The sequence below is a fragment of the Nothoprocta perdicaria genome, unplaced genomic scaffold (genome assembly GCF_003342845.1).
Source record: "Nothoprocta perdicaria isolate Ctin4 unplaced genomic scaffold, notPer1 scaffold_4, whole genome shotgun sequence".
Taxonomy (NCBI): domain Eukaryota; kingdom Metazoa; phylum Chordata; class Aves; order Tinamiformes; family Tinamidae; genus Nothoprocta; species Nothoprocta perdicaria.
This window is the reverse complement of record NW_020455643.1, coordinates 841,434-913,234: the sequence shown is the minus strand read 5'-3', so window position 1 is coordinate 913,234 and position 71,801 is coordinate 841,434. Positions and strand designations below refer to the sequence as shown.

General features: G+C 42.0%; 3 long non-coding RNA genes across 3 annotated transcripts; all 3 read left to right on the top strand.

Annotated features, from left to right (window-relative positions):
* Positions 1-3,942: 3,942 nt before the first annotated feature.
* LOC112952501 lies at positions 3,943-8,756 on the top strand. Its single transcript, XR_003250402.1, has 3 exons — positions 3,943-4,052; positions 6,882-7,009; positions 8,561-8,756. It is a non-coding gene; the product is annotated as an uncharacterized LOC112952501 (long non-coding RNA).
* Positions 8,757-20,187: 11,431 nt separating this feature from the next.
* On the top strand, positions 20,188-27,821 carry LOC112952519. The gene is made up of 4 exons (XR_003250411.1): positions 20,188-20,291; positions 22,218-22,270; positions 23,295-23,366; positions 27,729-27,821. It is a non-coding gene; the product is annotated as an uncharacterized LOC112952519 (long non-coding RNA).
* An 11,285-nt stretch (positions 27,822-39,106) lies between these two features.
* On the top strand, positions 39,107-64,970 carry LOC112952304. The gene is made up of 3 exons (XR_003250361.1): positions 39,107-39,195; positions 57,609-57,671; positions 64,906-64,970. It is a non-coding gene; the product is annotated as an uncharacterized LOC112952304 (long non-coding RNA).
* Positions 64,971-71,801: the final 6,831 nt, after the last annotated feature.

Sequence of the window (71,801 nt, the reverse complement as noted above, 5' to 3'; positions counted from 1 at the left end):
GCTAGGCTCTGTTAAATAATGAGGTTAAGGCTTACTGTATATTGGATTGTGTCACTGTTTGCACCTGAATTACAATGTCTGGTGTGTCTGCACAAGGTAATTAAAGTTAAGTCCAAGAAGTAAAGCTTTTCTGATCTCTTGGTAATCCTCAAATCACTCAGCTGTCTCGGAATCCAGTTATTTGACCAGCCTTACTATGTGCTGCAGAGGATGTTAGCCGGGGAGCTTTAGAGTGAGCTTATGAAAGCTCCTATCCTTATTGACAGAGGGGATGTGAATTCAAGCCAATTTATGCAAATTATTGTAGCAAAATACAAAACAGCTATTTTGGATGCCTCCAAGGTTCCTACTGAGCGTGTTGCAGAGTCCTCAGAGGCAGCAGTGTTGGTATAAAATACGATGCCAGAAATAAAACTGGCTCTGTGTCCGTGCGAGGTGCTTGTTGCACCTCTCTGCTGTTTTCTGCTGTTTTGTCGTGTGAGCCTGGGTGGATGGGAAGCATTTGGCAGCAGAGTAACAAGTCTCTGGAAGTGTTACTTCTCTCTATTAATAAGAAGCCTTTCTGCTTCTAAGCTGTCAACTGAGTTACGAGAAATAATTTACATATGCAGTAACTCCAGTCAAGGTGAATTTTGAATTGTTAGACTTCGTACTATTTTTTTTTCCTGAAGGTATGTTTTACTCTCAAAATTAGTCCAAATATGTAAGCTTTAAATAAATACCATCAGCCTCTTGCACCATGTTCAGAGGCTCCATTTCTACAATTTCAGGTATTCACCAAAGGAGGGAACCATTTCTAAGATTCTCCAGACTGGTGGCTTTCCCATTCCGGTGACAATACCTGATCGGCCTGTGGGTAGGTGGCCTGACAGTGGAGCACTGAAGATCTTAATCCATCTAACCAAAGTGGAAGGGAGAAACTGGACATCTGTTGGAGTTTTCTAGTGACAGAGACTTGGAGGATGTCACAGGAAAGTAATGTCAGGTGGACATTTGAGGCAGCCTGTGTACAGCGTAGGAAACATGTCACTGAGATATGGAAAGATTTTCCTGATGTTGCCTTGAGCTTGGCCCTGGGACCTTGCGTGATTGGACTTCATAACGTGCAGCATTGTGTGCTGTACATTTGAATAAGGAGAGTGATTCTTCCTATTAACATTGCAAGTAAAGTTGTTTCATATTCACATAGATATGTTTAGCATTTTCCAGCATGGTCTTCTGCCATTCTGCAGTATATTACAATGTTCTCAATACCTTCTTTTTTTTTCTATTCTTCTCTCTTACAAAAAATGTTACCTTTTTGGCTATACACTAACAGACTGTGAACAAAGACACTTTTCTTTTTAACTGAATAGGAAGTTTATGGTTTATCAACTTTGAAGAAATGCCGATTCTTTTAAAGAAATATGGTATTCTGTCTTTCTATATGTGTTTGTTGGCTTTTGCAGGCTAAACTGCTGCTGCTCACTTGGAGATATAGGCAGTGTTTCTCATGTGTTTGTGGCATGTTAGAGTTCCATTTGTTTCTTGTTTAGTTATGCGATGGTTGACTGATTTTTTTATAACATAATTCCTCTGTTTGGTGCAGAGACCACTATTACAGCAATGTTAGCATTCTTTACTGCATTAAAAAATAAGAGGTGATCTCAGATTTGTATTGAGCTGTCTTCAAAAGATAGTGTGTGCTGAAAAATCAAGAGGTGAGTTTTAAAAAAGAAAATACTAGGTGCCCTGTTGCTTTAAATTTGAATAAGTGGGAATAGGAACATCACATGTATATTTTCTAACATTTTTCACATTTTACTGCTTTTTCTGCAGTCTTTAGTATTTTCATCGTCTACAAAGTGCACTAATTTCCATGGCTCCTATATCTTGTGAATCCTTTAACTCTAGTAGATCTTGCACTCGCTTTTGGTAATGCTTTATTCTGTTTGAAGTATGGCACTTTCCAAGGGCTTGGGCTGTATTCCTTGCTTGTGGAATATGACCTTGCTCTCTCATGGGAAAGATCTGCTTCTCTGTGCAGCAGCCTTGGTGAGACTACCAATGAACATTTTCAAAATTGAGAGTGGGAACTGCTTTAGTGCTGCCTCCTTAAATAGCTCCCCTAGATCTATTTCTCAACGCAAGGCTGTTGAGCCCCACAGACTGTGTTGACAGAGCAATTCTCTCAGTGCGTCACTGAACGCCTGAGGAACTCGGTTCAAAGGATAAGTCACCAGGTATAGTTTGCCTCACAATAAATTCTTATCCAACAACAATCCTCGCTTGCCTTTATTACACAGAATGTATTCCAAGAAATAATGAAATTACTTTTAATTTAACAAAAAAGCTGAACTTGGCTACTTTAAATTTACGACATGCAGGATCATTCAATTAAGAAATTCAAAATCCTTGCTACATTCTGTTAGGAAAGTACACAATGGAGTTTATCAAATGGCTTCGAGTAAAGGCAGTAGTTGGTGGAATGTGCAGCAGGATCTAAAACTGTTATCAACAAGGCAAAAAACCCCACAATATAGAATGGTTTGGCAGTTGTAAATTAAAAGCCTACTCCTAGCCCAGATGTTATTTTAAGAGAAAGTAGCACAGAATTTTGCAGGAAATATTGTAGAATTGTCATTGAATATTGATAAAGAAAGAAAGCAATATAGTAGAAATTATAAAGAGAGGAAAAATTAGTGTATTTTTGATTTTTTTTTTTTTTTTTAGTAAGAGCTGCAAAGACAAGCAGACAATAGCCCGTTAAAATGTTCTTGAAGGTATTCCTGACTGTTAGCCCATAAGGATAAAAGATTTGAAGTTTTATTCCTTCTTTTCCTTCCCTTACGAAGTAGAGATTAATATAATCCATTCTCTCAGCAACAAAACAACCTTTTCTTGCTTTCATAATCAGGTATGAAGGAATTTAGTCATTTTGTTGTTTGCTGGAAGACTGCTTGAATGGTTAGAGAAATTCAGTGGAGTGTCTTAAATTACTAACAGAAAAGGAATGTTGAAACCTTCGTAGAGGACGCTTTCTCCCCAAAGAGTGACAGTATTTGTTAAGCAAATACAGACCAAAACTAGAGTTTGGTTAATAAAATCAATCCTTTCCTCTAGTTACTCAGACATTAGTTTTTTTTGTTGTCGTTGTTTGTTTTGTTTTGTTTTTTAAATGGAATAAGTGGTTGTTTATCTGTAAGAACTTCTATAGAAGTAATGAAAGAAAAAGTCTTTTTCATTTGCTGGAAAAAAAGGCCAAGACATAAACCTGTTTTTAATCGCTTGCAAACTGCCTTTGCACAGCATTTATGGGGCATTTTAAAACATCAAAGGAATTTTAAGAAGTCAAATTCAAGGGAGGTCCACAAGTAAAACATTCTTTTTTTATACTGATTAACTTTTTTTTCCATAGATTCATGCTATGGCATTTTTATTGCAAGTAAATGTCTGTGAAGGCTCACAGTAAGGATAGTAGTTGGTGAAATATATAGTGGGAGCAATCAGATAGTGCTGTCAATGAAAACAAACATTCACAATATGGGATGTATATTCCCTTTTTCCTTGATCTTCACATGCCCACTGTTTGTATTTAGTGAAACTTCAGCTGACATCCATGAATATGTGCCTTTGCCTTTGAACTCAGTCTTGTTTATAAGGTGGAGGCATAGATTAAAGATGATGTTTTGCTGAACTTTCATAGAAAAAAGAAAGATCTTGGAGATTGTCTATTACATGAAAAAGAGCACTCAGACATTTTTATCAGAGAAGGAAAAAAACAACTGGAATGAAGAAAGAGATTACAAAAGTAAAGCAGATGTGTAGTATCACCTATCTGTCAAATGCCTTGCCAAGTTGCCTCAGACCTGGAGCAGTTTCCAGATGGCACAAGCAATGTGCTTTCGAAAAGTATGCCTCTCATGCTTTCCTGTTGTTCCCTGGACAGCGAGACAAGCTTCACACCTGGCTCCAGGAAGGTGACATGTCTTTCATCAAAGATCTGGAAGCACTGTTGGCCGTCCAAGGTTCTGCCTCCAAGCCTTCATACCTCTTTGCAAAGGTGTGTGCAGGTATGTCCCTGTGTCCTGCTGTAGTAACTATAGTCACTTTCCAAGCAATGTATTGGCACTGCATGCTGCTTGGGAGAGGCAGACCTATTTTTTCATGATATCCAGGAGCAGATGGTTACTTGAGAAGTGATCTAAAGTTGCAGGGTAATAATTGGCCTTCATATACCCTCAGAAATTTTGAGTAATACTGTGTAAGATCTTATGTGAAGCCTTTTTATTTGAACACTTGAATGTTGCAGGCCTGAAAAGCTGAAGACTGCTGTGCTATACAGTGCAGGCACTCTCTTACTGCTTATGCATACGTTCACTCAGATGAGCTCTCCTGCGAGTTGCCCCTTCAAGGTCAAATATGCTGCTAGTATGATAGTTACCTGTATGCATTTGGAGGAAAATATTTTAGTAGATTCTGCAGCTGTTGCTGAATTCAGAGTGGCACAGTACCTATAAAAAGAATTCAGGTCTCATTACTTTCTGTAGATGTTTGTAATAACCATTCAACAATACTTAAGCAAAGATATGATGAGTATCCCCTCCTAGATGTATTATGTGAATATTAAAATTACAGCAGAGAAAGAAGCATGAGAAAGAAGAAAATAGGTTATTTCAGTTGATAAAAGTATTAAGATATTTCTGTATCTATATGCCTGCCTTGTGTATCTTACCTCACATGCACAAATGAAAACATCCAGTAGAACTACACTTTAAATTATTGTTCAGAATATCAAACTAGTCATATATTTTTTTAAGTAATTAATAGGGCATAGCAGTGCTCTGTGGGAGTTGTAAGCATTCTCCTGAAATACTGCACATCAGTATTGGATGTTGATCAAATTAGATTGCCCTGATAGATGAAGAGGCATTTGTCAGGAGAGACAAACTCTTCGAAGGACAGATTGTGAAGTATGTGTTTTCTCAGTAGGCTGGAAAAATGTCAGACTGGCACAGCCACTAATCAGTCTATGCCATGCCTAAGGGTATGATTCTTTCTGTTGTCATTCTCTTAAAACAATGAGTCGTTGACAGACTGCAAACAGAGTAAACGTGCTAAATGCTAAGGGCCATGTTTGCTCCAAGTGTTAAATGCAGTTCCAATAAAGAGAATTGTTAAGGCTGAAAGGTATTGTTCAACGTGAGGAGAAAAAACTTGACCTATATTTAGGATGAAAACTGAAAAATTCTGGCAAGTAATGTCTAGGTCAATGTTAAACAATCTCTCACAACAAAGCAGTAAGCCATACCACCTTGCCTGGCATTGTGACTAACACAGTTGTGATGCAGCTTTCCTTTGTTGCCACTTGCATCCTAAGTTGAAGCTTCATTTCCTCATCCCAATGGCAAAAGCAAATAGTCTACAAGAAAAATAAAAGTGTATTTTTGTGTCACAGGTTAGCTGGATTCGTGTCCCTGGACAGTGAGATGATTTGAACAAATTCTATGACTTCAGTGTCTCTTTTTTTTTTTTTTTTTTTTTTTTTTTTTTTTTTTTTATCCAGAATAACAAAGCACAAGAATAGTGTAACCAGGTGTATGTACAGAAAATGAGCAGAAAAAAGCCCTCATTCTCTGGACTATCAGACCAAAGTAACAGTTGTCATGTTCCAAGCCATTCATCTTAGATTGCATCAAGCTGTAGATCTGGCAGAGAAAAAGAATAGCCTCTCCTAAAAGGTGACAGTTTCTGTGGAGCGCCTTGAAATAGAGAAGGGTAAAATCCCTCTGTGAGGGATTTTGTGATTCTGTTTTTTGGTTGGATAAAGCACAATCAGAGGTGTGTACGAGCATACATAAAATCAAGTATACAAAATAGAGCAGCTACCAACTCACCGTTCAGCTTTGAACGTGTCATCAGTCTCATGCCTTGCAGAGTCCTACAGTGGCATTTGTTCCATTTCAGTGATTGCGTCCAGGTCGGGAAGCATGACACTGGTCTCATGCCACTTCTTTTTGTAGAAAGGGAACTTAGTATTGGCCTCTTAGCATCTTTTCTTGCTTTACTTAATTTGGCTAAAAGGTGCAATATAAACATAATGAACAGTGTTCTTCCCCTTACCTGAAAGTGCTCTTGCTACTTCTGCTTTCTTGGATTTTTTTTGTGTGCTCTCTGACCTTGTTTTCACCTCATGTTCCTATTTTTTTTTCTCTGATTCACTGAAGCAAGCAATGCAAAACAGATCAAGGGTCAGATTTAACCCTGAAATTATTTGAACTTAAATTTTAATGGATTTGTAATTAGACCATGTATCCCTGTCACAATGGGCAGTCTGGGAGTTTGCCAGGATTTACAAAGGGATTTAGTGCCTTCTAAGAGTTTTGAAGCCTACTAAATTCCCTAAGAGGTTTTAGAGATACCACCTAATTAGGTATTAGGTAAGATTGCAACAAGGCTGTCTCTAAATACACAGAAAAATTGAGAAATAAAAAGTAGAAATGTTTTATTTCTTGTAAAACACAGAAAAATATCTTTTTATTTAAAACACCTTTGAAATTTAAAGTGTGAAAATAGATTTTCAAAATTGTCTTGGTGGTGAAACTTAAATGATATAAATTGTATGATGCATATTTTCTCTTAGAATTTGCATATATAATAAATATTAAAACACTAACCATGTACTGGCTATATGGATCATACTGTAGGTATATATAAACACTAGTTTCTGATCCTGGAATACATAATTGCATTAAAAAAGGTGCCCATCAAAAAAACTCACTTTTTAGGTCTTCCAATTAAATTTTTATCTGAGACGGGAGAAGGGATGGGGGAAAATAAAGACAAAAACCAAATTGTCAGTTCTGTCATTGGCGCAAAATACTGCTTTTTTTTTTTTCTAGGACAGAGATGTCCAAACCATGACTAGAATGATTCTTCTTTCAGTGATTGTCCTGTTAAAAGATGATAGGAGATTCCACAAAGGGAGTGTAAACCTTTTCAAATTTGAGTTGATCGAATCTATTTTTGGGTAAGCAGTTTGTCTGATCTTGATCTAGACTCAAATCCAAATTTTGCTACATATATTTAATTTACAGTTTTACAAATTGTAAAGTGTACCCGCTTCTCGGTAGTTTGGGTCCATACTTTTAACTCATGTCATTATCCTTCTGAGTCCATCTTTTTGGTGCTAAGTCTCTGTTCCATTCTATTGAGTGGTCAGGTCTTGAAGCTGCAGTGAATTTAAGTGAGTCTTATTTGCCTTAAGAATATCAATTTGGCTGTTTCGTTTGTTCGGTACCTTTCTTATTTCTCCATTACTTGGTGGGTGGTATCCTCTCAATCCTACTAAAAGATAGGTGCTTCTAAAAATGGGCCAGTGGGGTAAACCGAAAAATACTGCAGGCTGCCTTGTGCCCAAATATCTTGCTGTCTGTCTACGTAAAGAGGTACAAGGAAGGTTCTTGTTCTTATTTACACAACTTCTGCGTAGTTCTGTTACCTTCAGTTGAAGTAAGCTCATCCAGCTTAACAGTATGGAGTTTGGCTCTCTTTAAATAGCAGCAGCAGTTGATAGTTCATTGTGTCATACTGTGAATTCTTAAAATATACTGAGATCTATCAATCTGAAGAGTTTCTGGAAAATAAAATGGCAGTTTAAACATCAAGCACAAATTGTCCCTTCCTCTTTCTTCACTGAATAAGCTTTTGAAAAGCCAAGAGCTGCTGCAGAGATAACAAGGACTGAAGAATTTAGAGCAGGTGGTACCAACTGTGCAAGTAAAGCTTCCAGCCAAAATAATCTGGGAGCCAGCTGTGGAGAAGCCTCGGGGGTCAGAGAGCCACTCGGCGGAAGTGAGAATAGAGGATCTGGCTCAAGTACCAAGCCCTCTCCAGAAGTGTGTTGTTATTCTCTCTCAGTGAGAAAACCTCAGGGAATGCCGTGTCAAAATTAAACAAAAAATCCTACTTTGTGGACCCGTTAAATTTATTCCTTTCCTATAGGAAGAGGAAGAGCAAATATCAGATGGTGAAGAATGTATCAGATGGTGAAGGAGACCAGGGGTAGCATAAAAGAGACACTTCCATCAGTGTCTCTATTATGTTCCTTATAAAGTAATTATTCCTCTGAGTATTGCACCCTGAGAAGAACATAGTAACTCTTGCAGATCTTCTACATTACATAAGTCCAGAAAATGTCATGGGTTTTGTTCTGTCCAAACCCACTGTCAGACCTTCCTCCAAAACTCTGAACTACCCTACTTACGTCAGTCTTCCATCATAGGACCTGTTTTCTAGATCTTTATCAGACACTTTCTCATTTCTCTGCATTTTATAATTGCTTTCTTTAAGGTTAAATTGTAATTCTAGAGTGGTATGAAAGCTCTGAATAATAAATACTGGTTTGAGTAATCAAAACCAACTCAGAATTTGTATATATGATAACAAAAAAAGATACCTGTAAATTGTGAAAACCTGGTGAATTGATGGAGTTTAGAGAAATGTTTAGATCTTCTGACAATAGCTAGTAGTGTCTTGATAAAATAGCTATCAGTATATAAATGAAAACTTTATTTTTCAGTCTTTTTTACAGGTTTGGCGATTTTTCAAAAGGTTCTTGTAGGGGAAGAATTATGACTAAAATTGAGTTTAGATGGCGTAATAAATAATCCCTTCCACAGCAGCTGTGTGTTGACACAATTTATTCAGCAGTGTTGTTAACATGCAGGTAAGTTCACAGTTACAAAACAATGCGAGTCTTCACTAGTGCAAGTTGTCTTCACAGATAACTTGTCTTCGTTTGTCTTTCCTGTGTGTGTATTATAGGATTCTGAATCTCTCTACAGCACTTCAGCATTGCTGAAACTTTCCAAGAAACACTTCCTATAGCTAATCTTCCCTGCTTTTTTGGTATAGGGATAGTGTATCTCTCCAGCAGCCTTTTCTTTCTGTGAATAATCTCAAAAAAGCACAAACATTGAAAGAATCTGCCAGAAGATACTACAGAAGATACTATGCTACGCTTGCCTTTCTAGAAAATGTGACATAAGATGGCCCAGGCAGCACAGACAGCCTAGCTAGCGTGCAAATTTGTTCACAATGAACTCACATTGTTAGTGGTAATAAAAGCTAGGGAATCGCTGGAAGCCGTGCTCGTTGAGTTTGTGAGCAGCAGACAGTCCTTCTTTGGTGCCTGGTTGATGTTGTAGCCAGTGGTGCCAAATGTGTCTTTCAGGTGAACAACGTAGTTGAGATGTTGTACAGAGCAGTTACCTTGAGCAGGAGCTCCTGGGCTTCAGGGTCGGCTTGTCAGGAAGGGTTCCCCTGAGGTGTGCTGGGCCTCGTCAGGAAGCGTCATCCGTACGTTCACCCGATCTTGGCCATCCTCATGGCCTCGCACACTGTGTCTGTCCGATGTGTATTATAATTTGTTCCTAAGCAGATTTTTTTGAAATCACTCTTTTTATGCAAGCATTTATTGACAGTGTTCAGTAAATATATTGCATTACTTTAAACTGGTTATTTTATGTTTGGAAGGAACAATTCAAACTACATGATATCCCATATTCTTTGTCTTTCACTGACTGGATGCTCTAATGTTTATAAGTTGCATCTGTTTTTACCTGAGACAAAATGAACTGGTCCACAGAATACATTAGTAATCTTAGTTACAGAGAGGAAATCACTTTCAATGTATACGCAATACTCAATTTAAGATGGCAGAGCAAAAGCAGAATTTCAAGGGAGTATTTGTAATTACTTTTTCCTGCCTTTTCCTTATCTACAATGTTCTGTGAAATGAGAACATTGGACACTGGCATGTCCTGCTGCGTCTTGGGTTCCTTAACTTGAGGCATCTTGGTATCGTCCTGGTTGATGTGGAATGGTGGCAATAATGATTAACATTGTTAATGTCAGATCACATTAGATCAGTTTCTCATATTTTCCATGGTAATGTCATTTTTACCACAGTTTTCTCAACTACTTTTTATTCACTGCATGATTTTTTTAATCTACAGGTTCAAAAATATCTCTCAAAAAATAATACTGAAGCCTGTCAGTCTCCAGCAGTTTAGTGAAATCTGTCATTTTAGAAATGAGTTCACATATGCCCTGTCCTCGAAATGTAATAGCTCGGATGCCGAATGCAGTACCTGTCAACTTTAATAGAAGTCTTTCCATTGACTTTGTTGAAGCCTTCAAATTGGGTTTATGCTAACAGGTATGGTTTAAAAAAAAAAAAAAAGTGAATATGGATTTTGATAAGGATAATCTCCTTACTAAATATTATACTTATTTTCAAATACAAAAATATATGATCTTATTTCAGATTGCAGATATTATTTGATCTTTATGCCTAGAAAAAAAGACTCTTTTCCCCGGGGGGAGGATTACAGTAAAAATACAAGTAAAGGAAGAGCATCAGAGATATCACATAAAATATGTGATACAGCGAACAGTCAGGAGAGCTTTCTTTGCTGTATATGTTCATTGAGTGGAGTTAGGGGGGAAGAATGACTTGCGGGGCAGTGAAGGAGAAAGGAGCCCTTAGGAGGGGTATGATCCCCTGGATTTTAGAGGATCCTGCCAGAGGAGGGACTTGAAAGACAGTTAGAGTCTAGGTAGATTTTATCAGAGGCTGTTCTGTAACATGGAAGCAGTGCAGAAGAAAGCACGAGGATCAGAGTGCTACAGAATGTGGTGGGAGGTAATTAACCAGCTGACAAAGTGTTAAAGACAAAATTAATGAGGTAATAAATGAAAGGATGATGTGTCTTAAAAGATCAGCTAAATAGAATGAGATTGAATTTTGAAGTATCAGAAAGAAAAGACTGAAGTGTATGCTGAGATCATCTTTTTTTTTTTTTTTCTGATGAACTTGTACTCAGTGGAAAACATGGGTGGCATTCAGATTGAAGATATAGTCCTTTGGTGTGTGTTTATTTTTTTTACAGTAGAAAGAAACTGCAATAAAGTTTAAAATCTTCTAGGAGGTTCTAACATAGAACCTAAAATAGAATATTTATGCAATGATGATTTTTTTGTTTCTGGGTGCCATTTTAGATGAATTTTAGCATACTAGATTTTAGAATTATCCCCTGCTGGAAAAATCAATATTTCCAGTTCGTGCTTTTAGTGTTTCCTAAAAAAAAAATTTTTTTTGGTCACCTAGTGGCAGCTCTAGTGCATACTGCCAGTTTTCTAGAGTCAGACTCCTTCATACCACCTGCTTCCCATTAGAACTTGAACTCTTAAATGGCTTGCATGCTTTTACTAAGTTCTAACCCATCTTGTAAGCTGCTTTTTCCCCTTTAAGGCACCAGAAAGTTGATTTAATTAGACTTCTGTGAACATACTGTTTCTTATCAGTCAGCTGCCATACTAGGGCTTTTCTTCCTTAGTTTAATTCCTTTAGTTTTGTGACTTTTGCTGGGATGTTATGTTTTAACTCTATGTGAGTTGCTTGTGGATGATGCAGTAGTGCTATCAGCATCGCTGACTGAGCCGCTGCAGAAGTGACTCGACCTGTGAGAGCGGCACCTGTGGTGAAAGGGGTGCTCTGAAGCGCTGCCAGCGCTTGCGCCTGCCTAAGCACAGCCTCGTGTGCTGAAACCTTCACCGTTTAGCCTTGCAAGAATGGGAACTGGGAAGCAGGCCAAAACCCATCAAAAGCATATCTCCCAAGCACATCTGGAAGAGCTGCATTCAAAATGCAAGGAGTGGATCTCAGAATAAAATTTTTATAAGTATATGAACAGGAAGAGTGGTTTGGGGCAGAAGATGTGTCATCCAACTTCCTAGCCAAAAAGCTCAAGCCTAAAAGCTGAAATCTTCAGCCAAATAATGTCAGCTGAGAATCTAGCCCTTCTTTAGGTGAAATGTATTAATTCATAAAATGAACTCTTTAAGGGATTTTTCTTGTGCTTCAGACACAATTCCTTACCATCTTTAGTCTTTCATTAGAGGTTAAAATATTTATTCTATTACTTGCAAAAGGCAGACAGTCTGAGAATCTTGCAAGCTGAAACTAGCACACAAATGTAACACGCTGTGCCCTGCATTATTGCTTTACTCAATGTTAAAGGCCGTATTCTCAGAAATGCTGGTGTTTTCAGCCCTCAATGAGTTATGATGGAGGACAAGGACTTCTCCCCGGTCCAATTATGCTTGGCCGTATCAGAGATGCTGCATGACCTGTGTTACTCCACCTGTCTTCGGATATCCTCAGCTTCTCACCTGCTGCTCATTTATGCACATTTATCCATGTGCAATTCCTTTTGCTCTGGCTGTGCTGCTAAAAAAATATTGGAGGGAAAAAAAAAAGACTTTTTTGATTAAGATGGAGGGAATCCCATGAGCTGCTTTTGTGTTATGTTTTCAAATATGTAAATTCAATCTTCTATATTGTAGCTTCCAGCAGATGAAAAGAATGATTTTCAAAACGCTGTACTGTTAATAGATTTAGTGGAATTGTTCATCATAGGGGTGGAACTCTGAGGAATTTGGAGAGAGAAGGAAAACAAACAAACAATGGCTTATCTCGAAATCAAACTTTGTAAGATATGTTTGAATATGATTCAATGTTTCAGTACTATTTTGCATAGGAGGAAAATAACAGCTCTTGCTACATATATGTAATAGAAGCCATTTTAGTGGCATCAATGACTTAAAGTTGTAATAGATTAGAATATGGGAGTGCTTTAATCCCCAACTGCTTGGTTATATTTCAGATTGCATTCTGTGCAGCAAGCGCTCTTGTCTCTTACTGTGCTGTACACTGAGTTGTACTATACAAAAAGCAAGTAGAAAGCCAGTCACATTTTTTAGATACAGACTGACATGATAGGCCTAGTTGCAAACTTTGCTATATTATCAGAGATTGGCCTATTTCAATTTCAAATGCAGTTTGCAGACTCCTTCCCAGGAGATCAGTGAGAATTAGGACAGAAGATAGGCCAAACAGAATGCAAAGTGGCTTGGATCTGTAGGAGAGTTGTATATAAATTGAAATCTTTTGAAAATCTTTGCTGTACTGCAGGACTGTTGAGTTGAAGAAATAGTTGTATTTTTAAAATTTACAAGTGTTTGTGAACCTCACTGTCTCTCTGCATTTAACTCTCTGTTGCTTCTGTAGGTTTGACAACTCTCGTTAAAGGATTCTGAGCTGTTTGACTCTCACTATAATTAGCAAGGCTTTCATTTCTGGAAGTTCAGCACTTCAACCCAGGTCACGTTATTAATATAGCAGGTAATGTAATCGCGTGGAGGAGAATTCCAGATGTGTGAATATATGACTCTTAGCAACCAGGGATTTAGCTCAATGAGGTTATAAAATCTGAGCGACTCCAAACCAGAGCTGATGTTCTCAGCTTGTGGGTAGCTCCTTCTCCAGCCAGTACCAAATTGCAGTGTGTCAGGCTCCCGTGGTTTAGCGACCAGGCTGGGTTTGGAGTCTCGGGATGCAAACTGCTCTGTGTCAGCTTTGTAAACTGTAATGTGTTCAGATAGCCCTGGTGCAGCTGCGTGCAAGACGCTGTGTTTTTAGTTAAATGCTGAGATGATGGCTTTGGGATGAGGATTGACACTTAGACCCGGCAAACCATTGCAGCAGTTCAGCTGAAGAGTCTTCTGTGAAAACTGAATTCCAGTTAGCACTAGTGTAACTTGCAGTGTGTGTGTGTGTGTGTGTGTGTTTAAAACAAACAACCCCACACCCCACTCTCTTCTTAGCAAGCAGTTTTATCTAGTTGCCAGTTTAGTACAAAGAAATGCAAAGGAATTCACTTCTTGCTTTTCCTCAGTAATTAGTTTTTGTCTCACCTTTACCAGATACCAAACCATTTACTAGCAATACCACAATAATTTTGGCAGAAGAGCTATTCCTCACATTCCCTTGTCATTTCTTTTTGTAGTTAGTCTTAATCTGTATGCTTGAGCCTACGTAAATTAATTACCCTCACCCTATTTTTTATATTAATGTATTAACTGTTTTGTTAATGCATACATAAGGAAGGTTTTTCTGAATGAAGTGTCAAAATCAGAAATTGTTTAACCAAAAATCCCTATTTTTTAATAGTACTTACCATCTCTGTGTGTACAGAGTGACAGTATTTTGTGGCAGCTTATGTGAAGTAATGAATTAAATATGTTGTGCCCTTGGGGGCAGTGTGCATGCAAAATAATCATCCAGGCAGCTGCTAATATTTTCTAAAGATGTTAGGTTACCTGTCAGTGAGGCTTCTTCCTTCCCCACTATATGTTGATTTTCCCTCCGCAGTATGTGCTGCTTTGAAGTTGACAGTGATGACACTAATTGCTTTGGCCACTTGTGTGTTCTGGTAGCATATGGTCTAATCTCTGAACCAAAAAAGGACATCTTTGTAATGATAGAATAGCTATAATTTTAAGGTTTTAAAATCACTACTTACCAATCCTAATATGACCCTGTTTTAATTGTTAGTTGGCCTCACCTTTGCAAGGTAAGTTCATAGCTCTCATGCAGTTGTCCAATATTAATATAATCAGCTGTGGTGTTGAGCATCCTTCAGTCTCTAAACCAATGATAGTGACAAAGTGGTTTAGAATCAAAATCCCTTAATACTTTATCTATCTGTCCTTTAAATACTTGAAAGAAAGATGGGCTTTTCAGTTTTTCTGCATTGTTAACATTAAGTGGCTCACCTGCAGGCCAGGAATCTTGAGACTGAATCAGGGTATAGAGAACACGTTTCCAGTTGAGGGATGTTACCACAATTGCCCCAGATGATTATTAGTGTTGTTTGGAGAGAAAACTGTGCCCTTAGTTATCTCCTCATCTCCTTACAGCATTAAAGCTCAAAGTTAATATTCCATCCAGTTAAATGCTGCTGTTTGCAAGGAGTATTGTTTTGTATGCCGTTAGCTTAAAATAGCAAGATGTTTTGTTTTACACCGCTTTTGTTTTCCGGTTGTCCATAGATTTGGAGTGATGTGGAGAATAAAGCCATTCTGATGTGGTGAAGCTCCGGATGAACAGCTGCAGCCACAAAGCTAGAGATAGATGCACACAAATGGAAGGGTCTGTGATGCTACCTGGGCAGCAAGAAAAATACTGTCTAAAATGTGTTATTTTGAAATAAGGAAATCTAAAGAAGCAATTTCTTTTGCATCTTTTCTTATTTGCTGCAGTTGAAAATGCTTGTATTTGATAATCAAATTCTGGTCTCTGCGTGGCTGTTCCATAGGAGACGGGAAGGGGTAAGCAGAGAAGATCCCACGTCTGGGTCGCAGCTGTTAAACGTGCGTGGAGGGAATGAAGCACGGCCCTGAGGAGAACAAAGGGAGGATTTTCATATGCTACCTGGGAAATTGTTTTGACAGCCTTTCCTACGTTTGTGCTATAAAAACTCTGTAGCTCCTCAGTATAGCTGGAACCTGCAGTGCTGCCATGAGAAGGCTGTTGAAATGACACGAGTGAATGCCAAGGTCTTCAGAGAGTTTAAGAAGGGAAAGACACCGGGTCTTACTGTACACTGAATCTTCTGCCAAAATAGGTGGTGCTTGTAGTTTTTTAAAGCTGCCTAATTAAATATAGATACAGAATGACCGTTCTGTTTAATAATTGAACATACCACCTCTGGCACTGTACAGTATCCATACAGTGCTTCCTCTGGGCTGATGTAGTTTCAAGGAATATGCTCTGTAACATCGCAGGAGTTTGAGGGTCCTTCCCGGTGAGAATTGCCACTGGCTGTTTTGTGTGGACCACTGTGGCAGCTTGATGCCCCTCGGGCCCAGGAGATGTGCAACAGTGTGGAAGCTCTCCTGGAAATGGGGCTCCTGAGTGGAGATGTATAAAATGAGTATGAGTGTGAGCAGCATGTGGCTATGAAAGAGGAGTTCTCCAGCTGTAACAAAGGAGAACGTTTGGCCTTCGGAATTTGGCACTGTTCAAAAATTACCTGCTCAGTGAAATATGCCCCATTCCTTGGAAATTCAGGATAGAAAGGAAATATCTGATCCTCACCTTTTCATGAAAGATTAATTAGTAGCTGAATTACTAGAGTATGAATATTTACAAATTAGGAAAGTATTTTTCTCTGTCAGTATTACCCCCAACAATAAAGTTGGTGCTGTAACTTTGACTTTTCCCATTCCTTTTCTTCTACACATGGCTTGCTGCCAATTTCTAATACCTGAAGAGAAGTATAAAGGCAACAACAAGTTCAAAAACAGTGATGGTAAATATAAGCAAAAGTTACAAAGCATCATGCCAGGATGCTTTTCTCCTCAGCAACATGAAACATTACTTATATTCAGTGACAAGAGAAATGGATATTAAAAATACTCATAAAGACTTCAAAGTACAGATTAGTGTTTATTAAGAATATGGGACGCTTTACAAATACTTCATAAGGACTAATATAAAAAAAAAAAAAAGAGCTTTTTTGTATAAACTAGCCGTGAATGTAAGGATTTTACTCCTTTATAGACTTAATCCGTACTTACATTTTTAGTGTTTTCCTCCAATGTTTGCCCAATGTAATGGGCACTTCCAGCAAAAACATAAAAATTGGGGATCTGCCAGGGATCAGCGCCAGAGAGCTAATTCCTATGTTCGTGTACTTGCAGTAATTTCATCCTAAGCGGGAGCAGGAACCGTACGTCAACTCCTCCGTGTTTTCAATTTAAGAAGGAAAATAACAAAAGTATTGTTTTGTTAGACTGTAGCGTAATTACTATGGATAATAAAGAGTCTCTGATGCATTCCCTAAATTCAAAATACATATGGAAGTCATTTATTATACACAACGAACAAAACAAGAGGAAATGTGTAAATGTCAGAAATGATGCAATATGATTTTGCTGTCCATGAACACCAACTGAGTTTAGTTGCATGCAAAGCTAATCCAAAAATGGTCAAGGTTGTTCAGACTTCTCTTATTTCCAGTGAGGTGAACTGCTAAGGTCATTTTCTAATTTCACATGCAGAAGTACTTCTGCAGGAGAAGTCAGTATATAGCGATAGAAGAAGAATGATTGGGTCGAAGTAGCTCTTATCAAATCTGGAGGGTGTTGGTTTAGCTGCCTTAATTCTCTGTCTGGTTTCTTCTTATTAGAAGAATCTCAGCATCTCAGTTTTAATTCAGCTGACTAATAAACATGAGCCTATCAGGTCACCGTGTCCAGCTCATCGTCGTTGCAAGTTCACACAAGGATGTGTTGCAAGTGCTCTGTTTCATCAGTTTTCCACACTAGTTTTGTCTCTTGTAGTGTATTTTAAAGAAAGACATCATTGAGGTTGCTGACATGGATAAGCTTGACCAGAATTGCTGAGGTTGAAGGACATGATGAACAGCTTTAGAGGAATGGAGTGCTTCAATATAGAGATATATTGCTGTGGATAATGGTTCAGGCTAATGGTTAATGGCTCAAGTTATTGTCTGAACTGAGGAAAACTCCATAGAATTTAAGAACTTCCAAAGGCAGTGCTATATTTTTGTCTAGATAGTCTGACAACATGAGTAAACTGGTAAATTAAGCTTAGTGGTTATGCTGCTATTCTAGGTACAGGACACAGAGCTGGCCTTTGTGAATTTTTCAGCTCAGAAGATACCTTAAACCTCAACAAGTCAGAAAAAATCCTATTTTTCAGAATGTGTATATAAAGTATCTGTTGTCTCTGGTCACAAGTATACCACTTCACCGAGTGGGCCAAGGGGCAAATCTAAAATATGTCATATAAAAGGAAGCAGGTCAGGATTGCCATAATAATATGATGAGAAAGTGCGTCTAGGCAAAAGGTGTCTGCATGTTTCCACAGTACATTTCCAGTCTTCACAGTACATTTCCAGTCCATTCTTGCTCCCCAAAAATCTACAGTAGAACGATAGTTAAACCCAAGGAGATGCACAGGCACACGGGTGACACGGGAATGCCCGGGACAGGGCAGCACGGGTGCAGGCTGCACGGTGGTGCTGGGGTTCAGTTATAACACGTGGACTTGCAGAGCAAAATCAAGGGGCTGAAAGCATCCTCCATCCTGAAGGTCTGCTGAATGCTGCTAAAAGAATGCTGAAAAGCGTTCTCTTACAAATTCAGTCAATAGGCTATGATAGCAGTAATTTGTGGAGTTGAATTAGGAAACAGACCAAGTATATAGAGTCTCTCTATTATGGAAAACTTTATGTAAGGCAATGCACTAAGCTGCTGAAGTGATACAGTTCACAAGAAGCATTTTAAAAGCAGTATTATTTAGGATGACAGCCACTTGGTAGGTGCACTTTTTCCACATTAGGAGTGCTTTTGAGCAGTTGCACACAATCAGTTTGCAAACTAGACAAATTTATACCACAGAAAGGCATGCAGAGCAGGGAAGTGTGTTTGAACAGGGAGCTAATGCAAAATTGTTCTTCTTCTGCCCTAGTAAAGAGCTAAGTTTCTTTTTGTTGCACATTCAGACTTGCTGTTCAGTGTGTGAAGGATGTGACAAATGGAATGTTGAAGCAGATTTCCCAGTTGATTTTCACTAGTGTTACCTAGTTATTAAAAGGTTGGTATCTGGCAAGATAATATAAATCACAAAACCACAAAACATGACTCTTTTGCACATCTGTTTGAATAAATGCAGGTGTTTGGCACTGTGAACCTCCGTGTCCAAATAGACCGTTGCAACAAAGCATCTTTTGTTGAGCAGTAAGTGGAAATCTCCCTTGCAGCAGATAGAACAGCTGCAGCTGGTGTCAAAGGGTTACACCGGGGCACGTGAATGAGGCCAAGGCTTTACCCTCTGTCTAGACACTTAAAAACGTGCAGCCGTGAGCGGGCAGCGCTTTGTGACTGCATCCTTAACCCAGAACTCAGAAAAGTAAGAGCACTAGGTGTCTTCTAAATCAGCGTGTAAGCACAGAGTTTATACAGCACATACAGAACTATTTGCCATTTGTTTGGCCTAATTGACAATCAGAATAACGCTTAAAAGACCGCAGTGCTTTCCCTTTCCAGGGCCTGTGAAGGAACGTTTGAGGATATCCATGTTAATGATTGTACATTTTACAGCAGAGCGCCCAGTGGAGAGGGATGTTGCAACAGGCTGGGGTCTGCTCCTCTGCCTGGCTTGTTCCAGGCTGCTTGCCTTCCCTAGCTGTTCTTTATTGCTCAGTTTATTCCTGTGTTTCTGTCATTGTGCACTCTTACCTAGATACCTGTCCTTATATCTGACCTGTAAAGACTACTGATTCAACATGAAAAAATTAAAAATGAGCAAGTGTTAAATTATGGAAAGCTACACAGGTAGCTGCAGGACCTCCCGTGCAGGCTTTGCAGCGTGGCTCAGTAGTGCTAGGAGGGCTTGTTGGCAGGGGGGTTGCGGGATGTGCTGGTGCTGAGAGCAGGCCCAGCACACAGCGAAGAACCTCGCGCCGACGGTCCCTGTGGTGCCTAGAGACTTAGGGCATCTTGTGCTCAGAGCTTGAGGAGAAAGTTCTGGAGCTTTTCTTGGTGATCGTAACGATCGAGTTTTGGCTGCGTGCACTGGAGGCCTCATGGATTCAAAGAAATTCAGGCTTTAATAATAATTCCGTGGGGAACATTGCCGGGCTCTGTGGAGCCCTCCATCTCTTTTGGAGGTGAACCCCTTGGCACACTAGTTGTAAGTTGGTTCTTTTAAGGAGTTAATCCTGCTTGATGAAATGAAGCTAAGGGCTGTTTGTTACGGCAGATACCCAATTTGTATGTGTGGTTAAGGACATTAAAACGTGTAAATCAAGTAGTATTCTTCATACGATTATTTGAAGAATTAATCTCTTTAGTGCAAAAATGCATGAATCTTGAGGTGTAAACACATAAGAGATATTGTGGAATATCAAAGAAACTGAAGGTTCTGAAAGATTCCTTGTAGTATTTGCCCCTTGAGGAATGTTATTTGAGTGAGTTTGCATTGAAGTACAGCTTTACTATGGAATTTCTTTGCTTTTAAGCTGAAGCACAAGTCTGTTTATCAGGTCGTCTGTAGCTTCTCTGTTAAAACATCAAAGAAAATATACCTTATGCTAGTTCATCATGTGTGAATATCACAATACATATATTTCCCTGGCTATATCAGCTAATTTTTATGGAATAAGAGCTGGAAGGTAACTGCTAGTTTAGTATTTTTAATTTTATGTGGAACACATGCAAATTTTTGCCTTTGCCTTCAGTGTTAGTATTCCATTTCAGTTTCACAGAGATTGTTCGTCAGGAGCTGATTGTGGTGATCTTCAAGGATGCCTGCAGATGAGTTGGACTCTCTGGATCTCATTTGCTGGTAGTGGAAATATGACAGTGAATAAGAAGTAAGTTGTTTTTTGTGGTGGAGCAGTGTTACCAAAAGGTGGTGAGCAGGGCTGGCTCAGAAGTGCTGATTTAGTGCGCGTGGCACTGCGGGCCTTCCCGGTAACTCTGTGTGGCACGGGCACTCTGCTGCAGCCACTGAAGTGTATAATGACAGCAGATATTGCATTCCTAGTTATATCCACCAAGTTTAGCTTGGCAAACAGTTTTATCCAAGAGCCAGAGGAAGGTAGTGGTCCATAAACACCTGTGTGTGAGCTGTGTTTCAGCAGGCTCTGTGGGAGAGACCCGTTCGGTTCCTAAGCTGCAGAGACAGAGGGAGGAGGAAAACACAGAAGGCTGACTTCTCAACTTCCAACTGCATACGTCTTTTATATAGCAGGATGGCATATAAATGCCAGGTCTGAAACCAAGGACAGGAACAATCCTGATTTGTACCTGAATTGAACTATTATCTGGTGCAATCAGTGCATGTGATCTGTGAGGAAAGAATTAAATTTCACAAAAGTTGTTAAAATAGCACTGTTACACTCTACGAGGCTGTTCTGTCAAAGTGTGCCTGCACTGGGAAACCTCTGGGCCCCAGAGCCTTTCAGGTCGGGTAGCTCTGAAATTGTGTCAGTGTTGCTGCTTGGTCCGGGAAGGAGCAAACGTTTGCCTTTGTACGTGTGCTCCGGTGCTGGTGCACTCCGACCGCGGCTGCGGAGCGCTGCGCTTCGTGCCACAGGGCTAGGACTAAGCAGCCGCAGAGACAGGCCATCCTGGGCTTGTTACAGACACTGGCATCTGAGACAGAAGGACAATGTTAGCTTTGGGGCAGGATAATGCAGTTTTTTAGGAAGGAGTGTTCCTATTTCGCAAAGAGAAGGTCTGGTTTATGGTTATTCCTTGCCGCAAGTTAGCTTAACTCCTGTGTACTACTGCTAGTGCAAGCCTAAAACACACATTAGCTGAGGAGGAAGATCCTATGCCAGTCTCCTTGTATAGTTCATTTTTTAGTTACCATCTGATTGCTTGTATTAGAAGATAGAAAATATTGTCTTATTATTAGCTCCCATATCTTCATTATGACAAAACCAGCTACAGGTAAAACTTTGTAGGATTTTTTTTTTCTCTTTTTTTTTTAATTAGGAATGGGCAATTGCCAGCTTGGCTAGTCATACAAGAGTGAAAAATAGTTCCTATGGCAGGGGCATGTATATTACCTTTGGGTTTAGAATCAGTCCTGGTTCAGCTGTTTGAAGAAAGTTCCCAGATGCTGTAAACCCTGAGGGTCTGCAAGGGTCTGCAGCCTTTTAATGTCACTTACCCCTGGTATTCACTGCTAGCTGGCGTGATGCCTGCACTTATCTTCAGAAAAAGTATTTAGTTGAGAGTGGAAGAATTTTATCAGGATTAAGGAATGGCCATTTGAGAGGCAGAATTGTATTTAAATGACGCAGTAATTGATTTGGGAAGACTACAGGGCAGTCGCTCCGAAAAGCCACATTCCTTCTTGGATTGGTAAATTTAAATCCCCCTTTGAACTACATGGATTATGCCATATTCTCTCTTTTTCTTCCTGCCCTCATTTTTATTTTCAGTGGTTCCAATAGGCTTTTCTCATTATCATTAACTTGTGATCTTGCTTAATCTGACTGAGTGGAATGTGTTCCCTCATTCTCCAGTGCTTTCCTGGCTCCTGAGAAGTTTAATTTTTTGTCTGTTAATGCTGATTTCTAGTTATGCTGCATATTCTTGCATTCTTCCTTTCAGCCCTCTTTACTGCCATGTTTCCTCTTTCCTTTGCTCTTGCCCTCTGTCTATATATGTGTTATGGAAGAGTTCCACAGTGCTTGTACACAAGCTTGTTTACGAAAAATAAATTAAGCAAAGAAGGACTTACTTTATTTAGCCGAATTATCTGACTTATTATTTTAATTTTGTAGATTTGTGGTAGAGCAGCTGTGACTGAATCCCATTACTTCAGGGATTTTGCCCTGTGAGTATGAAATTATATAAATCCTTGGAAGAGAAAGATTTTATTTAAAGTCTTAATAATAAAACTTGTTTATGTTCAACTTATTTGTAATACACAACTAATACATTTCTTTTGCCAGGAAGCTTTTCTGTGGAAGTGCTGTCTTTCTGGTCAGAGTTAAGCATGTAGGTCTGGGTTTATAATAGATGCAGATAGGCTTTTTCAGTAAAGCAGGCTTAGCCGTGTTGCACCAATGCTTCTGTTTGGCCACATTCCATCTGGGAAGAAGGAGTGAGGGGAAGGGATGTGGGCACAGGGGAAAGTGATGCAGAATTAATTCCCTACTTACTGCTTTTAATGGGGGCATAGCCCTTCGGGGCAGCAACATCCAGGGCCTAGCTTAATGTAAAGCAATGCTTTCTTTTAATATAAAAATATACTTGAGTTTCAGTTCAAGAGTACTGGAAATGTAATTCGGTACCCTTGAAAGAGGTGCTTCTGCATTTACAGAGTTTTCTTCTGTTGAAACAAGAAACAAAATATACTAAGCAAATATAACATCATCTTGAAATAATAGTGCAACAAGAAATACTAAATAGGATCGATGATTAATAAATAAAAGCTGTTCCCCACCTCACCTTCTTTGATGGCTATTGCCACTGCCCAGTTCTTCCAGTTATCAGTCATTATGAACATGTGACATGTTTAGAATAGAGATATGTCTTATTTTTGCAGTTAGTGCTTGCAGTTTTTAGTATCAGTTCAGAATTTGAGTCTAAAAGCTTTGGGAAATTTGTGCAGTCTTGTTTTAGACTTCGCTTCCTAACCTAGGGGTAGAGATTTTAGCTTTGCTGGTACTGTGAAGCAGTGGCTTCCTTTCTCAGAGGTCAGAAAGGTCTGTCCTTGTTTTTGTAACTTTGCGGAAAAAGAAATGCCCTGCTTTTCCATGTCTTGTTTAAATTGAGAAGAATCAGTGGCATGAATGAAGCTTAACAGCAGGCAAATGTCACAAATCTTTTAGCTGTTTGTTTATTCTCCTTCCCAGGTGGTGTATCTATTTCTCATGACTCCCCAAGAAGACGTGCGGAGCATTTCTGGACTGAAGGCATCTTCAAAGGTAGTATCTTCAGTTGTGCTTTCGCTGGTCCTGGTTTTGTGTCGGGGCTTGAGGGCTGTGCTTCCTAATCTGGAGCACAGAGCTCACACAGCAGGCTTTTTTTTCTTGGCACAGTTGAGTGTTAATTATCATCGTTGGTGATGCAGAATAAGAAAACAATAGAAATGTATGATGCAAGTCTATAGAATTTCCCTCAAGATCAGCCTTTTGCTTACTCCTCTAGTGAGTGCCAGTTTTGAGAGGAAGAAATGGACTTAAACTGTCATACCTTCCCTGGCAAAGGGATTTATTAGCTTGTACCAGTGCAGTTGTAGCAGGAGAAATGCTTTCAGAGCAGCAACTCCGGAGCCAGACAGAGTGAGCAGAGAAGCAGTGTGCTCCTTAGGTGAGATCACTGTGTTAGAGCAGGGTATGTCTGAGAGGGCCAGGCTGGAGCAAAGGCTGGAGCATGGACTAGAGCAGGGAGGAGGCAGCATCAGTGAGTTCAGGAAGCTAATAGGGGTTTTGCTACTTGCGTCTCAATAAAGGTGGCAAATGCTGTGTCTGCCTGGAGGGAATGAGAGTCTAAGGAACCTTTGGCAGACTTTATGAGGAGGAGCTGCTAGAATTGGTACTACCATTGATCATTGCCGTGGTGTGGGGCAGTAATCGTTGTTACATTTTAAAACTGTTCAGGTCACCATGACAAAATTCTTCCTTTTAGCAGAGATTTGTGGTCAACTTCAGAATCCTTTACACCACAAACAATACCAAGTCGCAACCCAGACGACTCCTAATTCATTCAAAATACAGTTGCAATTCACAGTAAAGGCAAATATTTGGACAGATTGATAGTGAAGGAGTAGCGTAGTCAAGGCACTGTATTATAGTGAGACTTAATATCATTCTGAAAAGTTTTTGAAAAGTCATCGGGGGGCTTTTAAATTACTTGCCTATCTTTAAAAATACTCCATGATCCTATGAACACCTTTCCTAACTATGCTAGACTGCTGCTTAAGAACAAGTTGCTTGGTGAGACCGTTAGAACATTACTTGGTTATCTTCCTGTACCAGATACAAATGCATCAGACCATGTACTCGAAGGTGAAGGTAGGGAGGAAAATCACAGTGAGTTGTTTTTCTAGACTGTATTTCTCTGCTTGTTGTGGGGACTAAAACCACAGAGACTGAAGAGGCACTGCTGGTTTTTATCACAGGCTTAAGTGAATGTTATGTCTAAGCTTCTTTACAAAATGCTCTTGATTTCTTAATAAAGTCTTGCTGCCTTATCAGGGAGAATGTTATCTGCACTTCCATGACTTTATTCATTAGAAATCAGTGTTTCAAAAGCAAATCTCCCTCTCACAGTATGTTTGCATATATTGGCAATCACGTAGCAAAATGGAGCCGCTGTGAATAGGCTTGCCTGTATCCTGGCCCTCTGGCTGGGATTCACAGTTGACTGTCCTAGTGATCCATAGCTAAAAATAAACCCGGACCTGGCCAACAGTAACAGGGAAGGTTGCTGCAGCACGGCTGCACGGGAGCAGTTGGGTTCAGCGCGGACTGGCAGGCCGGCGGTGCCGCCCGCCTGGCGCAGCGTGTGCTGCGGCTCGCGCTGCCGCCCCGCGCCGTGCCGCCGGCCCCGGGCAGAGCAGCAAGAGGGCACCGCTTAATCGGGAATGTCAGAATGCCACGAGCTGACATAAGGCAAATGCCACCCGGAATGGTAAAATAATTTTGTCATTTTTATTAGCAGGAGACGGTAAAAGCAAAGCTGTTTTCTCTCTACAACTTTTTTTAGTCTACATTAGAGAAACAGGAGGAGGAAACTGCTCTGCTGTTGCTCATGTGACTCATTAAAAATCTCTCGTTTGCTGCTAATGGATATGGACAGGGTAGCCTGATCTGCGAGGATCATATCTACAGCACAAATTAGAAAACCTTAGATTAGGGTCTGACAAAGCAGACGTACTGGCAGGACACCAGAAAATACCACACCAGAGGGCCCGATTCCTGGCAGAGCTCATCTCCGTGCAGCCCACGGTTAACTGGCAGTTGTCTTTTGGTGCAAGTTCATAGCTGGGTTGAGAGAGTCATGAAGAATTAGTCACTTGGCCACCACTGCTAGAGCATAAACTCAGGATCCTGCTCTAGGGCTTCTTTTCAGTAATCAGGAGGACACAAAGGTATTTTAGCTTTTCTCTTTTCTTGCATCCCTACAAAGAATGAAGAGAAAGAAAAGGAGGAAGATTATGTACAAACTTGGAGTAAAGGAAATATCAAAATCAATCAAGTATGTCTTTTATGGCGTTTGCAATGTGTTTTTGCAGAGAAGGCAGAAGCACTTTTTTTTTTCTACATCATAAATGTTAAAAATAGAAGCCTTAAATAATAAAAGAGGAAGACATTTCTACTGGCAGTGGGCAGAGTAGTCACCAACTTAACTAATGTAACTGTACGTTCATCCTGGATCTGTGTCAACACACATTAAAAATCCTTCATCATTTTAACCCATTTAGTCTGCCGAGAGAATCTTGGGAGACCACTGTTGCTCACTGTATTAAGAGCAGCAGCTTGTCTTTGACTTCTGAGTGTTCAATTTTTCAGTTGCATAACGCGGTCTGACGCACACGTGCTCTCAGAAGACATCTCGCACAGAGATCCTGCGCAGGCAGGTGAAGGGCAGGGCTTCGTGTGCTTGGGTCAGGTTCTTTCCCAGTATATAGGTTTGGACTGAGTCCTGCAAATGCTTCTATCTGTGTAGGGATTATTCAGCGCACAAAATCATTTATAGGAGCTGTGCATTCAGTATCTTTCTTTTTTTTTTTTTTTTTTTTTTTTTTTTTTTTTTTTCTTTTTGTCATCTGGTCCAAATTCCATTAAAATCACTGGAGACTTAAATTTCAGGAAACTTTGAATCAGGCTCTTGATGAGGGAGGCAGAAGTACCCCAAAAGAATATTTTCCTTAGTTTCTACACAGGGTGTTTTTCTGTACATGGTTGCAAGAGTCGTGAAATACAGGAGAGGGGTGTGAGGCGCTCGGTTAAGGTTACCCGCGTGGTGAGGAGGGCTCTTGCCCTCTCTCTTAGCTGCCATTACACATGCACGTGGCGGAGTCTCACTTCATTAGGATGGTGTGTGCTGCTTTCCCTTGAGCAGCAGTTTCCCCTTCAGGTACAGAAAAGCACAGAAAAGCTTGAGGCTGTTTGCCTGGCTCTGCTAAGGAGAGAACACGGAATGACTTGCCCGTGTGGCCGGAAGGAGTCCCACTCCTCGTAATTGTCCAGGTCGTTGGCAGGCACTCGGGAGGCATCACATTCTGCTGACTTCTACTTTATTGGAACTGTAAATAGAGGCCTTGAGCCCTTATGAGTGAAGCACTCCCCCTGCTTGCATTAAATTGCAGGCTTGCGGCTTCCCTGCGTCCCACACATCTGTCATCCGTGGGGTGTTTCTCCTCACAGACATCAGTGCCTGTTGCAGCCTTTTCTACGAAAGATGAGGGAGGTTGCTCAGCAGGGGTTATGTTGTTTGACTTTGTAAAGCTCATCAAACTTTTTCTTCCCCCAGAGTTCTAACTCTGAGCTGTCTCTGTCTTCACTGAAATCAGTAGTTACTTTGTACTTAGAAAAGGTGAGAGATCAGACCCTGAATTTTCTTTGAGGAAAAAAAAAAACAATTAAATAAGCTTGTCATAGACACCAGAGCTTTCTATAGGCATCATGTCATTCTTCAGAAGCTTAGATTTTTTTTCTCCCCCACACTTGTCTATATCCACTCAAATGGATGGATTTACTTCTAGTCCTGGCCCTTACAGTTGTTAGTACATGTTTTAGCCAGAGGATTGTTCACAAACTGTGAGGGTGAACTAAGTTGCTCGTGCTGAGCGGGCCAGCTGAGCGGTTTTACAGTGTACAGTAGCAGCAGTGAATGTGACGCTCCGTGACACTGTGCATGCCCCGGAGACGCAGCGGGCGGCACGCTGGGATCGTAAGGTGTTTGCACTGATGTAATAGTGGTCATCACAGAGCTGCAATTAGCAAGCGTCTGCATCCTGCTGTAGGGCAGGCGGAGTGTAAGCCTTTTACTTTATCTCTTACCTTATTTTTCTGTGAGATTCTATTGGAGCCATGCACTTGAAAATCATGTTTTTAAGTGCTTCTTTCTTTAGGGGACAGTGTGTATTTTTGCTTTATGGGCAAACAGCAAAACCTACATGAAGACTCTTAATTCTGACATCTTTCTTTCCTGATAGTTTTCTGTCTTGGCTTCTTTTTCTTGAGGAATAGTTTGATGGCAGTCTTGGGGTATAGCTAGAGTAAGTATCAATGAGGTACAATAATGACTCTTGTCACAGCATTTTGTTACCTGTTTTACAGATGCGTTCTGAGAGAGGATTTCTTTCAGACAGACACGAAGCAATACAGGCATGCCTGACAGAAAGCATCTTAAGGAGGACAAAAAATAAAATTTCAGGGCTTGATAAAAGAGGTAAGTAGGATAGTACCACTAACTCAGCCTAAATGAACATCATTTCCACAGATCTGCACATCTTGTGCTTAGTGGAATGTTGCATTCTTACTGAAGGAAGTCTTCAAAGAATGTGGAATGTTTTCCTTTCATACTCCGTCTTTTAACAGAATTTGAAACCGTGTGATTTCTGTGACCTATATGGGAAATTATGATACAACGTATATTGGCAGTACTGACTCATGAATTTTATGTGTTCTCACATAGGCATCAAACCAAGCTGAAGGAAATTTAAGTTTTAGTAACCGCATGGTCTGTGAGAGCTCCAAGTCTGGAAGGGGGCTGATTCACATGGTTCAGTCTTTTTCTTTTTCCTCCTCATTTGAATCTGTTCAGACAATTTGAGGTCACACTGTCTTCTTATCTCCTGCAATTAGCTTCATCTTCCCTTTAATGACTCAGCTCTAGCCCTTAGGCATAGCAGCAGTCCAGATGCTGCTGCAGGAGCACAGACACTACACTTACAATCCAGCCATGCTTCCGTGTTAGTCTTTCCATCATCACCACAACCCTCAGCTGAACTCTTCTGTCAGCTGCCTGGAAGCCTGGGAGGCTCTTAAGATTGCAAAAAGGAGGAAAGCGGGGATGGGAAAAGGACTAAAGTTTCTGTGGTGGTACTGGCATTCTGGAATTCTGAAGGAAAGACTAGTAGAAAGCAGTGAAAAATACTGAAGCCAAACCATATCCTGTTCTTGATCCTGTAGTAAAAGAAGGCAGGATCAGCCAAAGAGCTTATTGCTTTGGGAGGGAGATGGGAATTAAATATAAGCTTGGATGGTAAGATGATTTTCAGCACTGACAAAGTCTTTGGTGATGGTGTACTGCATTTGCAGAATTGGTAACTTTCAACATTTTGGGGAGAAAACTAGGAAGAATGTGTATTATACTAAAACTGTAGTGAGGGAATAATTTTTTCATTTCTCCTTTTCTCTGAGATTTTGCAGAATGCTACACAGTCATACAGAACTTTGTAGAAAGTGAGCTGGCAATGTCTGTACGATGCTATCAGAGACAGCATTGTGACATTTTTCAGGTAAATGCATATTTTGTATACAATACAAATGCTCTGAAAGTATACATCTCTTCATTAAAATAGTATAAACAAAAAAGTGCGAACGTTTCCTAAAGAAATTACTAATGAACATTAAAGCTTTTCACTGCAATTTCCTCACATTCTTGCTAAAATGCCACTGTAATACTCCAGTAATGGTTGTGTCTCTCTCATCTCCTGAGACGATGGGATTCGAGCCCCGCTGGCTCCAGCAGGGTCAGCTGGAGTAGGCTGCTCAGCACTGTGTCCGCGCAGGCGGCTGCGCTGCAGACATCCCCGCCGCCCTGGGCAGCCTGGTCCCACCTCCGTCCCTCGCACAGCGCTTTTCCTTAGGTGCTGGTAGGACATCCTCTCATCCTGTCACAGGGCACTGCTGAAAGGAGTCTGGCCCCTTTCTCCTCACACTCTCCCTTCGCACAGGTAGGCACATGGGAAAGGGCCCCTTAGCCTTGTGCTCCACAGGCTGTGCAGCTGAGACGCTCGCAGCGCTCCCAGCTCTTGCTGTCCCTGTATGAGAGATGCTGCTGTTCCCTATTGACTTCTGTGGCCTTTTGCTGGACTCACTGCAGGCTGTTCATTCTCTTGTACTGGGAGCCCAGCACTGAACACAGCTGCCCAAAGTGACAACACAAGTGCCCGGTGCTCAGCAAAGGGGCAGCGTGCAGAAAAGGTTCTTCTGAGGCAGCCCAGGGTGGCACTGGCTGCCTTTTCCAGGGAGGTGTTGCTGGCCCCAGCTGGACCCCGCTCCAGCCGCTCGACCCCGCCAGCCTCTGCTGGTGCGTGGTGTTATTTCTGCCCGTGGGCAGGACTTCACACCTCCCGTGCTGAACTTGGGGGTCCTCTCTGCCCATTTCTGTGGTCTGTGAGGCCCTTGAATGGCAGAGCAACCCTCTGGTGCATCAGCCACTCCTCCCGCTTCGCTGGTGTCTGCAGACTTGCTGAGGGAGTGTTTGGTCCCAGCATCTAATTTATTAATGAATATGCTAAGCAGCCTCAGCCCTATAGTGACCCATGGGGCACCGCTGGGGATTGGGCTGCAGTGCTCTGCTGTTCATTGCAGCCCTCTGACCCGAGCAGTTGAGGCGGCTGCCAACCCACCTCCCTGCCCTATGTGCCCACCCTGCAGTGACGGGAGGAAGGGCCAAAGCCTTGCTGCACTCAAAGTAAATGGTATCTCCGTAATTCTACAATTACATTTTTAATATTGAAAAGTACAAGAAATTCCTTGCATATATTCTTACAAAGATAGAATTACTTCTTAAAAAGGGAAGAAAAATTACTGCAAAGTTGGAACATTATCTGAGAAAATCAGTTCTGTTGAAAATCTATAAAGATCTGATAATGGTTTCCTCCAGAAGAAGACTACAAATCATAGGACAGACTATACCTTCTATTCTAAATGAAATATTTATCACTCTGTTTCAAATATATAGTTAGAAGCAAAATATCTGCATATCTATAGTGAAAATAAAAGGATTGAAATAGACAATTGACTTATTTGCCCCGAGGACAGTTACTTAATTCTTTTACTTTGAAATACTTTATTATTATTTTTGTTATTGTTATGTTGTATTCATATTTCAGTGTGCAGAAAGAAAAAGATATATGCTAGCATTCTTGTGGAATAATAATTGCAGACATGTAGATGCTGTCATAGAGCACATAATTGGAAAGGACAGTTGTGAACTTAAATGAACTTGAGTCTTGAGATGTCTTGGAACAATCACAGGGACTTCTCATTTTCTTCCAGAATTATTATATTCTGTTGAATGAGTCAGTTGAAGAGAGAAAGAATATCATGAAAGAGTGAACAGGTCTTTTGCAGAAAGTCATGTTCATAGCTCTCATGGCTGAAGAGATATTCACAGAATGTTTGAAGGTGCAATTCTGCCTGATTTTCATGGTATTAGTGAAACTATAATAATTATTCTAGTCACATTTCTAATAATCATTTTAAGCAAAGAACCAAATTCTTATTAAAACCAAGCTATTTTTATTTCTCTCCAAATAGAGCTTTAAGTAGGTGGCAATTACCTCTTTAACTTCGCAGAGGTGAATATATATCCCATTTTTAGAGACGTACAAAAGAAGAGATGATGGAGAACCATTTGCACTAGCAGAGCTCCCTTCAAAATGTGTTACTTCCAAACTCTTCCCCTCCCCAAGCAGTGAATTGAGTTTGATGGTAATGAAATGGCTGATTTCATAGCACTAGAGACTGGAAATCTGCTTTCACATATACCAACTTTCACAATTCAAGCAATGTGTTTCTGTTTGAACTCAGAACCTGGGTAGAATCTGTGTTCACAGCCCTTGTATCCTAATCTATCTTTTACGCAAAACTTTCTCAACCAAGCTCCCCTCAAGATCAGCCAAACAGCTTCTGTTTAACGTTCAAGTGAAGAATGGAATAACCTCTCCTTGCAGGCACGTGAGCATCCGCTGGAGCTGCCAGCGAGCATCACGCTCATGGCAGGGGCTGTCAGCATTGTCAGTGTCGGCTGGATTGACATTGCCAACTCTTTTTTTTTTAATCTGAGTTTTGAAACAGGTGTTGAAGGGCAGTGACTTCTGGTATGTAGTGATGAGCTGGAAGTTGAACATTCATCCTGTTTTCAAATCTGTGCACATTCTTCTACATGCCAACTCCCATAGACAACCACATTCTTGAAGAACTCTCTCTTTGAAGTTGAAGTTGTTTACAGCAGTGTGAAATACTTCATCAGAGACAGTACTGAGGCAACACATAAACGGGTCAAATTGCAGCTTGAGATGCCTTCTAGCTTGGACCCCTGTGCAGAGACATTCCCAGTGTGGATAGTTGCAGCTCAAGCTGTCTGCACTCGAGTCTTGGCCGTCTTTCCTGCAAAGCTGCCAGGTGCAGAAAGAAGCACATGGTGTAACTGTGACCTTGCGCAGTTGAAGTGAGCCAGAGTGGTTCCTTTTAAGTCGCTCTCTGCCTAGGAGGGGGATCAGCAGGGCACATCAGAGGGCAGAGTTGCGTGCGTTTGTAGGTGTAGACGACTCTGGTGTGCTTAGCAGGAATCCCCCTGAAACATAACAGTGAGACATGATCTTGCTGCAGTGTGGTTATAGGGTGCAGCTGAGGTCAGCTGGACTCACGTCTGTCCCCGTTTGAGGCTGATCAGAATATGAAGGATGAGAAAATAAATTACAATTGTTATCGGCATTTTCCCTTTCTCTGTAAATTGATAAATCAAAAGGCAGCAGTGTTGACCAGCTCTGCCCTTTTGTTCTTTTTCCCTTTTGGAAAATGACCAGACGTAGCCAAAATGGTCGTGGGTGAGTGAAAGGGGTTTCTGCCTGTTCTTTCTTGTAATTTCTGTAATGTTTAAAAATTTACTCTTAGCTGTCCCAGATGATGCTGCATTGTATTAAAATTTTGATCTTTGGATGATGATTAAAGAATATGCTGCACTACTTTAAAAGGATTTTGTCCAGTCCTCACTTGTGAGTTCGCAGTTCCTGCTTGCAGTCTGCTCTGCTGACCTCCTCATCTTTCTGAGCTGGGGCTTCCTCACCTATTTGTGGAGATTTAAAAATATTTGTCTTCCTCATAGGCATGTGCAAATTGTGTCTGCAAGTTTTTGATATCCAGTGTTCACAACTCAAACATATGAACACAGGTTAGAGTTTGATCTGGATAGCAGAGAGAGCAGCCGTGAGCTGGGCAGACTTTCTGGGAACACAGACAGTTTTGCAGTTAATACTGGATGTGTAGATGCTGTTCTTGCAGGGATAGTACGAACTAAACTGCTTCAAAGCGAGAGGAACAGTCTCTGCCTAAGCTGCAGCCACCTCAGTTTCTCTGATTTAGATAATGGAAGGTGAGCAGATTGACCCCAGTTGCATGAACTTCCCCTGAGAAGAGAAGTGAACGCAGAAATGCTACTTCTGCATTTTAAGAACCCAGGAGATTTTATTATCACTGAACCAGATCTTGAGATTTTTATTCTGACTTGATCAAATTTCCACAGAATTTGGGGAGAACAAATGACTGAGATGTAGAAACTGCTGAAGATATGTCTGAGCATCACAATTAAAGATTTGTTCTTGGGATGGTGATCCAGCATGAGGATATTTTAGAGAATATTGATCACTGAGCTTACATTACTTGAAAAATACCTGCTAGCCCTCTTTTCTTGTGCTCTGGAGGTAGTAACACAGAGGAAAGGTGGGCAGGATCTGGCTCAGGAGGTATCGTCCTTTCTGGCTGGGACAGCAAATGTGTGTGGAAAAGAAGACAGATGAGGCAGGAGGAGCTTCCTAGACTTCCAGGATATGGCTCTGGAGCACTGCTGGTTACCCAGCATTTAGTTAACTTTACTGATGACTTCAGATGAGGAAGGAAAAACTGCTAAGTTAAAATCTGTGGGGATTTTGTTTTGTGGTACAGCACACAGTTAAGCAATTCTATTGGATAGTCATCTTGTATGTCAGCCTTGATCCAATTAAAGCATTTAATCTATTTGGCATTTAAGTTAGACTTAGTTTAATAATAGAGCAGAGATACCATTTGAGATCAAAGAGCGAGTCTTATGTCTTTATCATCTTTTTCAATCATTTCAAGTTCTTGTTGGTGCTTTAGCAATTCTTTTATGACTAGGTTAAAGCACATGCAGAAATTTCCAGGATTTTATGAGAAACAATTGCTCGTTTCCATAACAAAGTATAAAAAAAGTAACAACAATGGCCTTAAAGTAGATAAGAGTCCCTAAGATTCCTTGTTAAAAATAATAAATGCACTGAATAAGAAGCCTGTGTCGGTTCACAAATTTGAGATGCGACAAGAAAATTCTGCCTCTGTCTTTCCAGAGGTCAAGGCATATTTTTAAAGAAATATATTATTTCCTCCTCATTGCTGATGAGCCCATTGCATCTTCGTTCTCCTTTGTGCTGGATCCTTTCTGACAGCTTTTAGCCCCTTCCATGCAGTAGGAACTGCTAAACATTTTGGGACATAGGGCCTGGTAGAGGTTATTGGACTTCACCTGCATGACGCATGACTGATGAAGGGTAAGAATCTTCATGTTAAATATACCCATATTTAAAGAGTATGTAGTCCATATTTTACCTCTGACAACAAGTGCTGCCGGGGTTGGTGGTCTCATGTGTTTAAATATGAAGATATCAATGCATTCAACAAACATAGGATGATGGAGAGCATTAACTGCTACCTATGGGGCAAAAACCAGGATTGTGAGTAACTAACTGCCCGTGTAATCAGTGCAGGAGAAGGTGTCCTCTGCTGTGTCCTTATGAGGTAGGGTACTTGATCTGCCTTTAACTTTGTGGTTGCAGCTGATATTTTAGTAATGGAGCATGTAAATGTGGCAGCCAGCGTGTTCCCCCTCAGTGAGGGAAAGGGGTGGCAGGAGGCAAACGGCTGTTACAGGCGTTCGGGGAGTGATCATTTCATGAGGCTTAGACTTTGAAACAGGGCTTGATCATAGACCGGAGGCTTGGGAGCAGCCAAGTTGAAAAACCTGCTTTTAGGCAGCATTTTTTTACTGTATTATTTTTATGTTTATTATCTGCTACCACCAACAATGTGACAACACTTAAAACTGTAAGCTTCGGAGAGCAGAGGTAGTGACCCCAGCTCCAAGCTGGGTGCAGGTTGTGCGTCTTTTGCCAGCACCACTGATGTTTCTGCGATACCTACTCTGGCCTAGTATTTACATTTTCAGCTTTGTGAGAATTTTACATGCGGTGGGAATAACCTCTGGTGTGAGCGGCACCTCTTGTGAGCTCAGTGGGAAGGGTGGCTCTCCATCCTGCCTCCCGCCTCTAGGCCAGGCTTCCATGCTTACAGCACTTCTCCAGGCTGTTCCTCAGGGAGAACTGAACACAGGAGTGCCCTGATCCCCCAGCACGGCACTTTCTGTATAGCACTGTGGCAGGGAGAGCTGGGAAGAATGTTTTAATTGCAGAGTCTCAAAAATCTTTACCTCTGACCTCCTTTACCGAAGGAGACAGAGAAAACTGCTCGCACAACAAGCAAGCCTTAGGCCACAGGTTGAGAAATAAGCATAGGAGTTGTTTTTATTCCATCACATGTCTCAATTACACGTTTGGAAATCACAGAGTGTCTTGATGGGGTGACAAGGCCATACGCTGTTAAAGCATCTTTAGTAAAGCAGCAGCCCACAGGCTTGCTGGAATTAGCGTGTGGGTTTGTCCTGCTTCCTGCGCCGTGTGTTGTGGTACTGACACCGCTCAGGATTGCCTGTGGAAAACAGTGATTCGTCCTGAGCGTCTCCGACTTCTTGCTGTAGTAACTGTGGAGAGGAGTCTGCATTCCAGCATGGCTTTCAGTGCACACCTCCTGGTGGGCACTGCGACCCAAAAATGGGATCTGCAGAAAATGAGAGGAGTTTGGAAGATGTCCGTTTCTGTGATTACCAGTGACTGTCAAATGTCTCTTGTTTTTGTCATTATATGCTGTTCCTTGCAATATCTGGCCACAGGAACATTAAAATAGTCTTGCTAATATAGTATTGTAAAAGCAACACTTAAGGACAGGCAACCACGCTTCCTGCTAAACTAACCTAAGCAGAAAAGAAGTCTGAGACTTCATAGACAACTACTTTTTGCCTTCTGAAGGCCCCTTTACAAAGCCTAGGAACGTGGAATGTTCCCCTAGGCCTGAGAGTTAGCTGAGCTCGGGCGGACACAGTGACCTGCTTCTGGAGTTAACACAAAGCATCCAGGCTTTGGATCCGCGTTTGCCTGTTGGTGTCTTGTGATGTGGAAGCAGCTCCCTCTAGTGCGAAGAATCGTTCATGAGGTCACCTGCCTTCCAGGGGAAAGGAAAAAACTTGCAAGCGGTCGCCTTGCTTCAACAAATACATATACACCTGTATATGTATACACATATATAATACCATATAACACGCCTCAGAATTTTTTATATTCTGAGACATGCTAGCTTAAGTAAGATAACTTCCATAAGCTGGCCCTGTGCAGTTGAAAGGCAGGAACTCATATTATTCGTTGTTAATTACTGCAGTATTTCTGTGCCAGCGTAGTTTTAAAAATAACTTGAAATTTTATTTTGTTAGAGTTAAGGGAAAAAATCTGTAGTTCATTGTCTGCTTTATTGACTTAATTAGTTTTCATCATTTGTACTGCAGAATTAGCAAGTTTTGCTAGTTTGCACTCTCAGTGTGCTGGGGAGGTTGAAATTACCTGTAAGTGTCACCCCTCCTTCTCCATGAAGCCCTGAGCCCAGCTGGGCTCCTCAGAGACCTGCAAGAGCTTTGTAGACCAGTTCTGAAAGGTGCTGGGTGCTTTGGTTGCTCCCAGCGGTTGTGACGTTAACTTCAAGCATGTGAAGAGCCTGGTTGAGGTTGGTAAAACTGCTCATGGACAGAATGCGGATCTTTCCTCCAGGATCATTTTGACCTTGTATAGGCAAATCTAATTATTCTTAAAATGCCCTATAATGTTGGCAGACTGTAGCAAGACTGTATAATATTGACAGACTCTGAATGAGGCTTCGAAGATCTGAACAGGATTTTTTAATCTTAACCACTTCAAGGCGAGTCAGTACCACTCATAAGGGGTAGGCAAATTGCTTCCTTTTTTCTTTTCCTCATTTGCTTGGGGCTTTCTGCTTTGAAAATGGATCAAGGCATAATCTGAACTTTCATGGCCCTTTCTCTCTGACCTCTCGTGAGTGTTGGGAACACTTACCTCAGAAAACCTGGCTGTTGGAAACCCACAGGAACTGTTCAGTATTTAGCCTAGTTTCTTCCAAATCAAAACATTTTTAATGCTTCATATATTCTTTAGCGTCTCTTTAAATCATTATTCGTCTTTGTGATTAGTGTTTTACTTTTGTAGCTTGCCAGTTGATCATGCAGTGTTAAACAACAGGAAAATCTGTTCCTGGAAAGCAGCTGTGGAAAAATCTGCTTATACAGAAAAATCTGATCAAATACCTGTTGTGGAAAATGCACACAAATACTTTAACCGAGCAGGAAGGAGGGCATTTTATCTCATACTATGTCAAAATGCATGTTTGTTGCATTACATTAAGCAAAATACGAGACACATATGTGGTAAAATCGCTGGAGACACTTGGCACTGGGCATACTGTAGGTCAGTTCTGCTCATTCCTCTTAAGCAATTGCATCGAATTCAATAAGATGAAAATCAGTGATTGTAGTGTTGGCTGAAAATGTGTATACCTGGTTCATTATAGTAGTGTGATTTTTTAATCAATAAGGGGAAACCATCTACCCAGTATTTATTATGTCAGTGTAATATATTACTCCATAAATTAGTTAATATATTAAGCTGGAGAGAATGGATGCATTTGGCTGTAGAAGCAGCTAACAATGGGCCACTGAGACTCACTGACTCATAAGCTCCCCCGCTTCTTAAGGCAGTTTTCACTAATAAATAACATGTGCTGCTTTTTACACTGCTACTCACATGGGGGTTCTGTATTTTCCAGTCAACAGCTTAATACAGGACAATGTGAAAGTCGCTATTATCCATCTCTTTTGTTTTCTGTGGAAACAACAGTTTGTTTAAGCCAGCCAGTTAATCTGAGCTGTTCTTTTAGCTTGATTGCTACTTGTCATTTATCAGGGTTGTTCCTGTTTCCCAGTCCTTTGAAGTGAAGCTTCTGCACTGGAAATGTATCGGGCTTTGTAGGATAGGGAGGACGTTACAGACAGTAGTTGCAGTTGTCTTGGCTGTCTCACATGAGAAGGACTTTTCAGTGGGGAGATGACTTTGCACATTCAGTGTCGGATGATGATGGTGAACTGGAAATGGGCACCTAGAAGAGTCGGGTGTCCCAGCAGTGTGAGCGTTTTGTGCACAGCCCTGTTGACAGTGTTCTGCTTTCGGAGATACCAGCTTCAGATCTCACTGGTGGTGTGGGGATTTCATTTACGAGTTAGTTGTGTCCAGCAAAGAAATACACCTAAATCTCACCCTTTCCTTGCTCAGCCAGAGGTGCTCAGCCTCATCTTACGATTTGACCATGAAAATTAATTAATCATTAAATAATTAGTAGCGGGCTGGGAGTTTAGTGGGCAGTTCTGTGAACACAGAGCAGAGCCTGACTTTTTTAGCACACTATGTGAGAAAGAAATGTTTGTTTTATAAATATGTCCTTTTTAAAAAAAAATCTTCTGCATAATATTAGGTGCCTGTTTTCTGTGCTGTGGTAACCTTGGCAATGAATAAAGGAAAAGATAAACATTCCATCCACCTGGCACTCACCGGATATCAATGTAGGAGAAAAATCAAAACAACTAGAATAAAAAGGCTGGTGTTTGTCTTGTTGTACCTCCCCAGCCTGCTGGCTGTGCTGCAGTGGGCTGCAGCAGCAGGCTTGCACATGAGCTGTTCATCTGAATCCCCTCTCCACGTGCTGGGGAGGAGTCACTTGCTCAGGGCCTAAGCTGGTAATCAAATGATTCCATCATAGCAAGTGCAGAGTGACTGCGAGATTGCTGTTCCTTAAGCAAAATCCTTAGTATTCCCAATGACAACTTTCAGATGTTTCCTACCATTCTTTTTTTTTTTTCCCATCTCTCCTTGTTTCCTAAGTTAAAAGGAGTAAGGATTTCCACATTTTAAAAAATATCACTGCGCCTTTCATTCTGTTACAGTTAATTCAAGGCTGCCTCTAACTGTCTCATGAGAGGAAACCTTTCCTTTGGTTTAAGACATCTTGGCCCCGCTTCTCTGGTTTTTTAATGGCATTATATATATTTAGACAGGATGCAGAGATCTAATTGATTGTTTCCTGTATCAGCATGCCAAGATACCAAGTCTAAAACCTATTCTCTGGCAGTAGGGTATGTACAGAGGGGCCTTTTAGAAAGGGCCGCTTGATTCCAGTGGTTGAACTTTGGCTACAAAAGTTGTTTTGATGTTTTAATTCTGCTTTTAGGGACATTATCCCATGTTTGAAAAGTCAAAAATAGAAAAAATTGCTCAGTATCGTCCAAAAAAACTAAATATATCATGACTGAACAAAGCAGAAGTGAAATATGCTTGTATCTCACTCCCCCTCGCATGGTCTTCACCCTCTTGGCGAAGAGATACCTATATGCAGCAAAGAATAATTTACTTTTAATCACACAGTTCTAACCTTAGAGTTACACCAGACTTTCCTTTCAGAATGTCGGATCAGCCTGGCTGTCCGAGGAGCTGAGCTGTGCATCCCCCAACCCGTTACACAAAGATAAACAACGTGCGTGACCGTGGAATGAGAGGTAACATTTTGAAATGGTATTACAGGAAACATTATCATTCTGTGCTTTTTTCTCTTGCATCACACTAGAACCCTCCCTCACACATATTGTTTTTCTTTTTTCTATTTCTAGCTGAAAATCTCATTTGAAATCCCCACAAAATGCAGATGTTCAGGCAGATGCAAGAATGAGAATGTGTAATGGAATTCAATCGTGTTGTCCTAATGTGGAACGGTGCCCATTTTGTGCTCTAGTTCTGAGCTTTGGTTAGTTTTGAAGATTTCTAAGCTAATTCTGATGTGGGAGAGGACTATAACTATCCTTTTCATGTATTGTATCCTTCTAATTAATTATGGAAAAGTTTCTCTCTTACTAAGTTGCGGTGAGGTCTGTGCTGAAATCAACATTAAGATATGACGTATCAGAGCTGGGAAAAACATGTTTAATAATTATCTGTCTGTAGACAGAATGTGAGTAAATTAGTTTGTTTCAGCAGAGTGACTTTTGTTTCTATTTGCAACTTATATCAGTCTCATTGCAGACTAATGAGAGAAATGAACGCTGAATCCAGATGTCTTCAGTTGCCTCTGGTGTTGCCGTGTGTAGGCGCGTGTATTGGGTGAGCCAGCAGTGCCTTCGGGACCCATGCCTGGCACTGAGCACCCTGAGCAGGACGAGCTGGAGGCTGCTGTGCTAGCACAGAGCCTGTGCGTGCCCAAGGCTTTTCCTGGCATTCCTGCTATCCTGCTCTGGGCATGGGCAAGACGCCAGGAATGTCAGTCCAGTATCCGCCAGTGCCACTGTCCGTAGTGTGTAACATACTGCTTCTACTAAGGACGTCTGCGTGCTGCCCCAGCACCCAGTGCACCCTGTGGTCACTGCTGTCCCCAGGGTTCTCCTGGTTCCTTTGCTTCTGGCTGCTTTTCTTGTAAGGTTCAGCTAGCCCTGAGAAACCTTTGGACTCCACTGCTTCCAGGGAGAACTGACAGGTCGCTGTCATGCTGACAGGATGAGCAATGACTCTCTCGCTGGGGAACCCTTGACAATTAGTGGTGCCACCTCCGTGACCAGCAGGAGATTTAAGTGGGGAACTGCCTGCAGCTGCACTGAGAGGCTGTCGGAGTTGAACTGTCCACATCTGCATTTGTGCAGCTTGACAGTGGTTCCTGTTAACTGTTCCTCAGTTAAACTCGGAAATTCAGCCACCAGTAGGACAGGGGGTTGTTTGGCCTGGCTGATGTCACTGCAGTGCTGGAAGGCTGCTGGTCGTCTTCCTGCAGATTTCAGTTCCTTAAAGATATCAATAGTTCAGTGGGGTTTTTTTTAAGCATTATCTAAATATTGGTACAAGTTTGATATGCCTTTGTGCTTGTGGGGAATGGCACCCAGAATGGCCACCTTTGAGGAAAGGAAAGGAGATGCCGTGTTTTGCTTGAATCAATAGCTAGCATTTCCTTTTGCAATAATGCTTTTAAGGTATGTGGCTTTTTATCTAAAGATTTTATTGTCCTCTATAAAGAAGTGTGTATTTAAATAAATAACCTCCTTTCCGTGTGCTGAATCCTAACTGTAGTTCTTTGAGGAAGTGGCAAGTGTTCACATGTGTACAGAGGTGCAGCTGCACAGGACGCAGCGGCTCCGGGGGAACCTGGCATCGCCGCGAAAGCGTCGGAGAGAGGAAAACACAAAAATCGCAGGAATCTGGCAGTTGTGGGAAGAACAAACTCGTAAAGAGCTACATGACAAGGACAAATAGTGTGTTTTTCTCATTATAATTGCATTTCCGTTTAGCAGTTATATTTCAAACAAAGCCCATTGAAAAACTGCTTTATGAATCTGCCTGTATAATGTGCTGAGTATCCAGGTTCCAATCAGAGCTGAACACACTCCAAACTGTGCAGGAAGAGGTCAGTGCTGAACAAGATTAGGCCCTCTAGATCAAGTAATAATTCTGAAAAGCACAGATTAAGAATAGTGGAATAAATGTGAGATTCTGGAAAAGACACAGGGGGTTTCTGATACAGGGGGTTACCAACACATTGCCCTGGGTGGGGGCACCGAACGAGACCTGCCTATCTCTTGCTTTTCACAGAGTGAAAGATGCAGCTTCTTTCCCCTAACCTGGAAAAATGTATTTTTTTTCTATATATGTAGGTATCAGAATACCTTACTAATACTTTACTTGAGTGTTTAACATCTTTGCAGACTCTACAGCAATTGTGGTGTTTCTGCACTGCTCACCGGCAAAATTACAGGTTTATAGTCATGTTTATGAAATCCATCTTTTTTGTGAGTTTTTGTCACTGAATGGTGAGTATCTGGGCAGAGTGTTTGTTCTCGGGCAAGGCTGGGTCGCAGCCCTTCGCACCGCGGAGGAGGCTCCAGCCGGCTGCGTCGCGGGGCTCAGCCGCTGCGCGCAGGCAAATGGGAATTCTCCTGAGAGAGACACTGATCTGCCATGGGCTCACTGGGAGTGGTGCTCGTGCGTTCCAAATAGGTTTATAACTGTAAAATTGCTGAAACAATTGAAGGACAAAGTTTTTTGGCTCAAGTCTGTGAAATTGTGCTTTTAATTGTGACCAAGGGGTGGTCTGAAAAATGCCATATACCATCATTTTTGTTTCCCACGTGCAGTTAATGGCAGTCTCAGAATAAGTTTTTCACTGTATAGGAAGAGCACCAGATACTAATACAAATTTGCTTTTGGTATTTTCAAAAGTACATTATTTCTTCTGACTCTTTCCTAGATGAAATAACCTTGTGGTTTAGTGACTGACGTTGGTCACTGCTTTTCATGTTGCTTCTGCATTTCATATCCTAATTAGACGGGGATGCAGTCTCTGAAGATTGCGCTGCACAATACTCAATACTTCCCCACATCACACTTCAGCTGCTCTGTTGTCTGGTTACAGTCGGTGCTTTTTCCTTCACTCTGGCAGTGTGATGTTCCTCCCATTTCTCAGTTCAGTGCTCGTTGGCTTCCGTCTGTTATTGTTCTGCTCAATTGTTCTTTTTTTTTTTTTTGGTTAATTATTTGGACTTGCAAAGCTGCTAGATCTTCTCCTTCCATTCACACATCCCAAACCTCTGGTGGCCTTGCAGAGACTGCAGAAAGATTATGCAAAACAGCTGCTAGAGCTTTGCTCCTCCTGCTGATGCCCTTTGTGCTTAGGAGCCTGGGGATCCCCAGGGTTGCAGGCTGGCACAGGTACCTTTGGGGTGATGCTGCTTGTGAAATACCCAGCAAATGCCAGAGTGTGCCAAGGGGCCCAGTGCAGAGAGCCCTGTGCAGGATCCTCTTGGCATCCAGCAGTGCCTCCAGTGCAGTTGTTGGACGGTGACTTTGGAGATGTTCGGCTGAAGAACAAGTGGACATTTTGCTCTTTTAGACGTGAAAATACCCTCTTAGAGAAAAGTACCTGATACATTTTGTCTGTGAGTTTGGTGGCTGGCACGAAATATGATTATTAACATAATCTGGTTATATTTTATGTTTTAGTTCATGTATATGGAACTTTGTATTTAAATAGGGTCATTCACCGCACTCAGATGCACGGAACTGTGTACTGAACTTGCAGCAAGGACAGACTGTTAAGCTTTCCCCACCGACTGGTTCTTTGGGGCACAAAACTTCCCGGCCCTGGGGGGCTGCCTCTCTGCCACTGGTAGTGCCCGACGTGGCGCAGCGCAGCCTAATTGTAGTGCAGTGAGCTGCAGTTGCACAAAACCTTGCCCTCCCCATTCATCTTATTTATTGCAAGCTGAGATTAGGACTAACTGGAATGCAAGTGCCTTGTCACAACATCAAGAGAGAAATGTGAGAATGCAGAAGAGATCGCGTGGGCCTCTAGAGGGGTGACCACGTTGTACTGATGCTGCTGATCACCAGAGGCTGCAATTGTGTAGTACATTCTGCAGGAGCACAGAGACCTAGGAATTAGCCTTTTGGAAGGGAGCCAGTTAATGCTGGAACCTTATGTGTTTATTACGGAAGGGAAAAGCGTAGATTAATGGCACCAAATTTAATTTCAATAGCAGGAGAATTAACAAACATCAACAGATAGGAGTTACCTTCCACTTTAAGTCTACAGAGTTTATGTCTTCGGGTACACACGTTCAATAATATTTTTTGAAGAATCGTAAGACCCTTCTGAAGTGTGGTTCAGCCTCTTTTCTCCAAAGAGAATCAATGACAGAGAATTATCCTCTGTGGTTCGAATATGAAATGGGAAAATGCAACAAAACCCAGTGGGATCCAAATGTACTTGCATTTTTGGCACGTTAGATTACATCTGCATGCTGTGATGCTGATGTAGCATGGAATTGTCTGCACCCGCTTCAAGCTAAGTGAATTAATTACAGCTAGCACAGATGATTCAGTAGCACAGCATAAAGCTTGGCTATTTTCCTGGGGTTTCTTCGTGTATTCTGCCCCAAGCTGCATGTTGTTGAAACTGTCCTGTCTGAATATGTCTGCAACCCAGTGGAGTGCATGGTCTTGGTGCAAAGCTAGTGATTGCTAGAAATTTGTTTTCAGATGCTGTCAGTGCTGATGGCCTGTTTAAAAGAAGTATAAAGAGTGTTAGGTTACGTCTAACTAAAATATGCACACACTGGAGTTTAGGTAAAGGAGTATTACAGTGGTTGGTCTGGTCTTAGAGCCTAAGTGACACTTAGGTGAAAAAATAGGTGCCTCGGCACTGAGCTGTGCTTTGTTCAGGAAGCTACGAGAAGTAGTGCCTGTCCAGCAGCGGCTTGGAATGCAAAAGCAATAGAGTGATTTTTTTCATTTGAATTACTGTTTGGCTGTATTCCTGCAGTAAAGGCTGCCAGTAATAAAACTTCGTTCCAAAATACTTTACTTTGAATAAAATTAAAGTCCTGTATTTCCTATGATTGTGCTTTGATGTCAATAGAAGACAAAAAAAAAAAATGGAAGTATGCAGGTGTTCTAAAATACCTGCAAATCAACTGTGGAACACACTTAATGTGAGATTTTAATTACCTAATTAAACAGCCTTGCTTGGTTAAAATGATTATATTTCTAATCAACTTGAATATGACAGCTGATACTGTCCTAGTAGCCCCACTATCCCAGACAGACAGGACTGCTTTAGCTGCTGTTATCTGAGCTTCTTAAACTGTTGTGTTCCCTCTAGACTGATCTATTCCATGAGAGTTCATAAGCTTCTCTGCTCTTTTGTTTCACAAAATCCCAGAATGGATGAGGTTGGAATGGACCTCTGGAGATCATACAGATCTCTGGATTGCCTTTCCTTAGAGTTTTAGTGGAGTGAAGAGAGCGTGTCATGCAAGTCCTAGACGCTGTGCTGGAGGTCGAGCACGCGGCTTCGCCGGCTGTGCGCGTCACCGCGCGGGACCTGGCGCTGGGTCGCCGGTCTGACACGGTGCTCGTGCGTGCACCTGCTGCGTCTTGCAGAACCCTCTCCTTGTCGTGAGGTCTGCAGGGGATTTTGAGCCTCATTCTGGCTCAGTTCTGCAGAATTCTGCAGATTCTTACAAGAACCAGAGTTTGTACCAATTGCTGTAGTATTTGCAGACCTTCTTCTAACTTTTTACCCAAATTTGTAGAGTTAGGTCACTCTTTCTGTCTTTGTGCTTACACACATTTTATCTTATACAGTGGTGTTTCGTGATGTCTTTCTCAGATGCACATTTTAGCAGTCAGGTCTCCTTTCAGCCTTAATTTTAGTAGGCTTAGTAAACCATTTTTTTAACCTTCTTTCATAAAATAGACTCTTCATGAATCCATTGAACCTATTAGCCCTTCTGCATGTGTTCCAGCAGGCTTAGCTGTTCTTGAGTGTGGCTGGTCAGGGCACTTCAGGGAGACCATTAGCTGTCTTACAGCAGGAAAACCTCTTCTTCCTATCCGTCCTCTAAGGTAGTTTGATTTAAACTGACTGTATTAATCATTTGTCATTTCTTGGCAGTACATCACATTGTGAACATGCAGAGCTACCCTGTTGCCTGTCTTTGTATCTTTTGTCTCTGCTGAACAATTCATAGCCCCCCGGGCCTCTGCTGAATTGCAGCTGTATTTCATCCTGTTTTCACTGCATTTCAAAAACTGTCACTTTTTTTTTTTTTTGGTTCAGTTCTTAGCATTTTCTTTGTCATTGCTGATGCTGGGTTGGTGTCACTACCTGGTTAGATAGGTTTTGCATGCTCTGGCGGGAGAATTCAGACATCCTTTCTGCAAATTGTCAAGGCTGTATCACAGATTTCTTACTTGGTCTGAATTCTTACTAGTCTCAAACTAATACTTATTTAATCAGGATCCAGTCTTTAGAGCAAAAGTGATGCTAGATTCATGATGTGGTTTGAAGGACCTACTCCCAATATTTGCGCTAACTCTCTTTGCTGGTAGAGGAAGAAGCAGAAATGTTGGACACGAGGCCTCAGTGCAGGAGTGCCTGAAGTAGAGATTTAGCAGCTCCAGTCAATGCGTGGGACAGCTCCTCATGGAAGGTCAGTATGTGCTGAAGGCTTTGCAGGACTAGAGCCCTAGCATGCCTTGCTTGGAAAATTCAGGTAAAGATAGCTGAAATGGGCCCCCCTTTTTTGTGTTTCCTTGTTTGTTTCAAAACAATTTCTCATCATCTGTGAGAATTTACGAAGCCTCAGTTCAGTTCGCTTCCTCGGGAGATTCAAATATGTTGACAAATAGGGCATGTTAATGTGAACATGCAGACATACAGTGTCACAGGCAAGAACCACAAAATGAGCAGCTGTCTATTTTTGTCAGTACCCCTAATTGAAATGAAAATCAATTGAAATGAAAAGCCTGATTAAAAGGTACTTTACTGCTCCTTCTATCATAATTTGTCTATAATATGAGAATGATGTGTTGAACTCGCCCCCAAACCCCAATTTATTAAATAATTGCTCCTCAATTCCCAAAATATTGAAGGATGATATTTTCCTCAAAAACTGAGGTTATTTTCAGGATCCTAGAATACACTTGCAGATTGCAAAACCCCTTATATAATCACAGCTAATGTACCGTGGCTTTTTAATAACTAGCATGATTATGACAAAGCTTCAACTGCAAGGCAAAGTATTAAAAGAAATACAGTCAAATTGCTTCTAATAAATTAGAGTAGTCTTTGCTAATTTCCTTTCACAAAGGGAAGTTTGTGCTAGTCAAGGTCATGTCAAAGCAAGTATTCATGTGAAAAGTTAATTTATAAGCTGAGCACCAAGAGAACTCCTTACTGACAAGTCACCTTTTCCTTAAGGACAGATACTTCCTCCTTGCTTCTAGGTTTTAAATCAAGGGTTAATGGATATAGATTCACTTAGATTTCCTCCTACAAACATTTTGGGGGATTACATAACGGGCAGGTAAAAGGGTTTGTCGCCGAGCCAAGGAGCAGGAGAGGGGGCAGAATTAAAAGCCTTTGACAAACATCTGCCACCTGCATGATGACAGACTGATAGTTGGTAACCTGCACGTGTAAAATCACATACGCAGGTGAGTGCCTGTGTAACTGCAGTGCCTAAAGGTGGACTTTTCTTGAGACAGAAACCCCCAGAAACAGAAGAGTTAAGCAATTCCTAGTGTTTTTTTTTTTTTTTTTGCAAACAAGAGATTGAAATCTTAAGTCTGTCTACTGTGGGTATTTCTAGAGAGATCATGACTGATTTTTTAATTGATTGTGTGTGCACACTGTTCTTTAGCACGTACTGATTATAGCTGCTGATGTGGTAGTGCTCTGTGACAGCACGTGAGGTAGGTGATCACGTGTAAGTGGATCACACTGGAGCTGCAGCTTGTCCACACTTACACGTACAAACGCCCGCTAGCGCCACTACCTACCTAAGTGTGGTGAGGCTGCAGCTCTTTTCCTCATTCATGGGGTGCACAGTTTTTGACTCCCGTCAGTGGTGGCTGTTACAGATGAAACTCCTTGCAGCCTGTTGTGCTCCTGACTCTCTCATAACTCTGCACGGTGCTCTGAAGTGTAACGCAGCGGCATTTCTGCAGATACTCCTGGGCAGCTGCCCAGGGCAAGAGCTTGTTGTGTTCCTTGCCCGCTCTTGCCCATTACGTTTCCTCATGTACAGCTTCCAGTCAGATGAGGAACCTTTTGCCGGCTGGTTTAGCTCTCTCAAGAGCAGTTTTCTTGTTCTCTGGGCTGCAGAGGGCAGCAGGTGGTGGTTTTGTCCATTCACTTGAGATATGCAATGCCGTTCTTCTTCTGAGAACTCTTGATAACATGATATAAAACAATTAAAAACTGTCTTGGAAAAGAGGAAGCAGTTAAAAAAACTCACTGCCTAACAGCTCTGCTTGGTAGTGTCCTCAGTTTTCCTCCTCTTCATAGCTTTCCTCTAGATCAAAATATGATTAAAAGTGGGAGTGGTAGCACTTTCCTTATCATTTTTCAGTCTTTCATCATGTCTTTCTATTTGCTGTTTCAAAACAAAACATGAAAAATCTCCAAGATATCTCCAGCTCATTGTCCCGCAGGCCAGCCACAGTCTGGTGTCTCTCCTCTTCCAGATGTGATAGAATATGTTTTTATAATGTATATTTACAACATTTTAACAGAAATACTTCCTCTCTTCAACTAGTACCATATTTAGAAAACCTTCATTGTTTCCTTCTTGTTGTAATTGAAACAGGATCAGGGAGATGTATTTTTTAAGACGAGGAATTGCTCATCGGGTGAGTGCCTGTATCAAAGCACTGTTGCCAGGTGCTTGCCCAGGGTGATGCAGTTACTGACTCTACCAGGCAGTTTTGTTTTCAGGGATTGGGGCTCTGTGCTGCTGTGTATTGACACAAAGACAGTCAAATGCTGTGACCCTCACCAAGCAGTACTTAGCTTAGTACACTGATGCTATAGAATAGCTGTGGAAGATAGAGATACAGGAATAAAGTCTAACCCAGTATAAATGTGCTTGTCTGTAAATGCACTGTCTTTCGAGATAAGACATCACTGAGCAGGGCATTTCTGCTGAAGACCACCACTTAGGTTTTCTCACTTTACTGACTACATCTGTCGCATATAACCAAGGGCTGCAGGGCCTTTTCCTTTCTAGCTTTGACTATTAGAAGGTCATTTTTTTCTTTCTGTAGAAAAGGAGCCTGGAAGTCATTTCTGCAGCCATTTCAGTCAGCTGGGCTCCGTCAGCCTCTACCAGTGTCTAGTTACTGCGCGAGTCCATCCCAACAGTGGGCAGACTCCGAGAGCAGAATGTGCCCTCCAGGTGTATTTGGGATTGCCGCAGTTTCATGGTGTTGACAAGAACCTGTCCTACCTCAAAAGGTTGTTAAGAGTCCACTTCACTGAAGGCTCCCTGTGTCTTCCTACAGCTTGAGATAAAAGAACTGAATATTCACTGAGAGATGCCTTGGTGGTAGAAAGCAATATCCCACAAATGACTTGGCATAAAGCTAGTGGCAAGTGATACTAGACGTGCAAGGAAGAGCCAGATGCCTGAGGTTTCTGAAAAGGCTGGTGTGGATTAATAAATGGGACATCTGTTCTTCGGGACCCAGGTTTCGTCTGGCTGTGTAATTAGCTTCTTTTTTTTAACTCGGAGAAAATGAGATAAAAAGTAATTCTGTGCCTGTGCAGCAGCTCTTGCCACTGTGGTTTGAACTTGCAATTTTTTGTATTCAGATGCAGGCAACACATTCCAGAAAAATATGTGGCTCCTGGAAAAGCAAGAATAGATAAGAAGTACAGAATAAATGCATTTACTTTTTTACTGCATTTACTGGTAGAAATTGTGGTTAGCACAGTAGTTAATCCGAGGGAATAAGAAGGCCATTATCATCCATTACCTTTCTCTGCTTAAAGCCTGAGATTTTGGAGTGCTTTTCCTCTCTGTGAATGCTGTTACTTTCAGCAGCAAGATGGATTTGAGGTCCCTTTCCCATGATTGTGCTGCATCACCCAAATGCCCCGAACATAGGGTGGGCTGCCAATCCCACGCTGAGAGTGACTTTCATCAGGCAGAGAAATTTGGAGATGAAATTGCAGGGACATTGAGCTGCTCCGATATAATCACCTCTTGGTCTTGCTTTTAATACGTTCTTTTAATGCCACATTTTTATGTACTTCAGAATTCACAGAAATCAACATTACAGATGATCTCAAGTTGATTTAAGAAACCTTGTTCAGCAGTGTGTTCCTATTACTGAATTTTTAGTCTGTGCATATTTAAATGAGATAAAATTACAATTACTTTGTGATTGTCTGTCAGAATATTTATGTCAGTTTGACATTCTTGGCACAGAAGATGCAGGGTGGTGGTAATGGAAGTGAATCAGTTATCATTTTTGCTTCACAGTGAAGTTCGGCATATGAATCTCAAAAAGTTGTTCCCATGTTTCAATGGAGAGAATATTTATCAGGAGACCTAACAAAATTATTTATTTTGTTTCTTACGTTTCCTAAGCAAATGTGTGAACTCTTGCATTTGATAAGGCGGCATGTTTGATAAATTGGTAATAGAGAGATCCCTGCCAGTGATGAGACACCAGCGCGCTATGACAATATGTGGCACCTACACGTGTGTTTCAAGGAATTTGGTAGGCATGTGTTAGGTACATCTATTCCCTTTCCTCGTTGGCTTTCATATTCAGCTACTGAGATGAAATTACATGCACTGCACTGCCAATTTTAATCAAATTTTATATTTTTTATTTCTATAAGACAACATAATAAAAGCAGTTCACTAGTTATTTACAAATAATTACAGAAAGGAAAAAGAGGAAATTTCCTGTAAATTTGTTTTGTCGTGGTAGATCTAATTATGAAAGGCCACGTGCAGGCTAGCCTCTGTAAGAGGCCAGCAGTGAGAATGGCTGCTCTCTGAAGCTTGGAAGATGCACGAGGTACACATGGATCATAGACAGAGGCAAGGAGTGATATATAGATCTGTTAGGAAAGAATTTGAAATCTAACTAGGCAAGAGTGAGCCGGGCAGGGACGAGGAAGTGCAGCGTGTGAGTGCAGTGAACACCTAGCTAGATGTGCTAGGTGTTGTGTGACCTCTTACACTCTGGAGAAGGAACTCGGAGGTGACGACCTGCCCTGCAGATGGCACGGCGGGTGGGAAGAGTGGAGCAGATGGGATTAGCTTATCCTGCCTATAGCTTATAGCTATAAAGCTTATAGCTTATACTGTGTTGGACCAGCTTTGCTCCTCTCCACAGGTATTCTCCTCCATTTGCACGGTGGCTCACTGCATACAGTTTTTAATAATGATAATTGAAAGTAAGGAGTGATGAGGTTCTGCAGGTGTACAGTTTCCAAAGGCCGTGCTGGGAAAGGTGTAGCTTTGCTGTGGTTCTGGAGAAGTACAGTCTGCAGCAAAAGGAAGGCGCTGTGAACTCTCCTTAGGAAGGGAGGCAGGGACTGAAGCTGGGTGTTGCTGGGGATACATCTGGGTGTGCTGTGACAGGCGTTGAGACCGCGTTACCGCTGTCGCTGTGTGACTAACAAAGGCGCTTGGGGACTTCGCGGAGCTAATTACGCACAGAACTCTGTGTCCTCACGTGTATTCCTGCCAGAATTCAAATGCTGCAAATGTGTAACTTGCAGACTGCTTTCACTAACATCTTCAGTGCAAAGAACAATGTATAACCTGCAAAAGAAACTTGGCTCAGTAATCAGCCTGAATATGACTTCACCGCTCTGCAGCAGCGGGCTCAGCACTGAGCCGCGGGGCGCTGCCGCTTGCCTAAGCCAGCGCCTCCCAGCTCTGCTTTGAACATAGCAATGCAGTAGTGAGAGTCTGTGAGGAGCTTAACTTCCTTTTTTTATATGAGTCCTTTTCATTTCAGAGTATAAAGTATTTCTTGTCAGATTTGATTTCTTGGCATGATTGCCTTGCAGGAATCCTTACCTCTATGTGCACCGACCTCAGAGGCCTGGAGACGTGACGCACCCTCAGCACAGAGCTGCAAACCCAGCTTTAGCCTGGTGGGTCGTGTGTGCTGACATTACCTGCTGCTGAAAGCTGCTCGGGAGGTGGTGGTGTCTGGAGGGAGTCTGACTGAGGCCCATGCTCTGGTGTGTGTTTGCACGGCCATAAGCAGCCACCCTCGGCCAGCTTGCAGTCGCTGCTCAGGCAGCGTAACTATCTGCAGGTGCACATCGCTTTACTTTGACTAGAGGGAGGGTGAAGGAGGATATATTTTTTTTTCTTTAATATGAATTTTATAGGCTGACACAAATGTAAGTATCATCTGTTAGTGAACTCTTTTTTTTTTTCCAATAGCTTTTCAACTAGATAAAAACAGCTAATTGTTAAAATGGTCATCTGGCCTGGTTCACATGCAGACTCTAAGAACCAGCTCTTTGGTTATCAGCTGCCGAACTCTTGTTAATGGTTTCTGTGTATGCGGAGCAGGGACTGCGCTGGGTGTTGGCATAAAGCTCATGTTTTAGTGTCCCTTAGGCATCCCTGTTGTGGCCAGCCTTGCTTTGCACAGTGCCAGCCTCCTGCACTGAGTGTGGTGTCCAAGACAGCTGTGATTTACAGACTTGCTCTTCTCTTGGCACATGCTGCGTGAGCTCAGGCATCAGCCTGTGGTGCTTGGATTCTGACAGATGGGGTTGCCACCTGGACAGTAGTGCCACGTTAGATGGCCTTGCAAAATAAGTATGATCCAGGCTCCAGTGGTGTCTGCAAGGTTGTTTTTCTGAAAATGTACACTTTGGAAATGATCCGCACTTAACTTTAAACACATATATTTTTGATACAGAAGCACCGGGCTCCGGGCAGGGCGTTCAGCTGCCTGGTTCAGGAGAGCCGGGCATGAGCGCCAGGCTATGGGCAGGGAGTTCGGCTGCCTGGTTCAGGAGAGCCGGGCACGGGCACTGGGCTCCGGGCAGGGGGTTCGGCTGCCTGGTTCAGGAGAGCCGGGCACGGGCTGGAGGTTTGGAGGTGCCTTCCTGCCGCAGCGCGACTGGCCTCTGAGAGTGGCACAACCAGGGGTGGAGGCTCTGGACTTGTCACAGAGCTCCCAGAGTTTCCAGTGGTGGATGATCCAGTTCCGCTCCTTCCCTGGGGCATGATGCTCCATGCACTGTTAAATCAACTGCACTGAAATGCAGGGCACCAGCCTTGGTAATGAGGGTCATGAGCCCCGTGCCCAGCCCCAGCTATGCGGGTCTGCCCCGCTCTGCGCAGTCGTTGGCCTCAGGATTCCTTGCCAGTGAGCTGCATCTCTCAGGCTGCTAGTTAGCAGTTGTTCTTTATCTCTCTGTGTGATTATAGCTTTACTTAATCGCTTAAAAATGGAGAAAATGACTACCTTTTATTTTCACTATAAGACTTAATTATCTCACAGAAGTGCTCTTTTGATGTACAAGGTCTGAGAATAATGAGAAATAATGATGAAAAAATTGTTAAAAGAAATGTGGAGTTATATAAAGTATGAAGTGTTGTGAACTGTTGCTTTCTGTTCTATATAGATGATTTTATATCTTGTTTGAACTCAAGATCTCAAGCATTAAGGAATTTACTTTTACACAACATATAAGAAGGAAATGTTTTGTTCAAAAAGTAGCCATGGGGACAGATAAAAGTTCTAGCAGGGCTTCAGTGCCATGTTATAAAACAGCACTGTTATATCACTGCGGTCTGTGTAAGACCCGTCTTGATCTGCACTGTGAATTTTTTCCCTTAATATACCTAATGTGTTGTTTATGAGGTTTTTCTCTAAACAGATCCATCAAAAAGACCCAACTAAAAAGTAAATGAAACAATTATTGTGTAGCGTTGTGTGTAGTGAACGTGTAGGAAAGGCCTTGTTCAGGGCCACCACTGCATTTCTGCTCATAAGTGCTAAACTGGCAGTAAATGAGGGACCTTGAATCTGTTATCATTAAAGTTGTTGAATTAATGTATTCCAGAGCTTGAATTGAAGAGACAGTCTTCTGTGAACCTTCAGTGAACCAGGCACCGAGCAGCCTCCCACCTGGCAGGCTTGTTGTGAGGCTGCCTCGCTGCCCCTCGGGATGTTCCCGTTGTACCCGGAGTGCACTGCAGCTCCTCGCGTCCAAACGGCTGCTCCGAGTAGTCTGTGCAGCCTGGTTGATAAACTTATTTATCCTTTATTACCTTTTTAATATAGTTAGGTGAATTTCTCATGGTCGTATTACTTTTCTTCTTCTTTGTCTCCTTCTCTCTGAAAAAAAAAGTGCTTTTCCAGCTTGGTCTTGCAGCCTTGAATCGCATAAAGCACTTACTGGCACACATAGAGAGTAAACAAAGGTAACAGTTTCCTTATGGAAAAGATCATAATGTTTTCCATTCTTGTCTGTCTTTACCATCCAAAATATTCCAAATCTTATTAGCAGAGTATAGCCATGCCCTGTTGGAGACTACAAAGCCTGTTGTGTTACTGATGGATTCAAATGAAAAATCAGAAAATTTTGTGTAGAATGAGAAAATGCCATCCTTCTGCACAGCAACTCCTTTGTTTATGGCTTCACTTTACGGGAAGATGTCTTTAATCCAGCTTTCATGGGGATGTTAGAAGCAAAAGTACTGTCAGCAAGTGTGAAAGAATTGGATGTTACAAGGGAGGAAAGGCTCCTCTCTGATGCTGTATTTGAAGCTTCACAAAAGGCAGAGAGAAGACAAATAACTCTGCACACCAACATGGAAATGTCTGGCAAGAAAGAGTGAATTGTTCTTTTAATTTACTCTCAGCATCAACATGTTTTCGTTTATATTTTATAGCTCAGTCATGTTTTATTCAGCAAATCAGGGAAAGAATGGATTGTCACTCTGTGAATGAGAGCAGTGAGAAATGAAGTCTTACCCTGGAAGTGGGGTTAAGCTGCGGTCCTTGACAGGCTCGTGCTTTATGAGATGCGACCAGGGCTAAACACAGGTCAGAAAAAGTTGTTCAAATTCACCTAGCATTAGTATGTCAAGGTACAGGACAGCTAGGTCAAAGTAAGAAAGCAGGTTTTAATGCTGAGTGCACAGAGACTCAGGTTATGCTAGAGTTATCCAAAATTATAAGATGGGTTTCTGAGGAGATGTAAGCAGGGAAATAGGAGAATACAGCACATTCGGTCCCCGGTTCAGTGCTATACCATAAATATATGCCTAGCTTTAAGTTCCCAGAGAGTTCTCTGAAGACACTGTAACCCTCAGTTATAAACAGTGAGTTTGCGTGAGTGATGGATGTGTTTGAATTTAAATACATAGACTGCAGGAAGAAAAAAGCCTGTCTCTGTATTCGATATATGTTATTAGAAGTGATTCATAGTCCCCCAAAAATAGGTGTAGGAATAATAAATGTTTTCAAAAACTGAAAGAGGATATTTGAATAAGAGCAGGTGACGAAAAAATACTTGAGCAAAACCGTTGTGAGGGTGGATGCTGAGCCTGGTGATGTCCAGAGGGGCAGTTCCTGTGCGTGAAGGTAGCCTCGTGCTATGGAGGCAGCAGAAAGCTGGTCGTGGGGTGGGGCCAGGCACCGAGCGGATCCAAGCAGATTCCCGGGATATATGACAAGGGCCAGGCTTTCCCTTCTGGAATGGGATTAGATGATATTTGCTGTCTGAAGAGATTCTTTAAAACACAGTTCTTTGCATTGAGCAGGAAAACTTGCCAATTGGACTAGCTCTTGATTCTCCGTGTCCCTTTTTCAAACAAGCATGCAGATTCAGTTCTGCTTCTGTGTGAATAGAATGGTAGTCTGGGTAAATTCAGAGCATCACTTCTAACCTGAAATCCTGATTTTGTCATAAGTTGTACTGCATGCGTCTCAGGTTGATATGTAGGCACACAGAATAACCTAAGAGCATTTTGGAGGAAATGATTTGATTAAATATGATGGATTATGTGTTACCACATCCAGAAAACAAAAACTGACAGATTGACGCCAGCTGGGAATACGTGTACTCAAATAATTGTGCCTGGCAAATACGAGTCTGATTTCCAGCATTTCCTGAAGCTGAGTGTGTCTAGTGCCTAAATTCCCAGGTGCCTCTTGCTGAGAGTTAGAGATACTAGTGAGCAATACCAAGCTGTTGCCTTAAGACTTTCTCTTTTAATTAAAATAGAGGAGAGAGAAGGGACAGTGGGCCCAGTGTTGGGGTACGAGCTGCAGTGCCTGCTCCCCACGCTGGGCAGGGGAGGAGGCTGCTGGGGCCCCGCACGAGTGGCACCGCTGCTCTCTAAAGGCTGGCGGCAGCCCTTCCACAGGCATTTATGTATGAAATATGAAAATAATAAAATATTCTCTAACAGGACCTGCTTCAGGTAGCAGATAAATTTAAAAACAAAATGCTGACTGAATATTTATCAGTTACTGAGATGAATGCAGTCGCAAGAGTAAGTAATACAAAAGCTGTAATACAAGTACTGGAAAATCTGCTAGGAAAACAATATTGTTGCTTCTCTTCCTAGAAAAAGAAACTACTTTCTGTTTTTTAGGGCTTGTTTTTATGTCATTTAGGAGAAAAAAAAGGAGCCCATTTTGTCATCTAATGCAACTTACACCAAATAAGCCTTAATTTTCTCTATACTATGACCTTTCTTAGCATTTATTAAATTCAGAAAGTCTGGTAGTGAAAGCTTTTGACAGGATGCTGAGAATGGTGTTATCTGGCTTTGCTGGAAACGAAGGAGCCTGTAATGGCAGCGATGATGGCTTTTCCCTGCATTGCCTTTCTGCTCATAGCCCAGAGGGATTCTCAGGGTTTCTGTCGGCCCGCTGCAGGAGCAGCATTGCTCCGTGCTGCACTTCGGAGCTTGTTGGCTTCATCTTCCCTGGGGAGGTGGTGCCTGGGGGACGTCTCTGCTCCGAGGTCACTGCGGCGCTCCCAGGCCTCCTTAGAAGTAGCCACCACTGGGGCTGTGAGTTAATTGTTCTCTAGTTTATCCCTGGGGGTAACCATAGTAAGTGAAAGTTTCTTACTTGCATTCATTTCCACAAGCATAGCAGGGAAATTAAGTTAAATTTAGTCAATTTAGTCTTTTTTTTTTAAGGCAGAGGATACATTTTTGGCTTTATTAAATTTCCTTAATTAAATTTCCTGCCACTATTTCTGTGGGAAAAAAAAGTACTTTCAGAAAATCTTAACTCCTTAAATTGCAAGTTCTGAAACTTCTGAAACATCTTGGCCTTACCAAAGGCTGGAGCTGCAGTGTGAAATATTGTGCTCTGAGAAATGCGTGCGACTTGGTTTGCAGTCTGCAGAGTCTGGTAGCAGGGAGATGATCTAGTGCTCTCTCAGGCTCCTAAATCTTGCTAGGTTGTGTTATATTTTGACCAGAAGCCTTTCACCAAAGAGTGAAACCAGAAGTTGCAGTAATTAACGGGCTTTCCTTACTGGGATACACTTGGGCCTTTCTCTGCTTTGCTCTTCCACCCTTGCTGGGATACTTGTTCTCTGGTACATGAATTAATTTGTCCAATACTTTTTTTATATATAGCAAGTTTAAGATGGATTTTTTTTCTCTACCTATACAATGAAGTTATAATGTGTTCAGTCTCCCAGAGGGGGAATGTAGTTTTATTTTCAGGCCTCACTGCCCGGTAGCACAGTGATGCTGAGAAGCCGCTCTCAAGACTCTGAAACATTTGTCCTGCAGCTTGTGCTTGTCTTGAAAGCACCACCAAAACCAAAAACTCTTTCTCTAGGAGACGGTGGTGGTGGCTGATATAACACATAGCGAGTGAAAAAGGAGCAAGTGCAGTTGATTTTCCTTCCCACTGAGCTCCTTGCCTGTTCAGTTATTACTGAGGGTGCCTTCATCCTCACCAATCCCTGTGTGTTGTTCAAAGCTGTGTATGGCACCTTCTTCCTCCTTCCATTTAACTTCCTTTGTTGTGAAGCATGGAAATTTCAATGTGCATGAATTTCAATGTACAACTGAAGCAATTGTGCTTCAGTTTAGTATGCTATTTGTAGTCACACTTGGCTTTAAGCTAGATATTTCTCTAATGTTCTACTCCTGACTTTTTATCTGCAACAAAAAACCTGTAGATTAATTTGAATTTACATCTTCACTCTTTCAATAACTCTGTGCTATGAGTCTGAAATAGATCATAAATAAGAGGCGAGGGGAACTGAATTTTGTACATACAAATCTACAAATCTTTCTATCTGAAATACAGAGAAACTAATTGGAAGCATATCATCCAGTTAATTTTTTTCCTTTTTTAGCAAGTTTTAGTACTTGTTAGTTAACTCTCTTTTGTTTGAAATGTTCCATAGTGCCAGAGGAAGGAGCCTGCAGGCCAGGCTGAATCACAGATCCAAAGGAGCTAGCACATAGGTGCTAGAATTGAAGATAGTGAGGTTAAAGCTGGGAAAGAATGAAGCTTCAATGTATTTATGAATTAGTCACTCTACTAACGTGGCTTTGGTGTAATTTAGTGATGAGTCATTTTTCTGAAATTATGTTCCTACTTTCAGGTTAAGAATATAATGAATTCAAATACAAAGGAAAGGACAATCTGATCTCTGCATGACACTTAGGTAAGCCTGTTTTACCTTACATTTTTTATTTTCAAATGTCTACAACTATAGGTGATTATTGGAAGAAATGAATGGATTCAGATAACCTCGATTGCTGATCTGCCTGCGGAGGTTCTGGTGTGGTGCTCCAGGTCACTCCCAGCAGCGGCAGCCGGGTTAACTCCAGTCCTCTCTTGCAGTCTGATGTTCCTGCAGCGAGTTAGGGAGCTGGGTGCTGAAGTGCTGGTCGGGTGTTGAGAGTGCTAGTTCACAGCAGGAAAAAGACATTCCACTGTTACAGACTTAGCCCCTGGTGTCACAGGGCTGTTCAGATGTCACCCACCATCGTTGCTGTCAACCTTGCAGCATGTGGCTGGAGGAAGGAAACCAAGGCTAAGGACTGTGCTGGTTAACAGGTATTTTAAATCTCTAGTTGTCATTGCAGCTTGTCATAAATTCAAAGCAGTATTATGCACACAGGTAATGGTGCGTGCCTATAATGTCAAGAGACACCAGAGAAGGGGGAACTGCTGTAGCCCAGGATCCAGCTCACTGCCTTTGCAGAAAGTAATATTTGAATAACACTCCATGATTTCTGTGCTCCAGCTATGATGATTATTACCAACAATATCTAAAATGACATGCGATTTCTTCCTGCCTTGAAATTACACTCTTAAATGGCTGAGTTCTGAACTCCCAAATGTGGTACAAAATGAGTACCGCATTCATTTGGTCCGATGAGAAAAGAAATGTGGCATTTTCCAGACACTGGTTTAGAATGTAGTGAACTTAAATGACAACGGTCAGTAGGTAAAGAGTGAAATAATTTTGTTCATATAGACAGGGAGAAAAGAAGGTGCAGCAGGGACAAACACCCAGCAAAAAAAGAAGGAAAAGGAACATTTAGCACTCCCTCGTGTGCCTTAGCAAGGTCCAGGTGAAAGGCTCACAGCTGGGCCTGGAGCAGTGGCTGTCATTTGTTTTCTTCACCAGAGTGTTCAAGTAAACAAAAAGCATTGAGACAAGAGCAGGTCTGTTTTCCAGGTGAACAAAAGAGGATTTTTTTTGGAAGCAGCTGAAGTAACATCTGTGCCTGGAGATCAGCGGTACTCCCTGAAAAAAGGGGGAAGTAGAGCTGCAAAAGACAGAGTGTTGTAGGATCTTCCTCCTCCCGGAGGTACTTTACTGAAGGATACATTGATTTTATTACACCTGAGAAGCTTAGTATTTCAGTAAAAACCACCACTATAGACAGGGATCACAAAGCATGGGTTTGGTGCACATTGGCCTGGGAGGGTTCGCAGTGAGCGGGGCTCCCCGCAGGCCCAGCCCCGGCGGAGGTGGAACCCGCTCCCACCCGGGCCGCTCCGCCGGCGCCGGGCCTGCCGGGCTGCCAGGAACCGCCCGAACCCGTGCAGGGAGGCATCCCGCATCTTACCGTGGTTGCTCCTTGTAATAGCCCAATTAGAAGAAAACAGAATGTCATTAAGGTTATCATATGTATTTTTAGTTTAAATAAATGCTATGGACTTTTTAGTAAATGTATTTTTGTAGAATGTTGTGTAATCTAAATGATACCTGTGTATTAATGGTGGCTTGTGGAGATGAGTTTGTGAGGTGAGGTCTAGTCTGAGGAGCACTAGATGCCGACAGGAAGGGATTAGGTTCATCTGTCTGGTGCTCCACTATGAAACTAAACTTTAGTCCTGAAGTTTGGTTTGAAACTTGAGTTAATTTGCTTAATAGCTTGTCAGGGCTCCACCATTACAAAAAAAACCAAAGGAATCTAAGTGATCTGACCAGTTGTAGCGAAGGTAAAAATGGAAATCCTGTAGGTAAGATCCTGTTTCAGTCTTTGGAGAGACAGAGCCATCCCAGTGATGCTGAGTGAGAAAAGAGGTTCCAGATATAGGGCACGGTGTGCCAGTGAAGGATGTCTGCCTAGAGACCCAAACATGGGGAGCCCGAAGTGGGAAGGCCCCAGGAAGCAGGAATTTCCAGCAGGATCTTTCCTCTGCCACTGCTTACATGAGCTCTGGCCTCGCTTCTTGCCTCAGCACTGAGCGAGTGGTGGCAACTGCTTCTCCTCATCCACCCTCCCATTCCTTCCTTTGCAAATGCTCTTCTCGTGGCCACCTGTGCTGCTAACAGGTTCTTTCCACTTCAGACACACTATGGGTGAAAAAGTATTTTCCACTGATTAAAAAATGGGAAGCTGTAACTGCCAGCTACAGTTGTTGCTTCAGTTTCCTTTGATTTTTAACGATGTCCTGTTGACTGGGACTGAAGAGCATTTCCGCCTCATTAATTTCTCTTTCTCACAGAAAATTGCTGGCTCATTTAGCAGGGAAGGCTGCAGTATTGCAGAGCTTCCTAGTGCCGACCTAAACCTGGGCTGGCTGCACAGCACAGCAGCCGGGCTGGGAGCTGGGGGTGCTCCAGGCTCTGGTCAGCCAAACGTGAGCTCAGGAACAGCTCCTCGCTCTGTGGTTCACTGCCTCACACCCAAGGGCTTTCCCGTTATCCCTGGACCTCTAAGGACAGCTCCAGTGTTAATGCCTTGGTTCTCCGTCCACGTTCCAGCATTGCAATTCCATTGGACTGTCTAACATCCCTGAGCGTGCCTCTGGACATGCGTGTCCTGTGTCAGTGCGGCATCGTGGCAACACCTTCAGCTTGCTCTAAATGAGAGAAATGGCCAAGTAAGTGCAAAATCTGCAGGCACAAGGTTCTGCAGGAAGCCGGAATTTTCCTGCTCTTATCCTCTTAATCAGGCTTTTACAGAACACGCATATCTTGAATGGTTTTACAGCTTCATTATGGCTTATAGCCTTAACCGCATTAGAAAATGATCTTTGCTAATAAAAATCTTGTAGCTTTTCTTGCAGTTCTTTAAAACAACTATGAGGGTTAGTAAAAACAAAGCTATTCCCTTCTTATGGAGTGGTTCATTTTTGTCATAGTTGTCATGTAGTTTAATTTTACTAGTAGGAAGGAGAGAATAAAAAAAGAGTGAAAACCAAACTTGTTCAGAAGTGAGTAATGGAAAACCTATACAAAACTGTTGTAAAATGATAGTGTAGTCTGTTAGTATATAGGGATGAGAGCATGTTAGTATATAGGGGTATAGTATATAGGGATGTAGTATATAGGGATGTTAGTATATAGGGATGAGAGCAGGCTTTTTTCATCCTGTTTCTTTTTCTGTAATGATCCCCATATTGCAAAGCTTTTTCTTACTGTATTGTAATCTCTTCTGTTCACTCTTCTTGGTCCTCGCTATATATAACATTCAAAGCCAACATTTGATCAAGGCAGCAGACAGAAGCTTTTTCACTGCAAAATTAAGCTGGGAACACTGATGATCCAAAAAAGAAGAAAAAAGAATCCAGATTAAAGACTGCATATATCCATAACAGAAATAGAAAAAAATAGAATTGTCTGTCATTCTTAATTGAATTGTGAAGAAATATAACTATCATTCTTTTGTAAAGGCATATTTTATTCTTTATGTTACCAGCTTAAACTTGTAACAGAAAAGGATTTAATTGAAAAGGCCTGTACAAGGAATCTATATTGCCTGGTCTGTTTTCTTGGGAAATGTAGACCCGCATTAAAAGCTCTTGGTAATTGCAGTGATCTGCAGGAAGTCACACCTGGTGTTTTAGCAGGGGGACCAATGCCTTTAGAGAGGAGGCATCCTGTGGCAGTGTGGGCAGCGGCGGAGGCGCTTGGGACAGGCCCCAGGGCGCTCGCGCTCCCTCCTTACATCGGGGTGAGTCCCTCTGCATTAGGCAAATGAACCGCAGTTTTAAAGTATTCCTTCAGAGTTATTTTAGCAAACTCGAATTAACAATAAAATCCATATGAGGAGAGAGAATTGCTGTGAATATGAAAGAGTCTTCAAGCAGTTTCTTGCTTGGCATTAACCCTCAGGCGCAGATATTTATAATAAATGAACCAAGCCCTAACATTTATGGCGTAACTGAGTGAAGATCAGTCTGTGGGAAGCTACATGGCCCAAGGGACTTTTCAAATGGATGTAGCTCTTTTAAATTCTATATATTTGCATGGCAGTTTTCTCAAATTGGTACTGCCATAGAGACATTATTATTACTTTTCCTTGAATTATTTTTTTGCTTATGATAAATTAATTAGGGTAACCTAAATCTAATGCAGTCTGAATAAATGATTGCATAAGTAATGGTCATAGTTTTGAATAAGCAGGTTCTTTCCTTTATTACTGTTTCTAAAAATTTGTACTGATCTAATTCATAGGTTTTTAGTAAATGATGCTAGCAAATATGCTGATATATAGTAATTCTCTTGAGAAAAAAAATGTTGCTGGTAATCATTGGATTGTAATAATAGAGCTTTGCTGAATCTCTGAAGTTATTATACTCTGTTCTATATTTACAAATAGAAAAAAGATATTCTTTGATTTCTTTCATCTCAAGAAACGGGGTTACTTATAAAGTAGGCTAACAGCTACAGGGGTCTGGACTGTGCAGTCAGAAAAAAACTGGCTGCTTAGAGCTTATTAAATTTGCTAGATTTCTGTAGTATCAAATGAGTGCCTTTTGCCATTGGAAAAAAAAAAAAAGTCTTTCTGCCTGTGCACTAAAAAGTCTCCCATCAAAATCTTCCTTCTGAACAAAATGCAGTAGGTCTAATAGTTCACAATATGAGTCTGTGGACTGGTGTCTAATCACTTCCTATTTCCACAGTTGTCAAAACATTTGCTAATAAGACCAGTGAGTTTGTTCCGCTGCGTGGAGGCTGACTGGTGTCTTGGGTGGACTGTTGAGGGAATAAACTACCCCCCATCCCGTGGTGGGAGGTTAAGAGCAGCTCCCCAAAGCCTGAAGGACTTGAGGGAGATGTGAACGCCTTGCGGGTGTTGCACAGCCTGCAGCTTCTCTCCAGCCGCCTGCCTGATCCAGTGGCACAGTGCCTGTCCCTGCATGTGCCTGGGCTCGGTCTGCCCAGCGTGACCTCTGGTAGGTGGTATTGCCTGTAATGCCACATCCTGAGCACCCCCGAGCACCCAGGGCCGCTGCCTTGCAGCGTCCTGCGCGGGTGCTGCCTGCCCCTGCCAGGGCAGCAGGAGTCCTGGGCGCTTCTTTGCGGCACCTTTGGAAGGTGCTGGGCTCCCGACCCGTGCCCTTCCCTCGCGGGAGCCCTGCAGGTAACAGGCAGGAGACACTGCATTTTATTTCAGGTATGAAGGGAAGCAGGACTGGAATTTGAGAGACATGAAAATACGGAGATAAACCATAAATGTAGTGAAGTCCAGACATCTGCCATAAATTGGGATGCTGATTTAAGAATTCCTGACACAAACCGGAGACCGTGAATGAAAAACAAGATGTGAAAAACACTTTGAGACAAATCTGGGGAAATGTCCAGAGCTTTGGCAGATGAAAAGTCTTGATTCTTCAATTAACATAAAGGGAAAAAAATAGAATGAAGGTAATAGCTTAGACCACTGAATATATGAAGAAATCTATTTTTGTAGTGCCATTTAACCTAATAATTTATGGTCTGATTAAGTGAAAATCAGTCTTTGGGAATCAAGATAGTTCAAGGGTCTTTTCTATCGGTCAAAAGTGATACTGATTATTGCCGTCTCATGATCACATGGCTGTTCTTCAGTGAATGGTCGTCATCTATTACCCGTATAAAATTAATTATGAAGTGGTAAACCCAGTTTAATGCCTGGCAGACATCCGATACCCCTAATATGGAAACCATAGTCAGAGTTGATGGTGACTCCAGGAGAAAAGGCAAAGATTTAAATGCTGATGATACCTGTGTCTCTTTAGATGCTGCTCCCCCGTCCCATATCTCCCTGGCATGAGATCTTGTACTGCACAGGGTCACAGGAAAGCCAAGTCCAGGTTTCTTCTGCAGTCAACTGAACTGCAGCCTCTCTTCTTGTAGCCCACTGACGTTCTCTGCAATGAAGGTTGTTCGCAGCTCCTGCAGGCACTTGCCGCCCTCGGCTGCATCTCTGAATGCTGGAAGAGTCTATCAGAACAACTAATATTGTGTCTGTAGGGTCTCAGTGCCATTTAACGGGAAATGAACCTTGGATTCAAGTACTTGGGGACAGCTGGAGCTCAGCAGCAGGCAGGCTGACGTGCTGCTGGCCCGCTGCTTCCCTGAAGCCTTGCTTGGAGTCTCACTCCGTGCTCATTTGTCCTCATTTGCAGTGATCAAATACCCTGGCAATGGGTGGGTGCTTATGTGACAAAATGTCAGCTGCCCTGGAGCAGTAGAAGGAGGAAATAGGCACCATAAGATGTCAGGGAATCGTCAGAGCTTCTGAGATGAAAACTAAAGTTCACTGGAAAAAGTCTGTGGCGCTCCCGGGGAGGTCTGCTTTTAGAGCTATTACATGCAAGCTGAGACTTGCCTTTCCTAATAAAACGCAAAGACCTTCAATGAAAGGTCAGGAGCAGGAAATTAGGAGAACTGATTAGGAAAAAATAGCAACTTAAATCTTTATGTAATTCTAATAGAAAAAACACATACTCTGGCTACAGTAGCGTGAAGAGTAGGATTATATAGTAATGACAAATTTTAACTGCTCATTGAGGGCACAGTCTGCAAATACCCTTTTCTGTTAATACAAAAGGTTGCAGTGTTGTTGTCCACAGCAAAGCTAGATGTTCTCACAGAAACTGAGATTGGTGGAGTTACCTGAACCTAAGAGCCTCCCCCCTGCTTTCTGTGGTGTGTTTTTTAGGAGACAATGATAAATAAAAGCAGTTGGTTTATAGTGTGCTAAGCAAATGCCCTGCTTCAGTGAGAAGTGTTTACATCTTAACCTGAAACGTATATGAGAATGTAGAACATAGCAGAGAAACATACCTTGACCTTGTGAATGCAGTCACAATGTAATGTGTTTAATGGCCCCGCTGTAATTATGCGTGATGCTTTGGAGAAGGGCTGGGAGTGCAAGGTGCTGGGTGGATACATTGAGGGCAGCGTGTTCAGGTGTTGGTGCTGGGGAGCTGCGCTGCAGATCTGCCCTCGTGACACCCCGTGTGCCGAGCATCGTGTCTGACTGTGCTTGTTTAACCAAGCCTCTTTGCGCTGGGAAGGGATGAGTCAGTATATAGAGATTTGACTTTTCCAAGCTGATCACAAATGCCTTTCACTGGAAAAGTACCTAGTATGTGTTTCTTGGCTCTTTCGAGAGTCATATCAAGCTCCAAATACAAATTACCTTTTCTTTTGCCACTGACAGCTTGCAAGGTGCCTCCTGTGCCTGGACACCATGGCAAGGGAATGCCAGGATTTTGAGCAGCTAAATGCTCAAATGCTCAGCAGTCGTGCTGGGCGATGCTGTACCTTCATCCCCATCACTGAGCAGTAAGTTCAACAGTATTGGACCTTTCTTAATATTTTCCAAATGATTCAAGGTAACAGAATCCAATGCCAGATATTTTATTAATATAATGGGAAATAATTCAAACTTGCAGCAGAGTTGAAAGCAGCTCTGTTGTGTCTCCTGTTCTCCTCTTGTGTCTGTTCTCTTCAGCTCAATGCAGAGTTCAAGGGAATGAAGCCAGCATCAGCTCTGCCAATCACTATGTTTTCCCTTGCTTTGCCAGATCAGCTACACTGAAATAAAATATACTGACCTCAAACCAGTATAGTTAGGTATGTCATATATCCAGTTACAGGTAACACTGCTGGTATTCTGTCAATAGCAACAGTGAGCATGTAATGAGAACTTAACCTTGAATTTAAAATATTCCAACTTCAGCAAATGCAGGATTGGACCAAAAGAGGACCAAATGAAAGATAAATTTTCATTTATTAGATTTTTGATATATCTAAATAAGAATATTTTGGTTTGAGCCAGACATAAAAGTAAAAGTAAGCCCTCACCATTGCCATCTTCTGGAGAAAGCATTGGAGGTGTGTCTCTTGCATTCTAGATACTGTATCGAAGCTGCCAAGATGCTGCTGTGATTCAAGATTTCGCCTTAAAGTAATTACGAGAAACAGAGAAGGAAGGGGATTAGAGCAGTAGAGAAAAAGATGTAAAACGATGAAAAAAGTTAAACTAATCCCAGCCAGTGTAAAGAGTCGTTGGTAGAGCACTTTTCTGAGATGTGGGTAACCCAGGTTCAAGTCCTTGCTCTGCCTTTTTAAGGTAGCAAACCTGGATACTTAATAAAGTAGCAAAATACTGCATAAAGGAATGACAGTGTACATGATAAGGTTGTGCTGTGAAAGCTCTTGTAATGACACAGATAAAAATAAGTTTAATCTTTGTTACTAAAGAAACACATTTTTGTATATATCTTAGAAAATCTCAAGTTTCTGCTTTTATGAAGATGTGACAGATGCCAGCTCCTCTGTGTTACATATCTTCCCATGCCGCAGGAGCTAACGGGTAGATGTGCAAACCATATACTGAGAGCAGAAGGTGCCTCCTAGTAGCAAAGCAGCTGTAGTAATTTTAGCTTTGACCAAAGTTTCTCCATCTGCCCCAACTCCATACGGCAGTTCCACTGTGAAAATTGTCCTAGTGCAGACAAAGTTCTGCCTGCAATAAAACCTTGCAGACAAATTTTGAAAATTGATCTGTATTCTTTTAGATATATAAAAAAGACTTGGGAGTTTTCATTCATTTGATGACGTTGGTGCCTGATGTTAATTGAATCCAGACCATATGCCTTTTTAATTCTGAAGTATAAATAGTTTTGTAAGTAAAAGTTTAAATAATCTCAGTAATTTCGGTGAGTTACTGATAAGTGATCCCGTATCAAGGGCTGTTTCACTGGCTTATATCGCTTTGCACGTGTTAATGGCAAGTGACTTGCCAATTAGGCACAATTCAATTAATGTAATTAAAGTGTAAGTAACTTCCCAGAACAGTGGGCTAAACATCTGCTCTGGATTGTCAACAAGTGGGATAGCTATTAAGCAGGGAGCTGTGTTTGCATGGCATTCCTCGTAGCTAAACCAAGGCATGGAAGCTTCTCATCTTTGGCCTTTCTTCCTTACATCTCTGCTTAAAGAAGAATATGTTTTAGGAAGTTCTTATGCAAGCTGGAAGGGCTTCAACTGTGAGATAAGTTAAGAGGTGATGGAGTGAACCTTAGGTTCATGTGACCTAAGCTTATGGAGGATTTAGTTCTCAGGGAAACACTGATCCATAAAAAATACCTGCCATTCATACAGGTAGAAGGCTAAGGCTGAGAGATTGACCACATTTATGATCTAATGACCCAGGGTTTTCCCAACATCAAGAGAAATTATCTATCAGCTGAGCAGCTGAAAAGACTGAGCTGCTTTGCCCATAATGACTGTAGTTCAGTTCCTTGCACCGCCAGATGCTTCAGCAGGATTGTCTTCATCTGTATTGGCTACTTCACCTCAAGGAAACTCTTCAAATAAGAGAGCTCACTGATGATCACACTACATGATGAATTTGCCCATTTGGGATATTTCATTTTTTAGACATCCTTGTAAACTAATTTTTTATAGGCAAATAAGTTGTTGAAAATTGTGGAGGATAGGCTGGTTTAAAGAGCCAAGGCCACTACTAAAGCTGAGAGAATAGCTTCCAAATAGATTATGAAAAGCAATATTAATGTTATGAAAAATGAGGTATTGGAGAAAGTACTTGCAATATTTCAAGAAGCTCTAGCTAAGAACCAGGTAGCAGCACGCCTGCAGGAGATGTCTGGTAGATATCCATGCAAAGTTCTCTGAAATCAGTGCGAGTCTAGCAGGCTTTGCCAGGTTTCCCCATTGGTTTGAATGGGGACTCAAGTTCAAATTCTTTTCTGCTTTTGCTTTGTAAGTTTGTCTGCTGCTATGATTTGAGTCTCTAGTTTGCTGTACAAGAACATGCACAACTGTTACCGGCTGCAGTGTGTAAGGAGGAAACTTGGAGCCTGGCTGCTGGGCAGGAGGGAGTGGTTCTGCTGGAACCTCACGAATGGAAGGTGTTGTCTCCGCAGCTCGGGCCTGGCTGCTGACCTGTCTGCCAGGGCTGCTGCATTGCACGGGCAGCCACGCATCTTCTGGGAATCTGCACGGAAAAGTTTCTTGTTTGAAAGTTGTGGCTGGCTTGCGTAGTATCTTTAGCTTCTTCACTGGTCATCACTATGTTTAAATTATTCAGAATTGGTGCTTTTAAATTTTAAAGATGAGTTTCTTTGTCAAAAGCACAAGGAAGTTAGTACTGCATGACTGCGCCTACTGAAACCACTACTTCAGCCAAATTAATATTTTAAAAGGTCAAGCATGTAACTTATGCCACCTGAAATGAGCTCCATGGAGCAGAGCACGCCAGGACAGGTAGCTTTGTCTTACGCTCATAGTGCTTGCAAGTCAGAGAGCAAGCAAACAGTCTGGTGCTGCATCTTATGCCATCATGCATCATGCATCCTAGTAATATACGTGAGGGTGAGACTTCATAGAGAGGGGGGACAGTGATAGGGGGTCTGAGTCACATCATAACATACCAGCGCACTTCACCCAGAAATGTACTGACTCCTCCGAAAATTGAGCATCTGATCCTTTTCCACACACTGCTGTCTGTGATCTCACCTCACGCACAGGAAAGCATCCTAAGCAGACTAAGCAGTGGCCAAGCAGCCACTGTCAGGTCTTTTGGGTCAGAACACAGCAGCTTTCTGCACCAGCATTAGAAACTCAACTTTCAACGTCATCTTCAAAGTCTTTGAAAAAGTGTTCATTATGAAAACTGCCTGCCATATTTAAAGGTAGTTTTTAAAAGTTGCTTCAAGTAACTGTGTCTGAGCAGATTATAATACCTACTTATACACGCCCATTCTTATGGATTTCTCTCTCAGGTTTGTGGAAGGTTTCTTGTCTGATATTAAAATCTGTGATTCATTGTGTTTGCTATTAATCCAACACTTATTTGAGTGAGAAATCTCTTACTGAGAGCCACTAGATCCCCTTTTACACTTGCAAATCATGCTGAACTGGCTGGAAATAGAGATGGATCTGGGATAAAATGTGTTTTTTTGTTTGTTTTGATTTTTTGTTTGTTTTAATGCATTTTAATGCAGGCTCAACTAATGAAGGTTGGTTATTGGTGCCCATCCTGGTTTAAGTTGTGCGTATATATAATTTAATGCTGAACATCAGTAGGTTTTAGAAGGGAAGGTATTCTCTTTTCTGTATGTGTACTGAATTTTGAGCTGGTTGTTATGGACACTCTGGAAATCCCAGCATCTCTAAAAGAAGGTTTTGCTCTGGGGGTAGCATTAGCCCAACACTGGAATATTAAACTTGATGGCAGTTTGAAAGATTTAGGGGAATGTTCCTAAAGAATGAAAGCAAGATGAGAAGGGTTTGGGGTTTAACTGCTAATGTTTTAGCGTATTTTTTGTGGAACTTTAGCAGGGAGGCATGAGAAGGTGCATTACACAGAGCCTGTGCATGAGCAGCAGAGCCAGCCCAGGTTGGCCAGCTCCAGCCAGCAGAGCAGGATGGAGCTCGGCAGAGGGGCTGCCTGGACCCAGCGAGCCCCGGCCTTGCTGCGGGGCTGGGGGCTTTGGGCCATCAGCAGGGGTTTCCAACAAGGCCCGTTCACTGAAGATTGAAGTCAGGTGAGAAAAACACCAGGCTGAGAAGTATCATGCTCTGAAGTGAACAGTTTCTTTCCCGTGTATGTATCACTTAGTGAGAGAGAGCTGGAAAGTGCAACTGGCTTCTTTCTTAGTCATCTTTGTTCCTTCCTTGCAGCTCTTCATATTTCATGAAAACTCTCCTGTTGATGAGCTCACACTTTAATTAAAACTTTCCATTAAAGCAAATTCTTCCTTAAGAGAAATAACTACATTTTTTTCACATCCTCTTTTACTGCCTTTTTACCCTTTCCAATACAAACTCAGTCATCCTTTACATCAGCAAAGTTAATAGACCTTTTTACTGTCACTCAGAATTAATTAGCAGCCCTTTCTTTATGCAGTACTCTGAAAAACACTGCCAAAATGCATGCACATAGGTTGCCCTTTGAGGAGGCTGCTGGAGGATGCGGAGCTGTTGGGAAGGGGCTTGGATGCAGCAGTGGCCAGAGCTCCCACGGGCCTGCTCAAACCATCCAGCTCCTGGTGCACTTTTGGACTGATTACTGCAAAGAAGCATTTTTGATTTTTATGGAGTATCTGAAATCCAACAGCATCTTTATGCCCAGTATTTCCAATCTTTTTGTTTGTTTGTTTTGTTTTTTTTTTAGCTTAACCTTTAGCTTGACCTTTTTTTTTTTCCCCAAAACCTTCTCTAGACCTTTCCAACCTAATCATTAGGGCAGTGAGAATTTTTGAAAGGTAGAATGCTTAGTACCCCTAATGATATGCAGGATGTTTTGGAGTATGAATGTAGGTTTTGAATGGATGCGTCATGATTCAATTGCTCTATTCCCAGATGGTTTTGGAGGTCAGAGGTGTGCGGAGCTGAGGAGTGGCTCAGACACCACACTGAGCCCCACGCCGCTCGCGTGGCCGTCCGCAGCAGATGGGACTCCTTGTGTGTTTAAGGTCTTGCTTTGAGGTCCTGCGTGGTCAACTTTGTCCTGTGCTTCTGCCATGTTCTCTGGGGAATCGTTTATGATAGAGTTTGTAGTTGTGATTTGAGGACAAAGTTGCAGGAAGAAAAACTGGCTTCCCTGGAAGAAGATTTTGTGGATAATAATGCCTCTTCAAAGACAGGTCATGGCTGGAAAGAGAGTGGCTTTGTGAGGATAGAAGGTAAAAGGTAAAAGCAGCTGTTACAGCACATACAGGCTCTCGCCCCTCTGTGAGCAGAATTAGGTTCCAAGGCTTTGCAGGGAGCATTTGAAGTTCCACTTCGCTGTGGTGACTGCAGCTCCTGAGGCTGGATCTCCTGGTCTCGGCATTCAGCCTGCCCTGAAGGTTAGCAGGAGCGATGAGGAAGGAGCAAGGGAAAAGGAAATGAAGAGCCAAGACAGCCTGGACCACGCAGGGGGCAGGGAAATGTGCAAATCGTGCTACGAATGGCTCTTGTGGTCATTAATTTTATTACAGTTGGAGAAAGGTCTGCACCAAGAGCTGATTTTCCTGCTGCTCTGGACAGGGTCGCAGCGAGGTCACTCCCGGGCAGGTGCCTTCCTCCCTCCCTTCCTCCCCCTCCGCAAGGGCTAAGTGTTTTTTGCAGCTCTTTGCCTTCCCTGCTTAACTGTGTCGGTGCTGCCGTCCCCAGCCGCGCGGTCTTGCTGCTGCCAGCCCCTGCCGCACCGCAGGCGCCTTTTCCCCACTAAATACATTTAACAGTGTCCAAATTAGGGGTGATTATAGACCACAGGGTTACATTTGGTGGACTTGTCCTCCAATGGGGCACAGCCAGACCAATAGAGGCGGATTAGGAGTGCCCCATTGCCAGGAGGGCTGGGCAGCAAAACAGAGCATTTCCCAAAGAAGGGCCCGTGTGGGCGCTGGCCCTTGCAGGCAGCGTAACTTGCGCCCCTTCTCATCTCAGACGTCTTCTTTAACAGGAACCTGCTGAATTTTCGCTGTGCACCAACATGCTGTTTGTAGAGCTGGGAAGCGCAGGGGGAGAGCTCAGGACGTAGCTGTGCCCTGCCCGGGCAGCCGGGCATCCCGCACGGCGGGCTCCACGCCACTCCGCGGCCTCCCGCAATTCTCCCCAAAAGGGAGAATTCACTGGAGTCTCCTTCTACTGCTTACAGTATAGCAGTAAAAAACAAAAGTTACTGAGATCTGAAAATGGGTGTTCTGTAATAGTAGCACATCTGCTTATGGGGTCCTGCGCCCCTAGGGCCAGATGGGGACAGAAAACAGAATAGCCACAATCCATTGACTCCAAAAGGGGTCATATCTGCGGAGCAAGTTTCTGTTTCGCTCGAGTTAAAGCTGTTGCAGTCTAGCCCATAGTGAGCATATAAGTTAAAATCATGTTTTTTGGTTTAGTAGAATTGCTCCTGACTTACACTGCTTTAATTGCTCCAAACTGCTAAGCACTATTTTTCTACAGCACAACAATACAAGTGCAGTGGAAACAGATTAAATATAATAGTATCTACCTTTTATTAGAAGCCATCCTTGATTTAATTCTTCTGGGACAAATAGATGGAGTAATTAGCTGCAATTTTATCATTTTGTAGCTCAA